We start from the raw sequence: 72,089 nt of genomic DNA, 5'->3' as shown, positions 1-72,089 counted from the left end.
TCTCACATTTCTCTTTCAAATGACCATTTTGACCACAGTGAGTGCACAAAAGGTTGTCAGATACAAACAGATATTTGCTATGAGGATTATATGGGGGTTCTATTAGTCTGCGTCCCAACCCTTTCTTTCCATTGAAACTCTGATTAGACAGATTAGAGAGTATCTTAGAGGAGTCAGTCCATTTTAGAGAGTGACTTAACTCCTCCTTGACCTTGCTCAGATCCTTTCTCAGTTGAAAATTTGTTTCAAGAGAGGCAACTAACTTGGACTCAAGAATTTTAAGCTTTTCTTCCAGTTCTTCCTCAAGGATGTTAAGCTTTCTCTTTCCACCTACTAAGGTACTAGGTCCCTCACTGGGTTCCAGACTATCAATCTTGAGGATACCTATCCTGATACTCAGTTTAGACATTTGAGCATTAAGAACTGAGTTTTCATCTTCGCACAGACTCAACTTTTCACTTATCATCAAATTTTCAGAGGTCAGCTCATCAACTGAGTCAATTAATAGAGCAGCAAGTTTTCTCAAATTTTTAATAGGAAGAAAGTCTAAATCATCTTTAAGATTGAGAAGAGTTACCTCATTTTGATCCTATTTATCATCAAATTTAGCCATTAAAGAGAAAATGGAGTTGAAGACATTTTCATCATTTTTAATAGCCATCATTGAAACATCTTCATAACTTTCTACATCTTCTTCTGACTCACTTGAATTATCTCCCCATACAACAAATGCTTTTCTCACCAACTGATCAGCATGGGCCTTCATCCGAGCATGGTCTGGGACCAGGTCCCTCTTGCGCGGTCTAGTGTCATGAGTTTCCTGCTTTTGACTGGGCCAGTCCCTCATAAAGTGACCATGCTTGCCACATTTATGGCAGAGATCATTTGTACTAGCAGTTTTGCTAGCAAAGGTTTTCTTTTGGAAGCATCCATGCTTCTTAATGATCTTATGAAATCTTCTAGTGACATACGCCATCTCATCATCCTCCTCAGTCACCTCACCTTGAGAAGTTTTCAAAGCAATGGACTTTTTCTTCTTTCCTTCCTTCACAGTCGTCCCTTGTTTCTTGTTCATCTCGTAGGTTTGAAGATTCCCAATCAGTTCATCCATGGGAAGAGTCATTAGATCTTTGGCTTATGTTATGGCATCCACCTTGCTTTCCCAAGATTTAGGAAGCATTTTGAGGATCTTGTGAATTTGCTTGCTGACAGGAATAGGCTCACCCAGACATCTAAGCTCGTTGGTAATGAAGGTGAATCTTGAGTTCATTTTAAAGATAGTTTCACCTTCTTTCATACAAAAATTCTCGTATTGAGTCGTAAGCATATCGACCTTAGACTCTTCTACTCGTTGTGTTCCCTCATGGGCTGGTTGGAGACAGTCCCATATCTTTTTGGCTGATTTACAGGCAGAAATTTTGTTGTATTCGTCTGCTCCAATTCCACACCAGAATCTTTTTTGCCTTGTAGTTCTTTTCAATCTTTTTCCTATCTGCCTTATTATAGTCTTTTCTGGTTTTGACAACATTAGTGGTAAGCTCCCCATCCTTCACCTCCTTTGTAGGAATATATGGTCCATCAAGGATAATGTCCCACAACTCAAAGTCCTCAGCGTTGATGTAGTCGTGCATTTGATTCTTCCACTAGCCATAGTATTGTCCATTAAAACACGGTGGTCTGGTGGAAGACTGACCTTCTTCCATATTGGGTGGAGCAGTCATTCCTTCTGGATCCTTTTTTTTCTTGGTGTTAACCAATTTGAAAAGACAAACTTTGATACCACTTGTTGGAATGTATGCGTCCACGTATATCAATGGGACCAGGTCCTCGGCACAGTTGCAAAACAAACAGTAAAGTAAATGCTGAAGTTAAATGTTGCACAACCAACTTTACGTGAAAACCTCCTTGCTCAAGGGAGTAAAACCACGACCTGTCCTGCCAGGACTTTTCAAACAGCTTTCACTAATCTTCTCAAGCAAAAGTAAAAGACAGTTTACAAACTGAGATTAGCCTACTAATCCCAACTCTAAGCAATACCTCATATTACTTAGATGAGCCAGAGCAGATACAACACTGCCCACTAAGCTATCACCCCTAGATAACTTAGACTTTGCTAAGCGGATACCACACCGCCCACTAAATCAACTAGCTCCTAGATGACTCAGAATTTGATTAAGCAGCAAGCAATGTTGCCCACTAAATCAGTTAGCCTCAACTGACTTGGACTTTTACAACGAACACAAGAATATGAATCCTTTATAGATTAGAAACATATTTACAATATAAGCACGGAAGTAAAACTCCTAAGACACACTCTGACGCTTGCAGCTCGATCAGGTCCTTGTTGTGCTTGTCTGAGAATACTTCACCAAGATAGTCTTTTCTTGTATACTTGAGAATTTTCAAGATGCAAAAACCTATAAAATGATAAACACAAAACTCAAACTTAACAAAGATGCTTCAACACTTTATCAGATCCTTTTGTTGAGTGTGAGTATTGTTCTACCTTGAAGATGGCTTTTTCCTTTTAAGCTTGTGAGTTTTTGTTTGCCAAAATCTTGAGTTTGTGTTTTGTGTTGAGAGATTATATCAAAATGAACACAAACTCCTTGGGACTACCCATTGGCTGGGAGCCTGCCTCTCTGGAAGGACGTGCACCTACCACATCAGAAGTGGTAGCTTTTCTGACAGCTGTTGTGTCGTCCTTTCACATCACACTCTTGCAGGGACCAGGTCTCTTGCAAACTTCTCTTAGTAAGTTCTTGAGAATACGTGATGGCTCTCTCCTTTTGAATGAATGAATTAGTTTGTTGTTTTTCCCTGGATATATTTAGACATGAAAAGTTATTATCCAATGAACAAACAACCTCGTCCCTTTTGATTGGTGGAGTACTCTGCAGCTTCACCAACTTTCTGACGCAGACAGCTTTCCAGTTGTACAACACTTTGACCACTGGACGAGTATTCATACTCTGCAGAGGACCAGGTCCCTGTACTTGTGAGGAGATCATCAAAACATCTAGGAGCAAAAGCACTTATCACCTCCCTAATAAAGCTAGCTTGACAGATCTTGTAATTTTTGATATCAAATAGTTGAAAAGAAATAAGACTAAGACCATTGATATCAGTAGGACTGAAAAATAGAGGGTGATTATAGTTGATACCTTGCCCTTACATAAAACTGCTTTTGTGAGGAACAAATGTTCCTTAACCATTTTGAGACAAATCTTCATTGACACCTTCATTTGCCATTTTAGATCTGGAAATTGAACATTTGATTGCGAAGCAAATAAAAAAATTAACACATATAATGAATACAGATTTCAGCTTTGAATCAAGCTATGACATGCAAACCACCTTCATAAACCATACTTCACAAAGTATGATGTTTGTGCAACAAATTACAACAAACAACAAGGTAAATGTGTGAATCAGAGACCTGATTCTTTGATTCTATATATGCCTAAACCAGCTTTAGCAGTATTCAGTGTGAAACATGCATGTGGCTCTAATACCATGTTCGTAAATGAAAGGAGCTCAATCGTGAGTAGACAGAGAAGCTAAGAGAGAACAATTCATGTATTGTGATTGGAAAAATTGATGAGAATACAAGATAGATGAGCTATATATACGACTCCTCTTTCACATTTGTAACTAACTTGCCTAACTAACAATTGGACAAGTTGTTATAACTAACACTCTTAAAAGACTAATCTATCCTTCCTACTTCTAACTACTTTTAATAACTTCTAACAACTTCTTTATATCACCACAAATATGTCACTTCGTATAACAATTAAAAATGATTCACTCAATAAAGGATATTGATCGGATGCCAATCACGCCTCCTTAGAGATTTTGAATTGTGACAAAAAAAAAAATCCAAGCTAATTGTATGATATGATATAAAATAAAATAATAATAATCAATTTTTATGTTTTATGTACCATAAAGTAAGATTAAGAAAAGAAATGTCAAAATTATGATGGCAGTAATAACCGCTATAGATGGATGTTGGGAGGATCAATAAGAAGAAAGAAATATAAGAATTAATTGATTTTGCATATAATAATAAAGAGAGATTCTTAATTTCTGATTATTTCTTTTTACTATTTTCTTCATTCTCTTTTATTTGTGCACAATAAATTTTGTACACTTTTTAAGAAATAAAAAATTAAGTGCATATTTTTACTATGATATTCATAATAAATAATAATAATCGTTTTATTTTTTGAGACACAAAGTTGCACGGATATGATACAATATTTTGACAAGACAAAAGCCATTAATTTTCAACGGGCAGAGTAGAATTTAAAGTATGAATTTCGCTTAACTCACTAATTTAAGTTTAAATTTTATATTTATTTAATATATATAAATTATTAATTTAAAATTTTATAACTTAAATTTATATAAAATTTTAATTCATAAACGACCTTTTTTTTGGAAGATTTTGTTAAGTGACCTAATGAATCATGTGTCATGTGGGGTGACATTATTTTTATGATTGTGTATCCGAACTTACAAATTTTCGTGATATTTTCTCTTTGTTAACTTTTGGAGACATGTCCATGATTCTAAAGATCCTCAACCCCACACAATCTTATATATTCTCATAGAATCTATTTCATTATTTGATTCCTAGAAAATAAATATTTTAATTATGTATAAGTTATATAACATTTGGTAGCTAAATAAGAAGTAAGTTATTAATTAGGTATAAAATTAATATGACATTTGATTTGCAATTTAAAAATTCACATAACTAACTGTATAAGTTATGAGGAATCCTATGGAGGATAAAATGTGCAATAACTAATACATGTATAACTCTCCACATAACGATTACCTACATAATATAATGCATAGATTCTTATAACTAATCTCTACATTATTTATAAATACATAATTCTAATCAACTACCAAATTAATTTAAATACATATATTAGTATTAAATGATCTACCAATGGTATATAATTGATCATTAATGGATATTTTGCCAACTTTACAAGCATATATAAATCGAAAATGTCAAATTTTAAATGGAGGTATTTATTATAAGAAAATATTTGTCACTGGATGTATCATGGTATGCAACTATATATTCATGATGTTTAAATTATTGTCAAGGCAATATAATAGCACGTTCTTCTGACAAAGATCTTGTTGGAATCAACATCCATATAAATTTAAAAAAATATTCGAGTAAAAACATGCAAAAATACGTGAAAGGCAACCTACATGCCATCTAGGATGAAAAATGATATTCGACGATCGAGATTTCTGATTAAGGATAAAAGGAATATTTATCGTTTCATGCACAATTTTTGACAGTGAAGAAAAATGGTATTCATGGATGAGTATTGATTTCGAAATTGAATGTGTAGAGTACTAGAGTATATTGTTCTTCGCATATTACTTACATCTCCTTCATTCTTTTGTCATGATTTTTAAGAAATTAAAGGGACAGAAATACTGCTTTGTAAGAGATAATATTCGTAATTTTATTCTCGATCATACTTTGGGATCATCCAAACCGTTATTGTTAACAATACATCTTGTACCTTTGATCTTGATCCTAACGTAGAGATCCAAAAGTATAGCGGAGGGTAATTAAATTCCTTAAATTTATATAAACTATATTAGTCAGTGGGCGTAAATTTGAATCGCTCTCCTTCAAGAATGTATCTTTATCTTCTTTTGTACTTGGAAATATTATTATTATTATTATTATTTAATCTGTCCAAAGATTCACTATATACTTTTAAAGACTGAAAAGTCGTCATGATTCATGATTCATGATTCATGAAAATGTGAAGAAGTCAAAGGGTGGTTAGAATTTGTATATATGGCAAATAAATATTTAGTGGCGGAGTCATGATTATTAATAAGGGGATTTAAAATCTGAAAAAATAGACGCACAAGTAATTGAAGTGGGTTCGACATCTATTATATATATCTAAAAAATTATTTTAATTATATATAAATAATATAATTTTTCACCGAAGGAACTTCGAATGAACCCTAGTGGCCCCGCTACATTGGCAGTGTGCAAATATTTCCCTTTTTTTTCTTTTTTTCGTTTTGCCAGCTTTGTTGTAATTGCAGTAGTAGTCATGCTTTATGAATTAAAAAAAGAATATAATAGGCTTGACAAGCATAATATTTTGTATAATCTTTGGTTTTGGATTTCAATTATACAGCTCAATAGTTTGACTAAATCTTTTATTTTGGATACCAATTAAGAGGCTACAATCCTGTAAAATACTGCCCAACTTTTAGAAGTAAAATAAAAACCTAGGGTGTTTGATAGAAGAGAATTTTTTTCATTTTTTAAATATTTAATTAATCAAATAAATTAGAACATATTTTGGTAGAAAAACACGTTTATTACTAACATGGGTGGGCGTTTGGTATTCGATTTAGGTTTCTAAATTTTAAATTTTGTAATTCGGTAATTGATAGTTAAAAGTAGATATTAAATATTAAATTTTTAAATTTCGATTTGATAATTCGATAAACGGTAAATTAAACTTCGATTTGATACGGTTATTGTTGTATTGAAGTTATAGTTGATTGCATTACAAAGTTAATACTATTTTTCCAATCATTTCTATTTTTTATGTGGAGGCACGATATAATAGAAGATCAACAAGTATGAAGACATGAAAAAAACAAACTGATACAACTAAAAGACGTGTATTTGGATTGTAATTTATGCTTATTCTTTAAATTTCTCTTTGGACTTGTATTAATGAGTAATGAATATGTTGATATATGACCTTCATTAAGTAAATAATTTGATATTTCGGAAAAACTGAATACTAAAATGGTACTAATGTCTCATACCAAATCCAAACCCAAATACCATAACTCTAAAATTTTACTCCCGAATACCATATCAAATACCAAATTATCGAATACCAAATTATCAAACAATTTGATTCGATTTTTGATATTTGATGTCCAGCCCAACTTACAAATAACTAAAATGACTCTCTAATAAAAATAGTGAAAACGTTGATTGTCTCATCCCACGGCCACACCCCCATTATACGATAATAGTCTCCTCCCCCTTCCATAAACATAAAAGACGGATTTAGAATTTGAAATTAATAAGATGCTACAATAATTTTAAAATAAATTAATGTTTATAAAAATTTAATGATTTTTTTAGTATATATGCATAATATATGGGAAAAAGCTACTGGTTACCAAGAACTGGACCTAAACCTTTGAATTAACCCTGGTAGGGCAGGTTAGTTTTTGGTCTCTTTCACTATGAACTAATACAAGATTAATTAAACATGTATTATTAAAAATGACTTGGAGTAAATGGTAAAGTTATTTTCCATTACATCAAAAATAATTTTTAGAATAAATTAAAGATAGTAGCTTAATTATCGTTATATATATATATATATATATATAATTAGTGGCAATTATTAGTGACAATTACACCCTCTGTCAGAAAACATTTGTGTACTATTGACTTTGCACACTTTTTAAGAAACTATAAATAGAAGGGTAATTTTAATTACTATATCACTCTTTGAATAAACTCCTCTGTCCCTAATTACTTGTCCACTTTTCCTTTTTTAGTTGTCCCTAATTACTTGTCTATTTTGACAAATCAAGAATGGACAACAATATTTTACCTATTATCCCCTCAATTAATTATTTTGAAAAAGGTAGAACTTCTTGAAAATCTTAAGTTTTTAATTCACCCACTTCATAATTAATAGGGGTAAAATGGTAAACTCACTATGTGAATCATTATTTTCTTAATAGGTGTGCCAATTCAAAAGTGGACAAGTAATTAAGGACAGATGGAGTAATAAATAAGATGTCTTGAAAAATGTAATAAGGAAATGACTATAATTTATGATAAGGTAAATTAGGAACTAAGTGTAAAATTATCCATTTATTTCATAAAATGGATAAGTATTGTTGGACATCCCAAAATAGTATAATGGACAACTATTGTTGGATGCGGGGAATACATTTTAGTACCCTTTGTAAATGCTGCTAAAGCTAACCTATATCGACATTGAATTTAATGACAATTAATTAATGTTGATAAAGACTTTAACACTCTTTGTTAATGTGCATATTTACTGCCGCTAAAAGTTATTTTTGTGGTAGTATTCATGTTATTGGCCACATGTTTGAGTCGAAAAGTAGCTATTAATGTTTGCATTAGGCTAGACTATCTTCATCACACTCCTTAAGGCTTGTGCATCCTTCCCCAAATTCTACGTGAACACAAAATATTTTATACATCAACCTGTCTTTTTAAGCATATATTTTTAAAGGCATAAGACATAAATATACCATTTAACTTGACATCAACTTACATCTATATATGCCCTCTAATTTTGGGTGTACACAAGTGGGCACTTAAATTTGTATAAAATTGAAAAAATAGACACATTTGTTCTACCTTTGTGTCCTACATGATGTCCAATGTGTATTATGTGATATAGGATGTGTGTGTTTACTTATTTAATTTTATATAAATTTAAATATCTACTCATGCACCCTAAAGTTGGAGGACATAAATGTTAGGTGAAGCAAGTAAAATTGCATATTTATGTATTATGCCATTATTAAAAATATTCATATACTGTAGAATTCTCTCGTCTAGGATTAGAGAAATCAAGGATTGTATTAATAATTTAAATTATTGAGTACATGCTCCTTATGTAGAGAAAGAATTGTAAAGTCATAAGTTAACTATACTTAGTGTCCTACTACAATACCTATTACTACTATAATAATAAAGCATTTATGAATAATTTAATTCTAGTTGTAATATAATCCTAGTCGACTTCAGCTAGTACAAGAAGTGGCAGCTTAGTCGATATAAGTGACCTAGACCTAGAGTGACTCTAACTCCGTCGTACACGTTGATTGGACCAGATTGTTCAACATGTTTCATGTCTTCAGTTTCCTTTATCTTCTATACTTCCTCTCAAGCTAGAGAGTGGAGGAACGATTACTCCTAGCTTGCTTCAAAAATCTAGCAAAAACTTGTTTTGTCAATGCTTCGGTATGAATGTGATGTCAAGTTATTGCTTGTGATAGTTCATCTGCAGATTGATACGAGTAGTCCCAACTGTAGAAACACTTAAGAGCAGTACGATTAATCCTACCATAGATTTGATATGACTTAATACTGCTTTTCTCCTTATTTTCACTTGTGAAACTTTGATTATTCGAAGAACCTAGTCCATATTGACTGTTCTGAGAACCCGTTCCATGTTCAACAGGCTTGAAACCTCTTTCTCTGGAGTGAAGTGTTGTTTTCTCTTCCCTAGCCCCTTTGGGCAGAGAATACCATTTTATGGTTTTGTTGAGGCACATCTTCTTCATCTTCCCTTATATCAAAACCCCTGAAAGCATTGATAAATTGACTAAGGGTGGAATATGGTGTCTTACCTAACATGACAGTCCTAAAGATCTTGTATTTGAGACCTAAACCTTTAGCAAAATTGATTACTTTGCTATCTTCATCCATAAGTTTGTGAATGGTTGCAAGACCATTAGGTTTGTGAATGGCTGCAAGGCCATCAGATATGAGGTAGTTTGTTGGCCTAAGTTTAATGGAGCAAGCAACAATGAATTGGTAAAGTGAGAAAATCGACATAGTGTTGATAGAAAGGGTCATTGCAATTTAACGTGTGATTTTTTTTAATCAATACTTAGAGAGCTAAAAAACTTTTAAGCTCTGATACCATGTAGAATTCTCACATCTAGAATTAGAGAAATCAAGAATTGTATTAATGATTAAAATTGTTGAGTACATGGTCCTTATATAAGAAGAGAATTGTAAAGTCCTAAGTTAACTATACTCAGAACCTTATTACAATATCTATTACTACTATAATAATAAAACAATTATAGATAATCTAATTATAGTTATAATATAATTTTACTCGTATTCTAATCCTAGTACAAGAAATAGCAACCTAGTCGATATAACCCTAACTTAGAGTGACTCTAACTTCGTCGTATACGTTGATTGAACCAGATTGTTCAACTTGTTCTGTGTCCTCAATTTCTGGTATCTTCAACATATACTTGCCTTTTAAATACACAAATAAACCTATTAGCTGTCTATCTGTCCCTTCATATGCCTGACACGTCATTGGCTCTTTTAGACCTGAATTTCATACCAAAACGCAATTGTTAATCACATTTAAGAATTGAAAAATAAATTATATATATGAATTGCAAAGGATTGGTTACAAGTTGGATATGTCAAGTCAAAATCCAGAAAGTCCAAAAGAATGCATTTGCCAATTAAGATGCTTGTGACAAGTTGCTGGATACTTTACATGATTTTACTCAACTTGCTATTTTTGCCTGTCCATTTATGCCTATGCATAGTACAAAATAGTATAGATCACAGTCCTTTCTTCCAAATTAAATATAATGGTTTAATTTTAAGCGATTATTACGTAGATAAGTTAAACACATACAATTTTTGTCTCAATTTATGTGAATTTTTTCGTTTTTAAGATTTAAACAGTTTAAGTTTGATTGAGAATTTACGCATGGAATATTCATTTTTTTTTGAAATAAAATTTATATATTTGTAAACTATATAAAATGTACTATAAGTCACAATAATTGATAATTCAAAATGTTTAAAAAATCTATAAAAAAACATTCAAAGATAGACTTGTTTGAATTTCGAAATCTAAAAAGTGTCATATAAAATGGGACAGAGGGAGTAATAATATATATATATCACTTCCTTTAATAATACAAATCAACCATAATTGGAATAAATCTGCATTATTCTACTACTTATTGAAGCTATTCCATTTAATTAAAGGAAGTAATATATTTTAAATAGTTAATTTATCTACGTAATATGCTTTTGATCAATACATGTGCATAGTTAGATGCTTTTGAAAGTGTATTCTGCATTACATCCTATTTTTGGTCATAGAGCTGGTACAACAATATTTTTGGGGGCATAAATTCCCTGAGGACAGTAATTATTATCAAATCCACTATTCCAGCTAATTTTTATTAAAATTTAGCAATACTTATTCCAGCTAATTTTTATTAAAATTTATTCTATTTCTCTATATATCACTTTGACTTTTGTAAATAATAAAAATGTAATTAATAGCACCATACATTATAAGTCAATAATGGACCCAAAAAAATACATTTAAGTCAATAGGAGATAACATTCTCTATCCACTAGTAGTAATAACAGATCACAAGGACCATTGTCCATCTACAAGTACTACTCCTTCCATAAAAATATGACGTTCTTTCTTTTTAGTCTATCTCAAAAGAATATTATTTTATTATAATTAGAAAAAATTATTTTAAATTTTATTTTTATCATTAATGAAATAATTTACGAAATAATCTTCTTTTTAAAAAATAAATAAATTGTGTCAGGTCAAACAGTGTGATATAAAATGAAGCCGAAGAAATAGTCTTATTTTAAAGGAGAAAAAAAAGAAAAGAACACTAGGATAATAACTTCTTACATCCATATATATGTTTTCTCATGTTGACTTGTTAGTTGGACTAATAATAACATTAGGTCCAATTCAAATAATTGAAACCTTATGTACTCCTAATATAATTTTTGGGAATTAAAAATAGAAAATATATGCAACATTTTTATATCGCAAATTTATGAAAAACTTATATCCAAGAGAAAAAATAATAATAATTTTTTTTGTGGTTTACGTACCATAAACTTGTTTAGTAAAGTTTTAAAAAATTGTCAAAAAGTTTTAATGCCACTTATAAGGTAACCAATATAGATGGATGTTGGGGAGACCAAGAAATAAATTCTAAGTTCTAATCATGCAAGAATATTAGTGGACAATTTAATGGGTTTTTTTTTTAGGAAATGAAAAAGCACCCTAATAAATAAAGATAAAGAGTGATGAGTTGGGAACCTTTAAAGCACACACGAAAATAGATTTTTTTTTCATGTATTAAATTATTAAATTTAAGTTGTTGACATAAATTAAAAGTCATTACTTTACGTTCAGTTAGCACTAAAAAGCATTATTACTTGTGTTTTTCAAGTATTTCAACTGAAATGTCTACATTATGCATTTTCTATTTCTTATACTAATTCACTGATGGTATGATTCGATCGATCCAATTATAATATTATAATAAGAGATTGTTTTTGTAAAAAAAAATAAATCTAAATCCCGATAAAAATTCGTATTTACACTCTTTAGGAAGAAATAGAAAGAGATTTGTTTTTCTCCATATTGGATGATTCCAACTATAAATATTTTTTAGTATTAAAAATTGTTGAAATGGAGTAGTGTATTTGTCAACTAGAAAAATAGGAGGAGATGCTTTTCATACTTTTGGCTTTATATGCCTTGAAGACTTTCTCAAGTCATCTCATGAGTCATGTGTTCTGCCAAGTTGACTTGTTAGATGAAAATCTTCTTATAAATCCAACAAAATGGGGGTTAAAGTTCCCTAGCTTATCAGGATAATGAATCGACATCTCGATGTGATAGATTATCTAATATTAATTTTGGAAGAAGTTTATTTGAGTGTGGAAACCATGATTTTGGAAATTATCTTTGTTAGAAAAACTAGTTAGTGAGACTTAATTATAATAGGTCTCATTTGAAAAGAAAAAAATAGTACAATACGTATGGACTATGGTTCTCCCAAAATTGGCATGATCCAAATTTGTGTTAGGGAGTCAATTGTACTTGTTGAATACAATGTAGATGTATGTACTCAGCCTTGTATTACAATATTTTGAGTTTCCCTTTCAAGCGCAAGTGAGATTGATATTGTCGCGATCAAAGTTCATGGTATATCTAGTCCATTTTGGCCAAATAAACCTCACAAATTTATTTTTCTTTTTTTGGGCTAAGTTATTTTTGTGCCAAAAATGAGTGTACCATGTGAACTGTGTTATATTTTAAAAGCTTCTCTTGTGCACTTTTTTCATAAGCTTGACAACTTTTAGTCTATCGGTCCTTTTTGTTGTAATGGCTCAACCCACTAATGACATTGTTTGTTTTGGACGTAGACCGGCAAATGAATTTTGCGTCACCAGTGTGCAAAAGCTGTTTACTTATATATATGTCCAACATCTTATTTATGTTTTGTCGATGTGGGACTTCTTATCTGTAACGACCCGAACCATCGTTATTTAGGAAAAATAAAACATCTAGAAAACACTTGGGTCACTGTCCCGCCAGTGCGGGCTGAATCCCGCTGAGCGGCAGCACCACAGCGGGATAAGTAGCCGTCAGAGCGGGACAGGCGAGGTAAAATATAAATAACGCGAAGTCTTATTTTCTCCTTCTTCCAAAAACACCTAAAATAGGCAAGGATTACCCTAGAAACCCTCCAAAAGTTGCTCTAGGCTTGGGAAGGAAGGAGGAAGAGAATTCTAGCATAAGGAGATCGATGACTTGCGGATTCTTGGCCAAATTCATCGTCTTGTCTCCCAGAAAACCCGAATTGGAGCTATAATTCTGTGCAGCAGCTTGGCGCCCAGCACTACAAAACAAATAGCATTTAGCGACTGACGAAATCCGTCGCTAATCTATGGTATTCTGTCGCTAAATCGAATTTGCGACGGATTTTTGGCTGTTAGTATTTCGCTCGTTAGTAATCTCTTAGTGATGAAAAATTAGTCCGTCGCAACTTTTAGTGACGGACTGTTCCGTCATTATACTTATATAGTTCGTTGCTAATTTCATAGTTAATTTCGTCATTTCAAATAAATTCACGATGAAATTTTCTTCACTAATCCGTCGCAAAATTGTTACGACCCGCTAGGTCGTTTTGAGAACTAGAACTATTTTGACTCTTCTCGTAAAAATTATAAATGGAAATTTTAAATTATTTATTTAATTATTATTATCTGATTGGTAGTTAATGGGTCAACTCTCTAAAACATATTAATAATTTATACCATTAGGTCACGTAGGTGATAATAGGTTAGTGGGGTTTTCATGGTTAATAAACTCTTATTTTAGAAAAGAAAAGAGGTGGAGGCAGAAACTTACCATAGGCGACCAACGAGAGGAAAAAAAAACAATAACCATTGCTCAGGTGAAAACAAGCAATTTTCATTCTTTTCATATTCTATATATTGTAGTATGTTGTCAGAGTGCTTTGGATTGTTGTTATTATTATATTCTTATATTGATGGTTGATATCAAGTGGAAAAACATTTGCATCTGTTCAAAGTCCTTATAAAAGAATGAAAACTTCCTTTTAAAAAATAAATTTAATTTGTATCAACCTAAAGGAGGCATTTAATGCCCATTAATGATTCAGCATTCTAAGGGTGGGCATTTGATCGATGGTCGTGTGTATGTCTTGACTGGTTAGGAATTTTGTTTGGTTTACAGGTTAAAAATATGCAGAAGTTATTGTTGCCAACGAATCGATGCTAGAAAGATTTCGACTGGGATTTGTCATTAATGGATTCGGATTTGTGTTGATAAGATTTAGGCTGGTAAATAAATAATATAGTTAAGGTTAAAGAGAGCAAATTTTGGAAATTTGTCACGACCCAAATTCACAAGTCGTGATGGCACATATGTTCCCAACGAATAGGTAAGCCTACCCAACATATTTACCAATTCTAATTAACTAACTAAGAGGTAAAAGGTAAATACTAAGTAAAAATCTCCAACATTGAGTTCTTTACAAATATGAAATGCAGAGAGCTAAAATACCATCCCAAGAATTGGTGTCATAAGTATAAGAGCCTCTAAATATGATGCAAGTCTGAAACTAAAGAACAATCCAAACATAAGGGATATTCTGTCTGAATACTAAATAACAGAATAAATAAAAGGTAGAGGGAGGTGTGGGCCACGAAACAGCCAAGCGACTCACCACAACTCCAAAGTACTCCAAGCTCGGACTCAAACAGCTCCACGAGATGTGTGCGTACTCAGAATCAAATCTGCACCACAAAAGAGTGCAACAAGTGTAGTATGAGTACAAAACCACGTGTACCCAATATATATCATAGACCGACAACGAAGAAGTAGTGACGGGAGTTCATATAAGGAAAATATGTTATTTATTTATACAAGTCTATATTATAATTACGAGTCAAGTTTCATCAAATATAGGTAATCAAATAACAAGTACTTTCCAACTACCAATAAAACACATAATCATCAAATGAAGGATGTCATGAGATGTAATGTAATATGACACCATGGAATGATATGCCTCAGAATACCAAGTACTCTCTCAACCGTATATACATGATACTCCTCGGAAAAACATCGAGAGTTCATGACCCATGGGGGACTTGCGAGGTCCATATACTGACACAGACGATCTTCACGTGTCTGTGCGGACAATCTCAACGCATTATTATAAAATCAAACAATTTCTGAGATCGTCCGTGCGAAAATTGTTTGATTTTATAATAGTGCGTTGAGATTGTCCGCACAGACACGTGGATGTGAAAAAGATGAACATGAAAATGGAAGTAAGAAAGAAGATATGAAAGAATAATGAGTGACAAAAGAGAATGAATCAAGACAAATAAGATAGCCAAGCTATAAGAACATCACTGGTTCCTTTCAGGTGGAAGCTTTTTACTAATTTTTTTTTGTTCTTTACTTTTTTCTCTTTTCTTTTTATCTGTACTGGTTTTTGTTCATCATGTTATTTCCTTTTCTTCCAACACTGATATGAGATGGTTGAAGAAACATTTTCCTTTTCTAACTTCAACAGAAAATCTTCTTACGACAGTGGAATGAAGAAGGGGAAATAGAACACTTACCGGATGTCTATGTCTTTCTTCGAGCTTCACATACACCGGATGGTATACCTTCAAAATACTCAAACTAAATTAAGTTCTACAAATGAACCATACAACACTAACCAACTCAAGCGTATTAGGTAAGACAAAAAATCCTTCCTGATTTCATTGAATCAAATCATTTCGAGGTTATTTTTAAAGCATAAAACGTATTTAAACACACAAATAAAACAAACAGTTTCAGAAAATAATAGTAACATTTTCAAAAGCTAAAAGGAACTCCTATCTACCAAAGATAATATATGAAGAAAAGAGAAATTACCACAAAGTAGAGAAGCAAGGTCTTGCAGGGTGAAAGACTTGTCTCGTGAGAATTGCACAAGAATATTAGTAGTTGTATTATCAAATGAAAGCAGACAGAATTTCATACATCTAAAATGCTAAACTGATGCAACAATGAAAAAAATATATTAAAAATCAAAGATACCTAGTTCGTTCAAATGAAAAACTAAGAAGTTAACTAATCAAGTAAAATATAAGGATGTAAAAATGGATACCAAGTTGAAGAGTATGTGCAGAAGCAATAGTTAGATAGTTATCTCTAAACAAATGGTGCATATTATAAACATGTACACCTAGAACTACCTATATATAGTAATTATAAAACTTGGAAATAAAAGATAGAAAAAGAAGAAGCTAAATTAATGCTCACTAAATCAGAAGCTAAAATGCTCTTCAAGCTATTTCGCCAAAGCTAAAAAGAAGTTACTCTATTGTATACTTAATAGCTTAGTAGCTATTAAGTATAATAAATAAACAAGAGACGAGTTTAAGGAAAGAAAGGATAACTAGTAGCTATCAAATAAAACAAAAGCAAACATATACTACTTTAATAACTGCTGAAACAAAATTCAGTGACTTCCTAATTGTTTACATCTAATCTTTTATGAATTGAACAATAAGGCCAACAAAGATTGACCCGTGACATTTTATTTAACTCACCAAGAACATACACATACTTATACCAATATCAAACCTTTTAACAAGGTCAAACTTCAAGGACTTAAAAAAATTGAAAATACAAGCAAAACAACATGCCGAAATGATCAGAAAAGAGAAATAGACAACGACTTTGAAAGCAAACTACAATCTGGACAGTAACATGACTTCACACCTTATAAGCTTAATTACAAACAATGGGCATTTTTTACTAAAATTTAGGCAGATGGAAACATAAATTCAATTCGTAGAATGATCAGGGGATTTGAAAACAAGCTACTACATCAACAAAACAAAAACACAAACAACTTTCACCTTAGTTAGCTTCAAGATTCTATCCTTATTTTGAAAAGAAAGCATCATTAACAGTAGCAAAACTGAATGTAAAACCTGGGCTTACAGACAATGAAAATGAAGAACAGAGATTCTACGACATATCGAAGAGGAGTCACAGAAAAAGGATTCAAACAAAGGAACAAATAAGCGACAATACTAAATACTAAACGACAAAACCCAACTTCCACATTAATATGAATCAAGGAAATCCATTAAGAACACATATATAGCACATTGAAGTCATCAGTTCTCATCTACAAACAACAGTGACACAACAATAGAGTAGCGAGACATATCAGAAATAGAAGAAAACGAGGAGAAGATTATGAAGGAAACGTTATCTTTCTCTGGGCAGCGACCATACAATGACCAGCTTGGAGACTACTTCACCACCAAAATAAGATTTCAAGAATTTCGCCGAGCAAAGCAGAAGCAAGAGAGGTTAGAGACTAAACAAAATTTGAAAAATATTCAAAATCAGAAATTAGAGCAAAGTAGAAGCAAGCGAGTGCACTACGTTTAATTTTGGCATATCCCTGATAACCACATCCCATTCCCCAGTTATTTTTCACCAAATAGAACTCAATACCCTCCTCTTCATCGCACCAGAAGCTCACCGAACAGATGAAAAAAGAGAAATTACCACAGGCAGAAGCTCACCTTTCACCTGAGGATGAAGGAGATAAGAGCAATTTCACCTTTCGCCCGAGGATGAAGAAGACAAGAGCAATTTCACCTTTCACCTGAGACGGGAGAAATCGAAAGGAGAAGGAGACAGAGCTTTCACTAAGAGAAATTTTACCTGATACAAAGCTTTCACCAAGAGCTTTCACCTGATACAGAGCTTTCACCTGAGCTTCTGCTAGATGGGAGCTTTCACTAAGAGAAAACCCTATTTTTTACGGATAGTAATTTTTTGTTTCCTTTTTGTGTTTTCTATGGACTGATGACTTGGTTAAAAAAATTGCAACAAACTTAGCGACGGATTATGACATCCGTTGCTACTAAATAAATATAATTATTTACATTAAATTTTAGCGACGGATATTTCCGTCACTACATAATTTAAATTCCATAAAAATATATTTATAATTCTAGCAACACTTTTTCGTCACTAATTCCGTCGCGGAATATTAATAAATTTGTAACACCTACTTTGTTGCAAAATCCATAGCGAAAATTAGGGCACCAAAGTTTCCCGCTATTTTTTAGCGACAAAAAACATATTCCGTCGCTATATTATAATACAAAAAATATTTTGTAATTTTTGCAACGAAATGGCTACTTCGTTGCGAATCCATTGTGACGAAAATTAATTCGTCGCTAATATCCGTCGCTAAACACTGTTTGTTTTTGTAGTGCAGGTAGGCTAGGTTTATTAAATTGAGTAGTTATAAATATGTTATTCATTGCATAGTATGTTGAAATTGACGGTAGAATTCAAGTGTAGGCTTCTTGTGCACCGAAAAAGGAGTGATTATGCGTATATTCCTAGTAGGTGAATTAGGGTTTGGGAAATATGAGATTTCCTATTCGTGGGATGTTGTGACTGGTGTATGTATGATATGTATGCGTATAAACGAAGTGTAACCATAGCAACAAACTTAATGAATTGCTTATGAACAATGCATGCCAAGAACTTGAGTACTTGACTATATGATGTAAATGGTGTACGTTATGGATGTGATCAGTGGCGGATCCAGAAATTTTAATAAGGGGGTTCAAAATCTGAGAAGTAAACACACAAACTAGTGGAAGGGGGTTCGACATCTATTATACATACCTAAAAACATAATTTTAACCATGTATAAATAGTAATATTTTTCACCAAGGTCTGAACCCCCTCATTATATGTTGCCTCCGCCCCTGGATGTGATTGTGTTTGTATTGTTTGATGCATGGGATCAGGTGTCACAAACCGACACGCTAACTTGCATTGGATCGGGTGCTACATTTTGGCACACTAATTGGGATCGGTTGCCACGTACCGTCATAAACATTGAAACGGGTGTCACGATCCGACACATTAACTTGGATCGGGTACCACGTACCGGTACACTAACAGTTTGGGCTTGAGTTCCATGAGAGGACCACTGAATTGTCATATATGTGTATTATTTGAGAATGTGGGATTGGACATGTTCCATGAATTAATTGTTGGATTATTTCTTGTGCCCTTTTATGCGGGGGTTGCAAAGTGGTAAGTTAATTGGAGATATCTGTTGTGTGAGGAACTGTGAATGGTAGAGTACCAATTCGGGTTGTAGTATGGTAAGGGGGAGGGGGAGTAAGGGTCCGGGTGCTATCATTGTTAATTAGAATGTGGTCATGGGCATTATTGTTGAAGCTCGGGATGGTGTTTAGGGATAGTGTTGATAGTTGGGTTTTTCCCCGTGAGGGGGTGGTAATATAAACGGATAGTAATCCTCGATAAGAGTAATATGAAGTCTTAAGTTGAGTAGAGAGGAAGAAACGTAAGGGTGTGTCGTGAGTGGTTGGCTGGGTTGGTAGCGATATATTTGGGAACTTCCTTAAGGGATAGATTGATTAGGTCTAATCACAAAAGAAGCGAGTAAGGGGCTAGAGACAACTGAATTAGCATGATAATATATATATCCGGAATGGTAATGGCAGGAAAAATATAAAGGTGGAGGAATGATTAGTCTTATTGCATGTTTCGCCAGTTGATTTCTTATATTATGCGGTTGGTATTCGGGTTGACCGATGATGTCTACCAGTACGTGTGGTTGTACTGATACTACTCTTGCTATGCCTTTTTGGGCATAGTCTGATTGCAAGATCAATGATGTTTCATAGGTGAAGACGAAGGCAATATCCAACAGCTTCTATTTTCCTTCCGCATGACGGAAGCTGTGTCTTTTCAGTATTATGTTTTACTTGTACTCTTTGTAGCTCTTGTACCTGTTTAAACTAAATCCTTAGGGTGTTAATTACTTTACAAGTCTTAACTTTAAGTCATTTTAAACTCTTGTTTTTATAAAAATGTTATATGAAAGTCCTTTATTCTTCAATTTTATTAATTTTCCGCATGATTTTAACTATTGGGATATGACGGTTCTCCTACTTAGGTGTTAGAGTAGGTGCCCGCACAGCCCGATGGGTTGGATCATGACATTATCCTAAGTTGAGGTGTGACACTTGTTATCTCACCCTAAATCCCTTATCAACTCGCTCTCATTATATGTGTGTCACATACACCTCCCATTAGGAGTGTACAAAATCGAACCAAAAACCGAACCAAGCCGCAAACCAAGTCAAATCGGAAAAAAAATCCGACTAGTGGTTTGGTTTGACTTGGTTTGGTATTGGAAAAAAACCCCCGACTATATTTGGGTTGGTTTGGTTTTAACTAAAATAAACCAACCCGACATTATATATATAATTTAAAATTTTATTTTATACATAAATATATTTACTTTGATATAATTTTAAAATATTTCTTATACTATTTCATAGTTTTTATCTTTTAATATATTATTTCAAGTTTAAAACTTAGAATTCGGAATGGTCCAATAAAGATTATAGTTCATAGATGTTGATAATTATAATAAAATTTAAATCAAAATCAAATTAATACTAATGCAAAAAGAAAATCAATTCAACACTAAGAATGACAATAATATTGAATATTTGTTCTTTAGTTTTACATTGGTTTAGACAATTAAAATACATAATCTAATTTTAATATTTCTTAAATATTTAGTAATGTAACTAATACTTATTAAACTTATAATTTTAGCATGATTTAGTTCTTTTAAATTATGATCATTTTCATTATGACTTTGCAATATTTATTTTATATGATGATTTTATTATTATTTTTTATTGAATATTTTTGTTCATCAGTACTCATCTCATATTTTGTGTTATTTTTTTAAGAAATACCGTAGATAATTGTATTTTGGTTGGACTAAAGAAATATTTGGAGCACAAGTTAATTATATGTTTGTATGCAAACTTTACCGAAAAATCCGAGGTTTATTAGTTTGGTTTGATTTATAAATTTAAAAATTCGACACAAACAATGGTTTGGTTTGGTATTTGAAAAATCCGAATCAACCCGAGGTTAAAAACCCCGAAAAAATTTGAATTTTATTAATTTGGTTTGATTTATAAATTTAAATTTTTTACATAAATAATTTGATTTGATATTTAAAAAACTCAAACCAACCCAGTCATGTATACCCCTGCCGCCCATCTTAAGGACTCATCGTACTCACTGAGGTTTGCCCCATTTCCATACCAAGTGAGCGCCATCAAAATAATGGTAAAAGACAGCCTTATCCTCTGATGTTTCTTTCCATGTTATATTAACAAGAACATATAGGGATGCTTCTTTTTTCTTTTGGCTTTTTATCCATCAAAGTGAGAATGGAGTTAAGTGGGAACAACCTAATCTCTTTCAATAAAAAATTATATTATTTATAAGAATAAAATTATAATTATATATATATATATATATTGAATCATTTTTTATTTTTTTTTATTTAACTCTTTTAAGAAAAATTCTGGACACTGTGATAATTCGAAAAACTATTATAAGTCGCCCAATGAGTCATGTCACGTGGAGTGACATTATTATTTTTGTAACTTTTGGAGACATGTACTTCATGATTCAAAGGATCATCAATCCCGGACAATCTTATAGTCTCGTATCTAGTGGCATGTTCTTAATAATATATTAAGATGTGAATTAAAATTAAGATGTTTAAATTTATTCTCATATGTATATGCAAATTTGAAGATTAAGAGGTTTTTATTATGATTAAGATATTTAAATTTGAATATGTATGTCTGAATGTGTGTACATTATGATTAAGACATTTGAATTTGAGTATTAAGATATTGTTACTAGATCTTATCACTGAATAATTAAGAATGTTAGTTTTAAATATATAAATGTACAAATTTAGTATTTTAAAAATAATTAATATGAAACTCAAATAAAATTAGTAATTAATCATTTGTATCAATAAAATGTTACAAAAAACTCATTTCAACTAAAATTTTTATTAAAAATAATGAAGTTATAAATTAATATTTTATATTTGATTAAAAATTTGTACTCTCTCCATAATGCAAACAAAAACTAAATCATGGTATGCATGATGTTTAAATTATTCTCCAAGGCAATATATTGACAGAATTAATCTTGTTGGATATTCAACATCCATATGAACAATTTTGGAATAGTCGAGTAAAAACACATGCAACATATACGTGAAAGACAAAACATATTGTGTGTGTCAAAAGTAATGAATTCAAATGAACTCGATTATATATTATTAACAAAATGTCTCATATATGATCTTGACTACTGTGATAGAGCTCCAACCTGAAACAAAGTGTGGCTTCAAATGCAGAAAGGTAGATTGAACATTTTTTGACAAAGTACTTTGACACGTAAAATTCATCTAATTATCACTGGAGATCCATTAAGTCAAGGATAGATACGAGATAATTTTCTAATGGCGAGGATATGAATAGCCTCAAAGTAATAAGAACAATAAAATTAAAATATTTTGTATATGAAAAAAATAAGTGAATTTAAATATTCTTTTGTCGAAGCATATATAAAGAATAAAGTATTTTAATAAAGTAAAAGAATTAAAATGACATATCATTTATTATATGCACCAACTACAAAAGAAAAAGATCAGATATGCTTCGACAAAAAGAATATTTAAATTCACTTTATATATATATATTCTACTATATATTTACTCATATAGAAGAGACAGTTTCAAGTCCTTTTCAATATGTCAGTTTTCTGATATTAAATTAAAGTTTGGAGGTATTAAAGTCTTTTAAAAAAATTGCAAGATAAGTTTGTTTAAAAATATTGTAACTTTTGCATTGTTATTTGAACCTAAGCAAGAGCTTTTAAAAAGATCCTCCTTTTTCTATTTAATTACAAACTATGCCCTGCCCAAGGTGAATATGATGGGTCCCACTTTCTATTTGCCATAAATGTTATTAAGGTCTTACAAAAGATTTTACAAGATAAACTTGCTTCAAAAAATTGTATTTCTTGCTTTGTTTTTTGTACCTCAGCAAAAGCTTTAAGAAAAGTCCAATCTTTTTTATTTAATTACAAATCCTGCCCTGTCATTGAAGAATATGATGAACCTCACTTTTCTATTTGCCACAAGTATCATAAGACGTGGGCTTTGGTCCACTTCTGTTTTTTCCCTCTTCCATTTGGCATAAATTTCATAAATACTTTCTCCGTTTCTATTTATTTGTCAAATATATTTAATAAATCAAGAAAAAATTCTTTTTCTAAAATTCTTTTTCTCCTATTATACCTTCAATTTATTAACATTAAATTAATATTTTTTTTAAATGTAGTGAGTAAATATGTTTAAAACTTTATCAATTAATAAGAGTAAAACGATAAACTCATTATACCAATCATTATTTTCTTAAGAGGTGTGTCAAGTCAAAATTTCACAAGTCAAAAGGGTCGGAGGGAGTACATACTTCATCCGTATTTTACTTGTCTATTATTTAAAAATAAAGTTTTTATTTTTATTGTCAATTTTCATATATTAAGAATAATTTTTTAAAAAATTATATTATATTTTTAGTATTAATTATTTAACCTATAAATTATTTTTTTAATGAATATATAAGTCCAAATATGACAAGTAAAAATGAGCTGACTTAACATATGATGAGAAGAGATGGTAGAAAGGATAAATAATGAGAAGAATCAATTATAGGAATCAAGGAAAATGTTATCCTCTTATTGGCTGAGAGTTTTCTCGAAAATCAATTCATATCCACTAATTATAATTAATAAAGTAAATAGTAATTGTTATCTTTAATTTGACTCTTATAATAATAAAATAATATTTTACTTGTTTATGTCAATAAATTAAGAAAATTAATTATTTTTGCCTGACTTTATAATAATTCTATAAAATACTAATAGTCAAGTTAAATTCCTGGGTAATTGAGAGTCTAAAATTAAATTAATTAGTAAAGTATGCACATTTTCTTTATTTTTATCCTAATTGTTATTTTAACAATGATATATTTATAATAAATTTTAAAATATAATTAATAAAATTATTCCGTAATATGTTTTTGGTAAAGAAACTAAAAATAAGAACCTTGATGACTATTGAAAAAAATATATTATCTTTCGCTAATATATAAATAGTAATACTCTATATGTGTATAAAGTGCCGCTTTAAGTATCTAATGGTATAGTGTTTCCATGAGTATAATAATTTATTATTTGACAATCAACATCTATTCATGGATCGAGAGCGTATTCAATTTTTAGTATGTAATACTACAAGTATATGATTAATAATTACTTAGGATGTGTTTGTTAAGATTGAAAATATTATTTTAAAAATAATTTCTAGGAAAATAAATATGTTTCTTATTTATTTTCTTGTTTTTGATAGGTTGGCAAAAATTATTATCCTAAAAATACTTTTATATAATTTAGGCAAATACTATAAGAGGTGAAGGTAGAGGGTAGGGATGTGTGTGGTGGTGGAGATGAAGATGGGGGGGAGCTCCATATTATGGGGTAAAGATGAGGTGTGGTTGAAAACGGAGGAAGACATTATCAATGTAGAATATCATGTTTAACTTTTTTTTTCATACGTATATTATAGAAATCATTTCCTCAGGAAAAAAAAATATTTTGTAGAGAAAATATATTGCAAAGATTTTAAGTGATCAAATATAGAAAAATTAACATTTTACATAACGAACACCACCTTAGATCTATCAAATTTCTTTTCTCCAATTTCACGTAAAAACAAACTTAACAAAAAAATGAAATAATACTTAATATTATTGGGCCCGTGCTGGCACGGGCCATTGCTTTCTAGTATATATTATAAAAGGCAGTTAATTAACCTGCTCAAGCAAGCAGCAGGTCAACATGCCAGCTTGCTGCTTGAGGGTGTTTTTGTAATTTTAATATTTTTAGCATTTTTCATTGGCTTGATTTGTACATCTATCAAAATTAATTTGCTATTTTTAATTGTAAAGACAATTTTATCCTTTCTAGGTCAAGTCTATTTTTGTGATGAATCACTTTGGTGCCCGTATACATGATTGCCAAGTGTTGCTAGGATGGACTTTCTTCTCAAATAAAAGTTAATTGAATAAAGATTTAACTTTAGTATTAGTTGAAAATTTTCACTTAATTGTTTTAGTAAATTCAAATAAAAATCGCATTATATCATTTTGATGTTATTTTATTTGTCTTATTTTTTTAAAAAAAATTGATCATATACTTAAAATTATATTTAAATTATCATAAAATACAATAACTAATAACTTAATAAATCCACGTGTGTATTTAAATATATTATATAAAAAGTACTATTTATCACTGGCAATTTATAACATTTACAAAAATATATATAAAAAATTGGTCGATTCTCAAAATTTTATCATTGTTACATAAATTGCGACAAAGGAGTAACCTATATTATTTTATAATAACGTAAAAAGTAATATAAATTACAATAAATATAATTTAAAGTACTTAATTATATTAAAAAATTATTTAACCTTTTAAATTATTTATGTGTCACATAAATTAAGACAAAATAAATAATATGTATCTCGGGCTCTAGTATATATATATTTATATATATATATATATATATATATATATATATATATATATATATATTGCAGATTTTAAAGAGTGAAAAGTCGTCATGAAGCAATGAAGTCAAAGGGTGGTTAGATTTATATACCCTTTTTTTTGAATTTTTAATATTTATATTGAAGTCTTTAACAAAATTTATTTTATATTTAAAAATAATTCGAGACATTTGATTAAATTGAATCATTTCGTTATAGTCTATGTTATTTAGTACAAATATTGCTAAATAATTTTATTAGGTTTGCCAGCTTTGTAAGTAGACTAGTAGTCATACTTTATGAATTAAAAAAGGAATATAATAGACTTGACGAACATTATATTTTGACTATCGGATTTCAACTATTCAGCTCATAGTTTGACTAATCTTTTGTTTGGATATGAATTAAAATGGTACGATCATGTAGGGATGGCAGTGGGTGGGGCGGATGCGGAGGGGATGGGTTTAAGGCTATGTGGGGTGGGGCGGGTTTAAGGTTGTGCGGGGTGGGTGAAATGCGGGGCGGATTGAAGTGGATTTTTTTGAAAATTAATGCGGAGTGGGTTGTCGGTATATGTGATCTTAAGCGGGTTCAAACTTAATTTTAAACTTTTTACATGTTATAAGAGTGATAAAACATTATTTATTAATATGATTTTTTTAAAGCTACTAAAATATTGAAGACAGTAAATGAAAATGATTTAATAAAAGATAATACAATTTCTTACATGTTTCCATACCTCTAAAAATAATTTTTTAAGTCATTATTTATTAAATTAATATAACTTAATAAAAATAATGAATTTATTTTTATAAATTTTATTTTTAGTATCAAACTTAACTAGAAAAAAAAATACTATTTTTTTTTATGTAGGATGGATTCATGCAGACGGGTCTAACTTTTAACCCGCTCCACTTCACAGAATTACTAAAAGTTGTTATGCAGGACAGAGCGAATTAAATTTTTTAAAGATCAAGCTCAACCCGTGTCCCAACCTGGTACCGCCTCATTGCCATTCCTACAATCATGTAGTAATTCTGCCTAACTTTTATGTCTACCATTATTACATGAGCAGAATAGGTGATAGCCATATAAATCGATAGAAGACTTCTATAAAACGAAATGACTTTCATTTTCGTAATAAAAATAAAAGAAAGTCAATTTTGAATTAAAAAAGAAGTAAAAGAAAAAAATTCATCACTATAATATTTGGTGTAATTTCATATAAAGAGAGATTAAAAGAAAATAAAATGTACAAAAAATCTTATCCTTGTCTTTGTGGGCTAAATAAGCAATTTTTGATAGATTCTCGCTTAAAGAAGGTGAAATTAAAAAAAAAAAAAAGAGATGCGTTGACTTTGGAAAATATTTGACAATTACAATGTGTCAACTAATCTTAAAGAATGAAAATAAAGTCCGAGATGGAATAATTTTAGGCTAAATTACCTATACGCACACCTTGTATTTTCATAATTTCCATTATTCTCTACCAGTTTTAAAATTTTCCAAAATCCCTTATTTTACTCCCAAATTTCAAACGTTTGATACATAAATTCTAACTCCCAAAACTAATGTTTATCCCTTCCTTATTTCACTCCACAAATCACTCCTTATAGCACACCAAAAATGAAATCAAAATTTTAGAAAAATAATTTTTTATTTCTCAAAAATAAAGTTCCAAATCATAATAAAAAAAAAGTAAAAACGAAATTAAATTTTCAAAAATCAGAATTCTTATTTCTAAAAACTCAAATTTCAGATTAAGAAAATAAAAAACAAGATCAAAGCAAAAAACTTTAAAAAAAAAAGCAAAAAATAAATAAATAATATACTGATTGAATCAGAAAAAAATTAGATGTTAACCTAAATTACGAAAAAAAATTGGTGATGAAATTTTAAAAAAATTTACCAACTGATTGAGAATAACGTGGAAGAAAGTAATAGGAAGAAGGATAACAACAAAAATAAAAATCAACTAATAGAAAGAAAATTAATTGATTGATATACCTTATCAATCACAAATTACTATATTTATGGAAAAAAAATTTGCTATTTAATTATATTAGGAATTTTTATTTTATTTTATTTCCGTATTTGATTATTTTATTTTTTAATAATATTTTAATTATTTCTTACATATTGTTAGAAATCTAATGTTATAGATCAAAAACTAGAAAGTCATATTTGATTTGCAATGTTTATACATGTCTGAGTTCTAAATGTACCATTGAAAAAAACGTTCAAAAAAGAGAAGGAAAAAGTTGGAGTTGTCATTACACGATGATCACTGTCAAAGACACAATGTATCTCCTTTATTTTTATTCTTAAATTAGTCTTTGTTAGTGTTATTACTGATTCGATACATCACTGCTACAATTGTTTTTTTTTCTACGCATCTGCTATTTAATTTTCAATGTATCTCGTTTATTTTGATAAAACACTATGTATCAAATTACGTATCTTGATACATAAATACATAAAAATTGGTAATCTTATTGTATCAAATACATTATCAACTACAAAATGATATATTTATAGATACACTTTATTTCAGCTTACATACACCCTTCTTTCACAACCTATTGTATCAGATACATTATTATCAACTACAAAATATACATTATATAAAAAAATGTATCTTATCAACTTGAAATCTTTCACAATTGCATATTTATCTTTCAAGGCAAACAATGTATCTTGTTCCAAAATCATAGACTGAATAAAGATACTCAGATGATGCAACAACCTGTTAATATTAAAGAAATTAGTGATACATTCCATAAAATAATTATTTCTATGTATCAATCACAAACAATCAAACAACTAAACTTATACTTAATATCAGGTGCAAAATATAACTATAATCTGATACCATCATTCTTGAACATTTTGATACTTTTACAACAAATTACATGTATAATGTATCATCTATAAATTATAGTATTTCACAAACACAACAAGATACAAAAATAGTAATGTATCATGCTAAACATTTGGTCATGATACAATAATTTAAATTATTACCACATGTATCACACAGTAACCTGTCGATCTCTAAGCAAACACTTAAATGCTTTTACTTATTTAATGTATCTAATTAATAGGAGTATAGTTCTTATCAGATTATACAAGAAACATAAATACGAATGTATCACAATTGTATAGTCATCTCGAAAACACAAATAAAAAATCGAATTAACAACACAATATATGTAATTTCATACCTCTGATAGTTAGATCTATTTTACTATGAAATTAAAGCTCTGATCTATTTTATACATTGCAAATCGAGGCTCATATTTTTTTTTCAAATTCTTGAATGTCAGATCTTTTTTTCCAGATTATTCACTGTCTCAGCAAAATCAAAATATTCCTGATGTATCTTCTCAATTTTTTTGATAATTTTGAATCAAAATTGAAAGGATCTTCGACGAATTGGGAGAAGAAATTTGAAATCCATCACTTATGTATCGTTCATAACTCACCTTGGTTTTCTAGATTCTTGAATGTATTCATCATGTATCGGCTATTGTTTTCGACTTTTTTAATCTATTACGATTTGGGTAAGAATTGAAAGAAGAGAATTTGAATTGTTTGAAGCCAGACGAATTTGGAATAGAATTGAGAGAAGAAAATTTGAATTGAAGGTGGGCGGATTTGGAAGAGAATTGGGAGAAGAAAATTTAAATTTTGATTTGATTGAATCTGTTAAGATTTGGGAGAGATTGAAATCAATTAGATTAGCGTGATTTGGGGAACTCACAATCAGTTTTTATATTCTCTTTCCTTTAAAAGTGTAACTGAATTTGTTTTAATGTATAGGATTTAATGTAATCCGACTTGTTTGCTATGTATCCGAATAACATTGATTTTAAGGGATTTTCGTAAATTGAAAAAGAGTAGGAATAGAATGTAATTTAGGTCCTTACACTATAAGATTTATGTAAGTTATACATAATTTTATTTAGACTAAAAACCTAATATGAATATTATATATTTTCTTTGTTTCAATTTAAGTGCTATTATTTTTTTTAGTCTATACAAAAGAGAATGACAATTTGTTATATTTAGAAATAATTTAGTTTTGATTTTTTTAATCTACTCTTAATAAATAATTTATTGCCAAATAAACTTTTAAAGCATCTTTTTTAAAAAATAAAAATAAATCTCTTTTTAATATTTTCTTAATCTCTGTGTTTAATCAAACATCAATAACATTAGGAGTAAACAATTCACCGGCTCAAGGAAGGAGGTTATTTCTTTCTATAAGGAGCTAATGGGTCTGCTTTGCTAGAATTTCAATTTTATAAGTTTTAAATTTTATAATGACGATTTTAAGTGATGATAAATGAATTCTAAATTTAACATTTGTACATATTTAATAAATTTATTAAGACAAAAATACTATTTAAACAAAATCGATTGAATTCAACCAAACCTGTATGCAGGCTACTAGCTCTCTCATAGTTTCACATCAGTAAATGATGACGACAAGGCATGGTTTCTGAATAGGGCTAGAATGGACGCACCAACGACCTGCACATCTTCACTTGACTGACTTCCTCAATTGCTTCACTAAAATACTTATTCGTAATCTGATATTTATATCAAATCATATTAACAAGTGAAAAAGGTATATTAATTAATTATAATTAAGTAATAAATACTTTGTCTGCAAATACATCTTATTTATTTATTGAGTTAATAAAAATATCAAAACCAAACTGTTTTATTCAACCTGATTGTACTGTATAATCTTTTATAAGGCACTCTAAGTGAATTATTAAGCTCCATTCCATTTTCCATTTGAATAAAAAGTCAAGCAACACTGACATAGAGCACAAAGTTTAATTATTTTATTTGTGTTTATGAAAAAAAAAGTGATATAGTTTATCACAATCACAGTAAATAAGATAATAATAACATTTTCTTCCGTCGTGGAAAATCAAAGTAAAAAAAAAAAAGTGATATGATTGTGCCTCATTTTCCCTATTTGGTTTTTGAGCTTATAGAAAACAACCAGCAAGTTACATCACTAGACCATATGCTAAGTCACATATAAGAGGCCACCGCTTCTTTAATTAATTCAGTGATAAGAGTGCAACACATAATGAGAGTTAAGTGCGCTTCATGAGTCAAATCATGTGATGGGCTAAACTTCTAACGTTGAAGTGGAGAAAAGGTAGAGGGGCAGACCCACCATTCATCGACTTTCAAGTCTTGTCTTCGGGGACTTTTCGGTTAAAAAGGAGAAGGAAGACATGCTAGGTCATAACTCATGATTGGGACATACATTCACTCTTAGAATAGTACTGCTTTTTCAGTGACAATGATTTCTCCAAAGAATGATTTAGGATCCTTGGAAATCCTTTCCAGTAAGCTAAAATAAAATAGTTGGATGAATAAACAAAGATTGTTAATGTAGGCCTGTTTGCAAAGATCACCTTCTTTATTTTAAATAAAATCCTTGTGCCTAACATGTATTATTGAAGCTGATTTACAATAAACATACAAGGGATTCTGAGAAAAGAAGGCTCCTTGTAGCAACACTTACTCCGACTTAGCAGTTGTTTTCACAGTCGCGGACTTGATGATATCAATAAATTCAGGCTGTGATGTAACAGAGATTTAAAGGTCAGATACTACACAAGTCTACACCAAAATCAATGACACATAAATGCTGAAACAAACCTTTAGTGAAGCACCACCAACCAAAAAACCATCTACATCAGGTTGTGCTGCCAACTCTTTGCAGTTAGCTCCATTCACAGAGCCTGAAATTTGTTTTAGTTAAGTGTCAGGACATAAATTATTTGCAAATTGATGTCCGTTCCACAAATTTATTCATTATTTCAACTGAACTAGAAAATTATAGATTTCTGATTATTCAGGAGCTAAACAGCGACGATTCACATCCAAAGGTGATAAAGTTCCCAAAAATAGACACAAATAGTTTCCCCATGGTAATTCAACTTTGACTAAATCCAGTTAGAAAAGGTGAGCACAAATACAACTACCTCCGTTCTGACATTTTCTAGCGTAAATGCCGAACTGTTATTACAAGCAAACGTATTTTACTTCTAAAATTATCAGGACAAAAAACAGAGAAATAGTGGTCCTACTTCACATTCTGCATTTATAATGAGGCAACAGGTATGATTCTACGTACCACCATAGATGATTCTAGTTGAAGCCGCAACTTCTGCACCAACATTCACATGAAGCCATTTCCTTAACTTAAAATGAACCTGGTAGAGACATGAAAATTTCTGTGGTTAAACATGTTCCGATAGAATTACAGACCAAATTAACTTAAGAACCCATCAAAGTTTCTAACATAGAATACCTTTGTCAAAAAAAAAGTTTCTAACATAGAATACTAAACCTATGGAAAAAAAGGGAAGCAACTTTTCTTTTAGGCAAACATCATGTGTTGTGCGTCTGTCACATAGGTGACCAAGTTTTCTTGAAAATACATACTGAGAAATAAGTCCCCCAGACATGAACCTCGAGATTGGCTCTAGTTGGCCCTGATCTACTACATGATGTAGGCAGGACGGGGGCAGGCAGAGGCCTGACATGCAACAACTATGAGATATCCAGCAAAATACATGTCTGCAGCTTCCAATATAGTCCAAGGAGCATGACATGAGGAAAATAAAGGTCCAATCTAAAGAAGTACTTTCTGCCTTTGAAAGTTGAAAATATGAAGACATATTTGCTGATTATACTGTAACTGTGGAGAAGTTCCCCTAAACACGTCATCTTTACTTTAACCACAATTACAAATACATAAAAGCATACATCATCAGTAATTGAACAGCTAAGAAGCTAAGAGATGTTCAACGTACTTCTTGAGCTTGAGCTGGAGTAGCAACCTTTCCTGTTCCAATGGCCCATACTGGTTCATAAGCCAAAACAACATTGGACCAGTGCATGACTTGTTCTGCAGAAAAGATGGTCATCATCATCATTCATTTTTTTCAATTTTTTTGTATATTTCTATAAATGATGATAGAACAGTACATTGGTGTACTTGCACCATATTTACGTCAAAAGACCCTAAGAAACTGGAGCTATTCTAGTCTTCAAGAGGGAGTGTAATACATCTAGAATTTCAATAGTTTCTGCCGAGTGAGACTGTCTACACCAAAAACAAAAGAGCAAAATGCAATTCATCTTGATCTGTTGGATAGAATTGCTCCTATTTTCAAAACATCTGGAATTCCTCTATTTCCATATTGTCCAACCATATACAAGCTGGAACCATTCTCCATTTTCCTCTGACTCTGACCTCCAAACCTCCAAACAAGCTTCTTCCCAACTTGCTAGAGTTTCAGAGATCTTTCCCGGATTTATCCATGTGATAATTCTGAGTGCAAGGAGCATCCTGCATAGTTGACCCTGTTATCTTGCAATGGTAAAGATGATTCACCATCTCTGAAGTTTCCCCACATAGGCAGCATCTAAGGCAGATAGTAGTCCCTCTTTTCATCAAGTCATCTTAAGTAAGAACTGCTTCTCTTGCCAAAAGCCAGACATAACATGAAACCTTATATGGTATCTTAGTCTTCAAAATGTGCTTCCAAGGCCATTCTACCATTTGATGATTGGTTTGGTTCATATGTTTGTAAGCTGCATTCACTTTGTAAGCACCACTACTGTGTCCATTCCACCAAAATCTGTCAACCCCTTCCTGTAGACCTCCAAAAGTTCTAAGCACCTCCTAGTCATTAGATATTCTTCTTAAGGTAATATCCTAACCTTGAGTGATTGATAAGCTTGTCAACAAAAACCAAATGGCCTTTATTAAAGGAAGACAAATAATGGATACAGTTCTCATTGCAAGTGAGTGTGTTGACTCCAGGTTGAAAGGAAACATTTCTAGAGTAATGTGGACATTGAAAAAGCATACGATCATGTAAATTGGGGTCTCCTACTAAACACCTTGAGACAAATGGGTTTTGGAGAAAGATGGGTGGGATGAATAAAATTTTGCATAAGCACTGTGAGATTCTCCATTCTTGTAAATGGACAACCGGTGGGTTTTTTCTCTTCAGGAAGAGGAATCAGACAGGGTGATCCTCTTTCACCCTTTTTATTTACCCTGGTAATGGAGAAATTTGATAGTTTGATAAGGATTGCTACTCAAAACAGGTGGAACAGAGGTTTCCAAATTAGTGGAAACAATGGTGATATTAAAGAGATTTGCCATCTACTCTATGCAGATGACACAGTGATTTTCTGTGAGCCACAGGAGGAGCAATTTAGATTAATCAAACTAATTTTGTTGTTTTTTTAAGCTTGTACAGGTTTGGAAGTTAACTGGGGAAAGAGCAGTTTATATCCTATCAAGGATGTGACAAACATCCAAAGGCTAGTTGACATTTTGGGCTGCAGAGTGGATAAATTGCCCACAACTTATTTGGGTATGCCTTTAGGTAATAAACACAGATTTGGAGATATGAGACAACATAGTGGAGAAGACTGAAAAAAGACTAGCCAGATGGAAGGCTCACTACATTTCTTTTGGTGGTAGACACATCGTTATCAACTATGTTCTAGATTCTCTCTCAATATATATTATGTCTCTTTTCACTATATCGGCAAAAGTGGCTAAGAAATTGGACAAACTTAGGAGAGATTTCCTTTGGCATGGCTACAAAGAGAACAAAGGATACAATTTGGTCAAGTGGGTTTGCATAGAAAAGATAAAGGTGGCTTGGGCTTCAGAGATTTGAGGAAGCATAACAACAGTCTTTTGATGAAATGGCTGTGGAGATACACTGAGGAGAGGCAAGCTTTGTGGAAAGATTTGATTAAATTTAAATATGGAGAGGATGGATTATGGTGTAGTAACGTAAGCACGGATGTTTATGGAGCAGGGGTTTGGAGAGCTATTAGAAACTTATGGCCTAAATTAGAAGCAAATTTACATATCAAGGTGGGGAATGAAGGAGAACTAGATTCTGGTGGGATCTATGGATCAAACAAACCCCCCTAAAAAACCTGTTTCCTGGTCTATTTATTTTGTGCACCAATTCTGAGGCAATGATCAGTGATTGCTAGACAGAACAAAGTTGGAATCTCTATTTCAGAAGACTACTAAATGATTGGGAAATAGAGAGAGTAGCCAAATTATTGGAGCAAGTGGGGGATTTTGCAGGCACCAATACTACCAATGATGATGTAAGATGGTCTCACAGTAAGGATGGGATCTTCACATTTGGCAGGGCATATAAAAAGGAGTGCAACTCGCAAAGTAGCAGATACCGAAATTCATGGAAAAATATCTGCAGGAATGAAGCACCAACAAAAGTTAAGTGCTTTACTTGGTTGGTCATTAGAAAGGCATGCTTGACACAGGAAGTCTTGAGGAGGGATAGAAAGATCATATTTCCTTGGTGCTCTTTATGTGGGAAGACAGGGGAAACTAATAGTCACCTATTCTTACATTGTATTTTCACAAGTCCATGTTTCTCAACTTTTCAGAAGTGAAATGGACTATACCAGAACATACAACTAATTTACTTAGTTGTTGGATCAGGAGAGGAGGTAACAAGAGACGGAAGACCTGGTGGAATTTAATTCCACATTGCATTTGGTGGACAGTGTGGAAGGAGAGGAATAGTAGGAATTTTGAAGATATATCCAATTCCATTCACAAGGTTAAATGGAATTGCATTGTATCTCTATATTTTTGGTGTAAAGAGATAGGATTAGAGGATTCAGATCAACTTTTAGAATTCTTAGGATCCTTGTAAGTATTATGCCTTTTGATCTTTTCTGATTTTCTAAAGGTCCCCCGCATATCCTTAATGCTGAAGAATACAATGTTACCAATTCTCAAAAATATCCTAACCTTAATTTGACCACTGTTCTGCCATTGTATTATGTTGATGAAGTACAAGATTGTAGATGTCAGGGAATTTCTCTTGTAAACTCTTAATCCCTAGCCATTTATCCTTCCAGAAAATAGTTTCACTACCATTTACAACTTTAATGGAGCTTCTATTTTCCAGTGAAGGCCATAAGACCCTGATAGATCTCCATAAATTAACCCCATATGGAGTGTTGATCTCCTTTGTCTTCCATCAGTCATCTTCCTCATACTTTGCTTTGATAGCCCTTACCCATAGCATTTGGTCTTCTTGTGTGCATCTCCAAAGCCATTTTATTTTTAAAGCCTTGTTCTGGAACTTCAGGTCTTTGAGTCCCAGTCCCCCCTTCTTATTACTCACTGTTAAGGCCTTCCACTTCACCAAATAGATTCCTTTCTTCTCCTTATTTCCCTGCCACAAGAATGATCTTCTAATGTTGTCTAGTCTTTTAATAACACTTGTTGAGATTGGAAATAAGGACATCATGTAAGAGGGGAGGACATATAACACAGAGTTGATGAGTATGACTCTTCCACCCAGTTTCAACTTCTCCGTCTTTCACTCAAGGCTAAGTGTTTGGTTAAATTTATTTTGCTGGAATAAGCAGAACAATGTAGATAGTGTAGATCTTTTTTATTTTTCATTTTGTCAGCTCTTCACATTTTGATTAGCAATCAAATGTCAATGTATGGAGCTGCAGAGGCTCTTGATCAGGATTGTACTTGATCAAAAGAATTACAGGTAGCATTTGCAAAAGCATCATTAAAGGTTGCCTAATCAATCTTTCCAGACACTTTCAAAGGCTTTCATTTGACTTGTTGTGCCTATATCTATATCCAGCTTAGAGGTAGGTGAGAAGTTTCTGGTTGCTAGCTTTGGGACAAAACCTGATAAAATAACAGCAGACTTTGCACTGAAGCACGGCTTAACGATGTTGCCACAGAAGCAGCATGCAGTGAGTGGTCTGTAGGTTGAGTACAACACTACAACAATGCTCCAATCACAGACTCATTACATAGTTATTTCTAATGCTACAGCAATAATGTTCACACATAGATCCACCAAGTATTATGCATCTGAAGTCCAAATCATACTTATATATGAGTCTCATTCACACAGTAAAGTGGTACGGGCAAGACTCAGATCAGGGTGGCTATGGCATCCAATTCCCAACAAGCAACATTTCTTGGATATTACATAGGTAAAAGCTTTTTAGTTGACATTTCACAGGGACTATTCAAAGACATACCTGCAATTGCTTTTGTTTGCGCTGCAACTACAGCCATTGTAGATCCAGATTCTCGCTGCTCAAGAGTCTCCCCAACACAGGCAATCACTTTTAGGCCTTGCGAAAGTGCATATGCAACTTTATCAGCCACGAACTGCAGCAAACAGGAAAAAAGGCTATAATCTGAGCAAGAACATACGAGCTAGTGCATGTCCATCAATTCAAAAGATGCAAGGAAAATATCACATGTTTCCATATCATAGCTTACGTCATTTGATTCATTCAATAAAAGCCTTCTCTCAGAGTGACCAAGGATGACCCAGGGAATGCCCAAATTGACCAGCATCTCAGCACTATAGACGCAGAGAATAGAATTAGTAAAATGCTATATTAATTAAAATAACTATCAACTAAGTAAATAAAATTAACTTAATAGTTGACCAGATTGAGTATACTCAATAATAAAGCATTCCGTAAATCAACCACGAAAGATATACTTGTAAAAAAACAAGAATCAAACTCTTCTGATATGTGTGTGCCTGTGTGCCCTATTTTTTGAGCAAATGGTTCTAGTATATGTTTTACAAAGAGCATAACAACAAACAGATGTTACTGTTTTGTACAAAGAAAGCAACCTGAAAACAGACCAAAAATAGATGACTAAAAGGGTATATTACAAACAGAAAGATCAAGTTACACCGGCGTCTCAAGCTGTATACTCAACAATTGGTTACAGGGACATCTTCTCAGCATGCTTGCTTAAATTTCAAGTTGCAACTTTATCAGATATAGCAAAAGAATATCAAAAGGCAAATATGAGCATACCTAACCTCGCCAGTAAACGCACCTCCTTTCCTTACCCAACAGTTTTGTGCAGCAATGGAGAAATCACGACGCAATAAGGTTTTGACCAAGGGAAGAAATACAAATGGAGGACTAATGACAACCTCTGTGAGAAAAGCAATCCAAATAAAGCAATAGCGTAAGACTTGGAAAAACCCAAAAATGAAAAAGAAAGACTAGCGGGTAAACTTCCATCTACGACAACCAATAAAAGGTATAAAAGAAAATCACTTTTCATACTTCAGATAGGTATAAATCACGTCATTGAAAATGACAAGACATTAATTTCAAAAGCCAAAGCAAATGCAAACATAGAGAGAGACAAAATTGAAATACAAGAGAAAGTCCCAACGTAAAGAAAGGCAAATAGTAGATTGGTCCAAAGTTAAATCATATGGGTAACCTGATCTGAACATTCTATGCGTGCAGAAATGAGTTGGGAGAGAACTTCAATATCATTTTAGAATTACAACTTCATAAGCAATAAAAATATCTCCATAACCAAACTCTTCTTTTTTCTTCTCAAATTTTATGGAAGCTTAGGATCAGATACTTACCAACAACATCCTCAGATGGAACTTCCGCTTCACTCAATGTGGTCACAATTTTTTTCACTTCCTCCACGGTTCCATTCTGCACACGTATTTCAGTTTAAACAGAGCAAGATTCACAAATAAAGATGTAAGGAAGAGGTCATATCCTCAATCGCTAAGTAACAACTTAAATTAATTAATCATAGATCATCTCTGTGAATCAACACACCAATACTCTATGGAAAAAGCCATGGGCATCACACATATAGAAGTCCAAGAACTCTAATCCATCTCATACATACTCAGCTAAGCATGCATTGGTTCTACATGGTACATAATAATCTAGATATCTATTTAGAATTTCATAACTTACACATACACTGTGTCAAGTGATCTACTAAATTTAATACCTACAATTTGATGTGATTAGATAGACATGGAACACAAACACCAACTTCAAGTGTTGTATCGAGTCACTCGAATCCAACCAATTAAAGCATACTTGAAATAGTGCTGTATGCATATCCTACTTCTTCATTTCAACTTTTTTCTATTAAGTTAGACAATTGCTTCACCAATTTGGCCACTAAAGTAACCATTGGACATTCTCCAGACACCAATTCCTTACTTTTCTTCCTTTGAGGTGAATACATAATTTTTTGAAGATATATTGGTTGTCAAAAATTTATTCTATTAAGTCCTAAAATGATATTAAGAGTAACACTGCACTACATTTTTTTTGTAAGGTGCTTCATGCACATTTTGTAGCAGACCTAATCCTGATACTATCTCGATTATTACCTGTAATTTTTTGAAGATATATTGGTTGTCAAAAATTTATTCTATTAAGTCCTAAAATGATATTAAGAGTAACACTGCACTACATTTTTTTAGTAAGGTGCTTCATGCACTTTTTGTAGCAGACCTAATCCTGATACTATCTCGATTATTGCCTGTAACATTGAAAAATACTGATAGCCTTTTTTTAGGTAGACTAAAGTTATACACTTTATTGTCACAATTTTAGAATTATTGACTGTCTGGATGATTGTGCATGTGTCAAAGCTACTTATATAGAAATATGTTTTGACATATATGAAGATTTAACTAACACATCTCCAGTGGACTATAACAAAATGTTATAAAGATAATCATGTTTAATTCAGCTTTGTTACTTGTGATTTTATTTTTATTTTTGCTATTATTCCATAGATTTACCTTTAACCAAGTAGTACCATTACATATTGCAACGAAAATTACCATTTTACTAAATAGATTTTTTTTTTCCTTTTTCAAAGATATGGTGAGCCCTAACCATTCCTTACCAAGTAGCCTAATAGTGAATTTTCCCTTTGTGCTCGCCAATCGGCTCCAATGCCTATCATCATGTTTGGAGGTGGAGAGCCCTTTCCTCTAGGCTATCCTCCCTTGTCAAATAAATGGATTTAACAAGTAATTGTAGATAAATATTACAAAAGAACCTATATCTCAGAACTCACACATCTTGGAGATGCAAATAGCGGAATGAGGATGTTGAGATGGATGTGTGGGTATCCTAGGAGAGATAGGATCTGAGCCAAAGTGAGAATGTGCCTCCGTGGTGGACAAGATGAGGAAGGTGAGGCTGAGATGGTTCATGCAAGTGAGGAGAAGATACTTGGATGTCCCATTCAGAAGATGTGAGAGGCTGGTTATAGTGGATATAAAGGAGAGGTATAGGTAAGCCGAAAAAAGTCCCGAAGAGATGATTAAACAGAAACGACACTCCTGTAGCTTACTGAGTGAGGATATGACAGAAAAATATGAGGGTCGAGGAGTAGGATAAAAAGTTAGTAGGTAATCCAACATATTTTCCTTCTCAGTTTTATTAGTGTACTCTCCTGCTATCCTATTCTTTGATTTTAATATTACCTGTTGTTTTCTCTTGCTTCAGTAATTGTATTATTTGTTGTTGTTGTTCTGTTCCTCGTTGTTTTACTTTACATACTTGTTGGCACCTAACACTACCAGATTAAACGCATTGCTAGTTAAATTTTTGGTTCAACAAGCAACTTTAGCACATAGAAGTTTTGAAAGCCGCCTTCAGCGATCTAATGCAGTAAACTAAGTCCTCATTTGAAACTTTTTATACAACCTTAAGCATATAAGAGTTCCGAAAGCTATCTTCAATGATCGAAATCCACTAATTTTAGAGAAATTTATCATACTACACAAAATTTATTGATCTCAAACTTAGTCAAATAAGTTACCTATATATTGGATACAAAATCTATAAAAACATTTCACTAATGTTTTATCAGCATTCAACCAAAGACATTATACAGACTAGAGACACTTGAAAATCTTCTCAAAAGCTCCAACATCTGCAGTTCTCCTACCATGATACAATAACCTGATGCTATTTCATCCTAAAAGTAAGAACACTACTTTCCAGTATCCAACTATGTTATCAACTGCAATGACAACAATTTAAAACAACACCTTTACTATTAGAAGCAAATGAACACACCAGACATAATTTTCAGTTCTAGGTTTACGCATCCATCGCGTTAAATCAGTATAAATATAGCCACTAGGGTTTAACCAGCTAATTGGTGTGGCCGAGTGATTAGTGAAGCTAGAATGAACGAAGATGATAAGATATTGGAATTGAAATCTCAACATAGTCAATAAGCATGATTTGCAGTTGATTAATAGAAGGAAAAAAGAAACAAAAAGACATACGCATTTCCAGTTGCCGCCGACGAAGAACTTTCTGGCCATTGTTTTCTTTGAGTTGGGTTGAGAAGAAGGTAGAAGGGTGTGTCGTTGCTGTAAGAATGCACTAGAACAATTGCGCTTCAAGAGTTGGGTAAAAATAGCTAAGACTAAAAATATAATTATGTCCAATAGCTATAATTTGTTTTTATTTAGTCCGTCTTGTGACATTTTTCATTTTTTGAGAGTCAAACAGTTTAGTTTGACTGTCAATTTGCACATGGAATCTTCAAACTTTTTGAAATGAAATTTATATATTTATAAACTACGTAAAAAGTGTTATAAATCACAATAATTGACAATTCAAAATATATGAAAAATTCACGGTCAAAGATAGACTTGTTTGAATCTCAAAATTCGAAAAGTGTCACATAAAATGGACGGAGAGAGTACTATTCATAGTTATATGTTAGAAAAGGTAAGAAGAAATCGAGATTGGGAGAAAGAGGAGAGAGGCGAGCTGTATGTTTATAATTAGGCGAGGTATTTTGACAATTTTTTTAAAAATAATATGGAGTCTAGCAAGGGAGAAACTAATGTAAAGAATTTATTTTGAAGTGTTTGTAAAAAAAATGTTCATAAAATATAGTTGCTAGAAGAGAAAGATGTTGCCGGTTGCTAGAGAATCATGCTAATAAACCATTAAGTAAAATTTTATAATTAATTAGTAAGATCTGTTGAAAATTTTGCACATTTGGATTATAGCCTTAAGGGCGTGTAAAAATCGAATCGATCGATAAATCAAACCGAATCAAATCAATCAATAAATCAAACCGAAAAAATGTTGTTGATTTATTGCTATTTGGTTATTGGTTTAACATGTTTTAATTGGTTTTATAAAAAAAATTATCGGTTCCGTTTTGATTTTTAATATTGAGTTATTGGGTAAATCGAACCATAATAATTTACTACTTTATCTCTATATAAATATTAAATATTAATCACAGTACTTTACTAGTTACTCATTTACCTTGTAGTCTTTGATTGATCACATGTAGGGGTGTCAAATGGCGGATTGGGTTGAAATTGAAGATACTAAAATAGGGTGAATAAAAATAGGGTTGGGTCGTGACCCGCCTAAGTTTACTTTGGCTCAAATGGGCTAAAACGGTTTGGGTCTTGACCCACTTAATCTCAATAATTTTAACATATTGTTATTTAAGTTTTATACGCCACAATTTCAATTTCAACTCAAGAAAATTTTTAAAAAAAGTTATAAATGGATAGATAAATCCTAGATGATATAAAGTAGATAGTAATTCATATCTTCAATATAGGAACATACGTTACATCAATGCAAATAAAGAGTCTTAATACGAGTTGAAATTGGAGATTAAATTGAACCAAATTGAAGATTCTTTTAAGGAAAAATTACTTTGATGGATACCTTATAATAAATAACTACTGATTTTAGCGATACTTTTTATTTATTACCATTTATAACAATACATAGCAATACTATGATAAATCTGCAATATGTATTAAAAGTGAATTATGTATGCAATATATATGTATTATAGTTGTTTTAAAATATATTGTATTTGTCTGATAAGAAATTGACACATTGTATTAAAATGTGTGATAAATATATTATCCATTAATAAAACTTGTATTATATGTGTTTTATAAATTGTTATATGTAATATGTATTACAGAAAACATTCCTACTATATAAAGAAGCAATCAGTGTGGGAAACACAACCGAAAACGGCTTGATGGGTAATACAGAAGATCCGCACAGCTAAACACTACCTGATAAGGGTTGGAGTATGTGTTAACGAGTTTCAACAAGCTGAATCATTCTCTATACAGAACATGTACAAAACATTCCAAGGGGCATTCCCAAAGGTGACATGGAGGAAGCAAGTGTGCAATACAGGGGCGGACCTACAGTGGTTCAAGTGGGTTCATATGAACCCACTTCATTGAAAAATAACACTGTATATATATGTATATTTAATCAGTTTTTAAAATTTATATGTATATATTAAATTTTGAACCCACTAACACAAGTCTGAAGCTTAGCTGAGTGGTTGAGGGGGTTCAATTTTCCCAGCCAACCCGGGATCGAATCCCTATAGCCACATTTTAGTTTTAATTCGTTTTTTTTTATATATAAACTTTCACACACGTTTTGTCCTCTATATAGGTGTAACTTTTGTCCTTTTAGTTATTTAGAAACTATAAAAAGTAGAACAACTTTTTACTTTTACATTTAAAAGTCCAATAGTCAACAACTTTTGTCCTTTTTGTTTTTAGTTTTTTTTTTTTTTTAAAAAAAACTCAACAAAAAAGGCACTAATCCCTATTATTCTCAATAAAAAAAAAAAAACTAAAAACAAAAAAGGCACTAATCCCTATTATTCTCAATTCTAAAAACTCTTTTATCTTCTTCTTTGTTGAAATCTTCTTGAACCTCTCTTACTTTTCCCCCCAAAATTTTGAGTACTATATTTTTTTGTTGAAGGAAAAAAACTCTCCTCGTCTCTCAAATCTCGCACAAGTATGTTTTTTGCTCTTGATTCTAGTCTTTATATATACATATATGATTATTGTGGTTATTTTTTATTTCTTCAACTAAAAAATCCCTTATCATTCTAAAATCAACAAAAAATTACAAATAGTATTAGGTATATTTCTATGTATTCGATTCTGAAATTAAGGTTATAATTATTTTGTTTAATATTTTGTTTTTATTTGTTAAATGTTGAATGAGGAGAAATCATTCATAATATTCTTTTATCTTCTTAGTTTATATTGAAGCCTAGTTTTTCATCCATCTTGTTATTTACCGTCTCATTCATAAGTCAATGTAATTTTTTTTCGAATGTATTAACATTGTTTAGTATAGTTAGATATGTATGATGTTAGCCTCATAAAAGGGCATTGTCTAAATTGTAGTCTTTTGTTTTATTGATCTAACTTGAGGAGAATGCTTTCGACATAGTAATGTCAAGTTAATAAGATGCTATGGCAATTTATTAAAGTTAAGCAATGCAAATTGCAAGATCATTTAATTGAAATTCCATTTATTTAACAATGCTTTGTTTAGTTACTTTCTAATTAGAATTTTAATTTGGTAATACAAGTTGAATATCAAATGAAGAGATTTTTCTTTCCTATATCCTCCAAGTTGCCACAATCAAGTTCATCTGCTCAAAATGCTCCTCGGGTGGAAGAAAACTTGAACCAATTAGAAGAAACTCATCATTCCGCTAAAAGATTGAAACAAGGGGTAGATTGCCACAATGATCGTTTTAATGAGGTTAGAACAGATTTGCTTATTGGAGTTGCTTGCTTAAATCCTGTTGACTCATTTTCTAGTTTTGACATCAAGAACATATTGAGAATGACTGAATTATATCCTGATGATTTTGGTGAAAATGTAATGGTTACTCTTAGGAATCAGCTAGAGACTTATATAGTTGATGTCCGTGATGTTGATAAAAGGTTCTCCAACTTAAAATGGCTTGGTGATCTTTCTGAAATGCTAGTTAAGGTAAAGAAGCATTTAAATTATCCTCTTGTGTTTCGCCTTATAAAATTTGCGTTGCTCCTGCCGGTTGCTACTGCTACAGTTGAAAGAGCTTTCTCGGCAATGAAGTTGATCAAGAGTGAATTGCGAAATCGAATGGATGGTGATTTTCTGAGTAGTTGTATGGTGCCTTATGTAGAGAAAAGAATATTTAATACTATTTCTGATGAGAGTATTATGAATAGGTTTCAAGAAATGAAAACTCGTAGAATAGAATTGTAATGATATATTTTAATTAATCAAAATTTGTTTTGTTTGCATTTTTGCTTATTTATTTTTTATGTCTTGAACCCACTTCGTGAAAATCCTGGGTCCGCCACTGGTGCAATAACAAGGGTTGTCTTAAATGGACATTTATATTGAGGCTGGCAATTATGGAAAGACTGGCAACCAAGGATAAATTACATAAATGAGGTATTATAAAGGACACAAATTGTCCATTTTGCAATATGGGTGAGGAAAAACACTGTTGGGAATAAACCCGCAACAAAAATAATATTTGCGATAATAAAAGCAATAAAAGCGGAACACAACAATACGGTTAATCAACAAGAATAAAAAGAACAATAATGACACCAAGATTTTACATGGAAACCCTCATGAATAAGGGAAAAACCACGGCCCGAGAGGAGCAACTGATATCACTATAGTAAGGATTTTTACACTTGTAGGTCTGAGTAAAAACTTCAAAGACCACTATACACTCAAAAGAAATAACCCTCTTTTGATTTTCCCACCTCACTACATATCACTCACACTCTCTATTTTTCCTCTGTGATGTCTCACTCTTCTTTTCTCTCCTTTGTTTTTGGTGCATTTGAGAATGAAGAATGACCCTCCATTTTATAGATAACAAATGGAGCAGCCTCACAATTTATTTCTTCTTCACAGCTTACCAACATTTGACTTTTGAGAAAAGCTGGAAAAAAAATGATCAACACATGTATATCCAATATCTTTCAAATCTTCCGACCCTTTGACATTGTGAGATTTATCAAAGTTTGGCACATGGGGATGGACTCCACAATCTCCCTCTCCAAACCCATTCACCTGAAGGAGGTAGCTCTAAGTTTCTAGCTTGAGTGCATGCCGACAAGTTCTTTGCATAGTTCGAACTTGTCTCTTGATACCACCTTGGTCAGTATATCCGAAGGATTTTCACTAGTAGGGATCTTCATGACTTGCATAGATTCGTCCTCTATCTAATCTAGTGATATCTCACGTCGATATGCTTTGTCCTTGCATAGTACATGGTGTTCTTGCTCAAGTCTATTGCACTTTGACTGTCACAATAGATGACATACTCCTTCTGATGCAATCCAAGTTCTTGAAGAAATCGTTTCAGCCATACCATCTCTTTGCCAGCTTCAGTAGCTGCAATATACTCTGCCTCAGTTGTAGAGAGTGCGACACATTTCTGCAACTTTGACTGCCATGATATAGCTCCTCCTGAAAATGTAAACAAATATCCAGTAATGGATTTTCTGTTATCGAGGTCACCTGGCATATTAGCATCTGTATAGCCCTTCAAGATTGGATCAGATCCTTCAAAACACAATCAGTCTCTTGTGGTACCTCTCAGGTACTTGAGTATCCACTTAACTACCTCCCAGTGTTCTTTTCTAGGATCTTCAAGAAATCTGCTAACAACACCAACTGCATGAGCAATATCAGGTCTTGTACACACCATTGCATATATCAAACTCCCTAATGCTGAAGAATAAGGAACATTGGTCATTCCCTATTTCTCCTCTCTTGTTGTAGGACACATCTGTTTGCTCAACTTCATATGACTCGCAATAGACATGCTAACATGTTTATCACTCTTCATGTTGAAGCGTTCTAGTACATGTTCAATGTACTTCTCTTGAGATAGCCACAACTTTCTTTTTGTTCTTTCTCGAACAATTTTCATCCCTAGAATTTGTTGTGCTGGGCCCAAGTCCTTTATGTCAAATGACTTGGAAAAATCTCTCTTCAACCTTGCAATCAATTCTTTGTCTTGTCCTACAATTAACATGTCATCCACATACAACAACAAAATAATAAAATTGTTGTCAGAAAATCTTTTGAAGTATACACATGGATCAGAATAGGTCTTTGTGTACGTTTGACTTTTCATGAAAGAGTCAAACTTTTTGTACCATTGCCTTGGTGTCTGTTTCAACCCATAAAGACTCTTATTCAATTTGCACACCTGTGTTTCTTTCCAGGTATTTCAAATCCCTCTGGTTGCTCCATATAAATCTCCTCTTCCAAATCTCCGTGAAGAAATGCAGTTTTCACGTCCAATTGTTCCACTTCAAGATCTAGGCTGGCTGTTAGGCTCAAAATAGTTCGAATAGAAGTCATTTTGACAACAGGTGAAAAGATTTCATCAAAATCAACACCTTTCTTTTTTTCAAAGCCTTTTACAACCAATCGAGCTTTCTACCTGACCAACTTGCCATTTCCATCTTTCTTGAGTTTAAAGACCCACTTGCATTTAAGTGGTCTTTTGCCTTTTGGAAGTTCAACTAGCTGGTATGTGTCATTTTTCTGTAGAGATTCCATCTCTTCTTGCATGGCTTTCATCCATTGGCTCTTTTCTGGATGAGTCAACATCTCTTTAAGACTTTCTGGCTCCCCTTCATTATTGATGAGGACATACTCTGAGGAAGGGTACTTGGATGACTCTACCGTTTGTCTTTCTGATCTCCTCAGAGGTTGAGATTGTTCTTCTTCTTCCGGGTACTCCACTTGCTCGGTCTTATCACCAAGTTGCTCCCCCTGCTCAACAATCTCATCAGGTTGCTCTTCCTGTTCAGCAACTTCATCTATCGTACTTTCTGCACTTATGAGATGGTTAGAAAAAGAAGGAATGGTAACACGATTAAGGACTATACCATTCTTTTTCTTGGCCTTCTCGGATAGATCATCAGCAGTTCCAACTTCATTTTCTCAAAAGATTACATCTCTGCTTCTGATGACCTTCTTCTTTACAGGATCCCACAGTCTGTACCCGAACTCTTCATCTCCATATCCGATGAATATGCAGGGAACTGATTTATCATCTAACTTGGTTCTCTGCTCCTTCAGTACATATGCAAAAGATTTGCAACCGAACACCTTTAGGTGCGAGTAAGAAATCTCCTTGTTGGTCCAAACTCTCTCTGGAATGTCAAACTCAAATGGAACTGATGGACTACGATTGATAAGATAACATCTTGTCCGAACTGCTTCACCCAAAATGACTTAGTTAATTTAGCCATTCTGAGCATGCTTCTTACCTTCTTAACAATGGTGCGATTCATTCTCTCAGCTACACCATTGTGTTGTGGGGTTCCAGGAATTGTCTTTTCATGTCTGATTCCATGGTTTGAACAGTACTCTTCAAATTCTCTTGAAGTGTACTCACTTTCATTGTCAGTTCGGAGACGTTTTAGCTTCTGACCCGTCTCTCTTTCTACCAGAGCATGAAACTTTTGAAATACTTGAAACACCTGATCTTTGGTTTTCAAGATATAAACCCACAATTTCCGTGAAGCATCATCAATAAAGGTAACAAAGTATTTATTACCTCCCATCGATTCTATCTCCATTGGACCACAAACATCAGAATATACCAAATCAAGTATATTCAACTTTCTTTCAGATGATGTCTGAAATGAGACTCTATGTTGCTTACCAAATAAACAGTAGTTACAAGGTTTTATCGTTGTACCTTTGGCAAAAGAGATGAGTGATTTTTTGGAAAGAATTTGCAACCCTTTCTCGCTCATATGACCCATTCTTCTATGCCACAAATCTGCAGAAATCTCTTCGTGAGCCGCATTCAATTCACTTTGGCATATTTCTGCATTTGTCCTGTACAACGTGCCACGAGCAACTCCTTTTTGCAATCATCAATGCCCCTTTGGTGAGTCTCCATTTTTTATTTGCAAAGTAGTTCTCATATCCATCTCGGTCCAAAGTAACTCCTGAGATCAAGTTCATCCGCAGATCAGGTACGTGGCACACATCTTTCAAAACTAATGTGCATCTGACATTTGTCTTTATGCAAACGTCTCCGATTCTCGCAATCTTTGAGTAACTTGTGTTACCCATTTTCACATTGCCAAAATCACCTGCTACATATCTGCAAAAAAAGATCTCTTACTGGTGTGACATGGTAAGATGTTGCTGTGTCGACCACCCATTCCGACTCTACACATACCAAGTGCATGCATTCCTCTTCCTTGTTTATGAGGAGAACAACATTGTCATTATTTTGCACCATTGCAATTGTGTTGTCATCATTTTTCTGGCCGATGCTTTCTCCTTTGCCCCTTTTTAGATTTGGACAATCTCTTTTGAAGTGACCTGGTTGATCACAATTGTAGCAATTTCTGGCCTTTGTTGCCTTTGTGAAAGTTTTTAGTATTATTTCAACTTCTCCATCCTATTCAATTTGCAAAGATGGTCCAATTATTTCTGTTTTTTTATAAATGAACTAAAATAAACTGAAACAAAATTAATACAAAACCTCCATTAACAAGGAGCTAAGATAGAAGAAGAGAAGCTCTCATTGTTTGAGTTCAAAGATTAACTTTTACAATGCTGAAAAGTACTATTTATTGAATCTAACTTCTAATCAAACTAACTAACTAACTTGAGAGGAATTAGTTGTAACAAACAATTTGATCGGACCTTGTACTTTCCATGAGCTTCGGATCTACCATAGTTACTTGAGCTCCTTTGGTAACTTATACCTCTACTTTCAGTGATGAGAGCCTACCCCGTCATTCTCAGGCTTTTTTTTCATCTTCTCATTAAGCAGAAGGGTTGATGTGACATCCTCAACTCAATAGAGTCCTTACCATGTAAAATGGTTGTTGCCAAATTATCATAGGAAGATGGCAACGAGTTTTGGAGCACTATGGCTTTATATTTCTCCTCGATCTTTACTCCGAGGTTTGCTAGCTGCGTGATTAGTCCATTAAGCACATTTAAATGGGACACAAAATTTGTACCTTCACCCATATGTAGGGCGTATAACTGCTTCTTTAGGTACAATTTATTTGTCAGCGTTTTGGACATGTATAGATTTTCTAACTTTGTCCAAATGCCACATGCACTCTCTTCATCGATGATGTTATTAACCACATCATCTGTTAAGTGCAACCTGATTGCACTAGCAGTCTTTTTATCCATTTCTTCCTAATCTCCAAGTTTCATGGATTCGGGGTTTTTGGATTTGCCACCTAGTGCCTTGTGCAAACCTTGTTGGATGAGCAAGTCTCTCATCCTTCTCTGCCACGTTGAGAAATCGCTATCACCGTTGAATTTTGCTACCTCGTACTTTACTGCAGACATATTTTTTTTTCACTGAGTATAGTACGATAAGCTGCAAAAAATATTTCTGTAAATGAGCAGAACCTGTGCTCTGATACAAATTATTAGGAATAAACCCGTAACAGAAATAATATTTGCGGTAATAAAAACAATAAAAGCGGAACACAACAATACGGTTAATCAACAAGAATAAAAAGAGCAATAATGACACCAAGATTTTACGTGGAAACCCTCATGAATAAGGGAAAAACCACGGCCCGAGAGGAGCAACTGATATCACTATAGTAATGATTTTTACACTTGTAGGTCTGAGTAAAACCTTCAAAGACCACTACACACTCAAAAGAAATAACCCTCTTTTGATTTTTCCACCTCACCACAATATCGCTCACACTCTCTATTTTTCCTCCAGACTATTTTCCTCTGTGATGCCTTACTCTTCTTTTCTCTCCTTTGTTTTTGGGGCATTTGAGAATGAAGAATGACCCTCCCTTTTATAGATAACAAATGGAGTAGCCTCACAATTTTTTTCTTCTTCACAGCTTACCAACATTTGACTTTTGAGAAAAGTTGGAAAAAAAATCAGCACATATATATCCAATATCTTTCAAATCTGCCAACCCTTTGACATTGTGAGATTTATCAAAGTTTGGCACATGGGGATGGACCGCACAAACACAACACCTTTTTTTCCCAATGTCACACAACTAAATGGATATGGATTCATCTGCTAAAGTGGCAGGGGATACAAAGGCCTTGTATGTCATGGAACCAGGAGATTGAATGGGGGCAACTATCTATCGATTGACTGTAGCAGTCGCAGTATATTATATTTGGAATGAGAGGAACAATAGAATTTTCAAAATGAAGTGCAGATCATCACAAGCTATTACAAGAATGATCATCCAGGAGATACACATCCAAGCCAGTGGCATGACTAAGCTGGTTGGATATCTACGAAGATTCAATTTCTACCCGGGAGGGGTCTAGATTATAAGAGATAGGATGCTATAAATTTATTTAGAATAGAACTGGGATTGTTTGTCCAGTTTGTTCTCTTTTTTTTTATGGTGTTATAATGTCTACTTTGGTAATAAATAAAATCTTTATTTACCAAAAAATATATATGTATAAAATTATATTATAAATGTATTAAAAGTGATCAAGTGAAAAAATATTATTGCTATAAATGATAAATATTTTCTTAATATAGTATATTCATGTAAGTTTCCCTTTTAAAATAGATTAAGACTTGAATGAGTTGAGATTCAACTAAATTCAAATTATCTTGAGTTTAACTCATAAAATTTGGGCTCATTTTGACACCCCTAATCACAATGACTTTGAGTTCACAATATCACCTTATACAAATCGTCAAACGTAAAGTAAGAACTTTATTGCTCTTAATTTCTCTGTGTTGCACATGTATAGTTCTTTTCATGTTATTTATTATTATTATTATTAGCGTTTTTATAAAGTTACATCATTGTCTTACCACATCAAATTATTGGAGAAGTCATCTATAAAACTAAAATAAAATTTTGGTACACAAAACTTAAGATAACTCATTTTAATTATAGTAGCCCATTTTATAAGAAGAAAAATAGTCCATTAATCAGGCTCATACTAAAAAATCGAATCAAACTTGTTTCGTTATTCGGTATACATTAACAAAATCCAGAAACCAAATCAAAGTTTGAAAAAAATGAACCGAACATACAATCCAAGATTAACCACCCATCTCCCCATTGATGCCACCACCTCCTCTCTAACGTTGAATATCGATAGTCTCACATCTATCTTCTTCACTAGAGAATCGCCCCAAAATACCAGCACCTTCATCAGATGATATTTTTGAAGTGATTCATGTCATTATTGCACTCCTCGCAACCACTATGTCTGAATTATTTGCATGTTGGGACAATTTGATGAATAAAATGGAAGATCCCATTAAATTCTATATCAAGTAAAGAAAAAGTGATAGCACATCTAAAAACAAAAATTTCATTTGATGGAGCTCCTGATTCTTTGGGGCGAGTCTCTGGTGAAAAAGAGAAAGGTTAGACTACAAATGTTCTGGGACAGAGGGAAGACATAGAGATCATATCTGAAAATGAGTTATTAGTTACTTAATGAGATATACTAGTAAGAAAAACATTCTTGCTAGCATTTTTTGCTAATAGTAATAAATGTTGCTTGATCCAACATATTCAATATCTGAATGATATTTATAGAATATAATTGTGAGAGTGAAACATGAATGCATCTGGACGAGATACTGGTACAAGTGACAAAGTCATAACAAATGAAAAGGCAAGTGACACTTACCCGAAGTTTTGTGCAAAGATCACGGGAGTTGTGTTTTTTTTGGTTGTATATTTCAAAGCACGATCCTCGTGATCTTTACACAGAACTCTCGTGAAGACTCAGGAGTGCCACTTGCATGTACACATCATTTTCGTTGTACTATAAATATTGACCATGTGTTGAATATGCTGGGTCAAGCAACACTTGTTATTCCTTCACCAATAACCCATTTTCAGTGATTCCATTGATATCAACCTTTCTTTACTTGGTATAAATCTGGTAGTAGTGCTTGTGAATGTGGTCCAGATAATTTCCTAATATGTTTTTGTTGATATAAAGATTTACCTTGCTTTTGTTTGTGTTAAATGCAGTGAGTAATTTTATTGGATTTAAATTGATCGTTGTAGTGGAATTCAGGAGAGGAGACAAACTACTATATATCTGCTATGTAGATCGATATGAGCATCCCAAAAGACATAACAAAGTTGGAGGTTCGTCACGAGATGTGGGGAGCTGTCAACAAGTTGCTCAGCGATTTCAAAGTATATCAAGTCGCAAATAATTCAGATGCAGCAGTTATGGGGTGTACAATGATTGCACGAATCACTTTAAAAATATCATATGATGAAGGTGACAGTACTTTGGAGCGAGTCTCTGGTGAAGAAGATATACATGAGATTATATTTAAGGTTGCATAGAAGAAATGGTGAAAGAGAAAAATATGTGAGCCGATTTGTCTTTTAAAACTCCAATTGAAAATGAAATAATTAATAGGGGTTCAATCATTTGAAGAAGCATTTGATTATGGAAGAACCTTAAGGAAAGGGATTTTGAGTGAAGTAAAGGATTCACTTCTCAAGAAGACTGATATAGAGTTCAATCTCTTCTTTTTCTTTTTTCCACTTAAGAAGCAAAGGAAAAGTTAGCAAGAAAAAATAGTGAAAAAAGAGAAAGAAGATCTATTTTTTTTCCTAATATTTTTCTTAATATGCATTAGCTTATTTTGACATAGATCAAATTGTGCATATGAAAGTTAATGTTGAAATTGCTAATATTGTCTTAAATCGAAGTTGGAATTACTTATATTTCTTGTAATAAGACTCGTATCTTACCTATTTCTTCAAAATTGTGCCACTATATATGGAAGTGTCCAATTACAACATTTAATAGTTTTGATATGTAATATTAAAATGGGGCAATATCTATTGAGTTGGCTTGAAGCGAGCACATTCCAGATGGTCTTATATGCATACCTTTGATATTCGATTTGGTCTTGATTTTATAATACCAATTCTTCGATTTAATCAAAAAATTATTACATAAGTTCGAAAAGTAAGTACCCCTAAAAGTTCATATATATCGACTTACACCTGACCTAGTCTAAGTCCATCCCTTTTTCCCAATATAGTATGCATTGCTTGTTGAGTTGCTAGAAGTAAGAAATAATTCGGGCGACAGCTAGAGGCAATGGCTGAAATTTCAGATATCAAACTCAAATAAATAATAGTTGTGGTGTATTTTGATAAATTGATTATGAATGATGATAGTTAAGTATTAAACTCCCACGCCTAGTAACAGAGGCGTAGCTACATGATTGTCAGGGTGTCCAATTGGACACCCTTTGTCTGAAAAAATGTTTTATATAGAAGTAAAATTATACAAATAATGATTAAATAGCATATTCTGGACACCCTTGACATAATAAGTTATTATAGCCCAGTGATTTTAGACACCTTAAATGAGCCAACGCTCAGGTGTTCAAATCTCACCAACACCAAATTGTGGGTAAAGAGTTTTTGTTATTTTTAAATAATTCAAAATTAATATTAATTATTAAAAATTTTAGTACACTCATTGGTCCCAAAAAAATGTACTTGTGCAATTTCTGAACACCCTTTGTGAGATTCCTGGCTCCACCATTGCCTAGTAATTCTTGGACACCCTTCGTGAAATTTTTGACTCCGCTATTGCCTAGTAGTATAGGTATGAAACTCAAAGAATTGAGATACTTTAGGTATATTTTTCTCCCTGCACTCTCGATTATACTTATTTCATGCTTTTGATCCTTTCCCAAGTATATATATATATATTTTTTTTTTTCCCATCTGAATTAAACTTTGGGTACAAAACTTATAATAACTCATTTTTAATTAAAATAGTACTATTACAAGAAGAAAAATAGTCATTAATCAGACTCATACTAATAAACCAAAACAAATCGAATTCAGTATACATACATTAACGAAAAACCAAAACCCGAATCAAAGTTTGAAAAATGAACCAAACATCTCCAGTTGACCTCGCTTGTTGTCTACTAAATGAGTCTTCACCGCCTACCCGACCCATATCTTTAATTTTGTTAAATCAGTGAAAATAATAGCCCAGACTCTTTGTTTGAAGCTTCCAACCCTCAAGAAAACAATCAGTTTCGGAAGGAACCTTAAGGAAGGAATTTGAGTCAAGTAAGGAATTTAATTCTCAGGATGAGTGATAATTAGAAGCCGAGGAAAACTCAAGAGGAAAAAATTGTAGAAGAGAGAAAAAGATTTCTTAGTAAATATTAACTCATTTTGACACGAGATAAAATTGTTGATATGAAAGTTAACGATGAAATTGCTAATATTATCTTGAATTAAAGTTAAAATTACACATATCCTTATAATAAGTGTCATACTCATCTCTTACATGTTTCTTTAAAATTGTACCACGATGAGAGTGTCTAATTATAGTTTTTAGTAGTTTTGATTTAATTTGTAATATAAAATGGAGGCAATATTTAATGAGTTAGCTTGAAGTGAACACATCCACGTGATTTTATATGCAAAATTAGATAAGACAGGTTGACGAATTAGGTGTAGCCACATGGAAGATCAGAAAAGCAATAGTTATACACCGGAGGTAAGAGATACGATCCATCTTAGAGGAACAAAATCGGATAAAGGCTCGCACATCCGAATGAAGAGTTATCGAATGACACCACTCGTTGTTTTCCCTATAAATGGATGTTTAGGATCATTGAATTCTACTTAATCAATATTATATTTTGTTTTTAAAAAGTACGTCAATATCATTTGTCAGTTCTCGTGCACACCAAATTGGTCTGGTCTAACACAACTCGTACCCTATTTAGTGATGAATTGGGTTGGTTGTTTTAAGGTCCATCAAATTGTTGGGTTAGCCCGATTTGACCAATAAAATTCCAAAGCCCACATGGGAATTAAAGTTCCTTTTTAATAAAAATTAGTTCCACTAGACGCCCCTTTGTAATGCCACTTAATTTCGAATACACTTCTTGTATTTTAAAATAAAATACCTTCTCCTCTATCTATATATAAAACCCTGATTTCTTCATTCACAATCAAGTTGAATTTTGTAATCAAACTCTAATACTTAAATCTTGAATTCACCACTTATTAATTAATTAATATGATATGAGTTTTCAAAATCCTAGACAAATTGAAGTCTAAGGTTTGACGTACCCCACTACTCATCCCTACAGGATTGATTAATTATCCTCTTTGACTAACTAAAAGTTTAATTAAAAACCTTATAGAGGTAGGTGATAAGACAAGATTAATTAACGTCTAGAGCAAAGACACATGATAGTCTAGCTAATATAGGAATTTCATGCAAACGTGACATAACATTTTCCACCATTGTAGTAAAAAGTTCATAAAAGGAGCTAGCTAATATAGGTTTTAGGGTGTGTTTGGTATGTGTGAAGTTTCTTACTTATTTTCTCGGCCCCCATATTGGCAAGTAATAAAAAAATGTTATCTCAAGAATATTATATATAACTTAGGCAAACATTATAGTGGAGAGGGAAAGAGAGGGTATGAGGGATCAACGGTTTGGCGGGGTGGGGAGAAGTTTGTGGTGTGGTTAGGTGAGGTGGAGATCGGAGGAGACATTGACCTAAAATGTTACTCATAAAATTTGTTTTATCTATTTTTATTAATTAAGAAAAAAATATATTTTTTTTATTTTTGAGCAATTTCTTTTTTTAAAAACAAGATATTTAATTTTTTTTATCAACTAAATATGAAAAGATTAAAAAAAAAAATTGTACCAACCACACCCTCAATGATGAGTATCGATCCAAAGGTTAAGTAATAAGTAAAGCCAAAATTTTCACCAATGAGTATGGTGAGATATTGGACAACGTCTTTTCAATCTTAACAAAATTAAGTGTTAGATTTGAGCTTCGAAAATAAAGAAACTTTTGATACATAAAGAGTTTGTGTGGATCCTTAGATTATAAGACGAATATAAATTGATTAACTTTAAACTTCTGATAGAACGTACAGAGAAAAGAGAAAAGTAAAGTCAAATATGTTCAAAGTCTCATGCAGCTACAAGCCATCATTGACTGATATGAAATAATAAAAATAAAATTAAAGTCCTAACAAAAAAACATGATATTCTTTGGTACTCTCTACAAGTAAAGGTGAATTATAATATTATTAAAAGTAATTAGAATCTTCTTCATAACTATATAAAAAAAGGTGAAAACCAAACCCAACTTTTGTTTATATTCCAAACTCTCTCTTTTGCCCAATCATGTCATGTTTTCACACTACATGTACACAATCATTGTTTAATTTTTCAATGAATTTGGTGAAAATATAGATTAAAAAAGGGAGACTATTAAAGTTTTAATTAATTAGAAATATGAAAAAAAATATTCCATAGATACACACTTAATTTTAGTACATATATACACTTAATTTTCGAAATGGTTTTATTAAAAATGTTGCCCTGGCTGCCTGGCCACCGCAACTTATCAAGCTGCAGCATTAACCACCTGCAATCACGAATATAATGGTGTCATATATATGTTGAATATATATCGATCCTTGACGTTCTAATTAGCATTTTGATAACCTATATTGAGTCTGTTTCGATCTTCAATGGGGTTGGTTTCAATAATTATTATCTTATCGATAATATACAACAAAGGCATATACCAGTTTTTCTTTATTCCCATTTAATAAACTTAGGTAAAATCGAATGGCACAGAATTATCAACAGTATCTCTAAATATATAAATGGTACCCAAAAAAATTGAGAGTTGTTGTAAAATGGAGTCTGGAGTGTTGAGAAAATGCGGACTAACACAAAAATATATATGGTCAAATGATAGAAATAAAATAGGAAAATAATGACACCAAAAATTTTACGTGAAAAACCCTTCTAAATAAGGGAAAAATCACAGGCCAAGAGGAGCAACTGATATCACTATATTAAGAAATTTTATACCGTATAGTCACGAATACAATACTTAAAGTGACTACTACACACTCAAAAGGAATAACACTCTTTGGATTTTTCACCTTACTAAAATATCGCTTACACTCTATTTTTCTTCACAGACTATTTTTCTTGTATAGTCTATGGAAACCTCACAACTCTCTATATTTTTGTTTCTCTGTGAATTGGTCTTTTACAAATGAGCTAATAAGCTCCTTTTATAGAAGAAATTTGCAACAACAAATTTCAACACCCATCGAAAGTTGTGTTTCTCAACATTTGCTGCCAACCATTGACAATTGCATGCAACAATTGTTGAAAAGCAATAATTGAATAATGGTGCAGCAAATGTTGAAAAAATAATAATTGAATAATGGGGCTGGACCCCAAATCTCCCCCTCCAGTCCCATTCACTGGAAGGAGGTATCTTCATCTTCTTTAGAGAGAACTCATACCCACAAGTTCTTTGCATAACTCGAACTTGTCTTTCGGTATCGTCTTGGTCAGCATATCTGCAGATTTTTCACTTGTATGGATCTTTTTGACGTGGAATGATTCACTCACCACTTCCTCACGAATCCAATGATATCTGACGTCGATGTGTTTTGTTCTTGCATGGTACATGGAGTTCTTGCTCAAGTCTATTGCACTCTGGCTGTCACAATAGACAATATACTCTATCTGATGCAAACCAAGCTCTTGAAGAAATCGCTTGAGCCATATCATCTCCTTGCCGACTTCAGTAGCCACAATATACTCAGCTTCAGTTGTAGATAATGCAACACACTTCTGCAACTTCGATTGCCATGATATAGCTCCCTCTAAAAAAGTAAACAAATATCCAGTAGTGGATTTTCTGTTATCAAGGTCACCTACCATATCAGTATCTGTATAGCCCTTCAAGATTGGATCTGATGCTCCAAAACACAAGCATTCATCTGAGCTTCCTCTAAGATACCTGAGTATCCACTTCACAGCTTCCCAATGCTCTTTTCCCGAATTATCGAGAAATCTGCTGACAACATCAACTGCGTGAGCAATATCAGGTCTAGTGCATACCATTGCATACATTAGACTTCCGACGACGGAGGAATATGGAACTTTGGCCATTTTCTCTTTTTCCTCCCTAACTGTAGGACACATCTTCTTGCTCAACTTCATATGACCAGCAAGAGGTGTACTAATAGGCTTACCATTCTTCATATTGAAGCGCTCTAGTACACGTTCAATGTACTTCTTCTGTGATAAATAAATCTTCCTTTCATCTCTGAGACGAGTAATTCTCATGCCCAAAATTTGCTTGGCATGACCCAAGTCTTTCATAGCAAAAGATTTACGCAACTCTTTCTTCAACTCGTCAATCTTGGAAGTATTCTTGCTCACAATCAACATATTATCCACATACAACAAGAGGATGATAAAATCATTGTCAGAATTTTTTTGTACAAATACACAGTGATCTGAAGAAGTCTTCTTATAGCCTTGCTCCCCCATAACAGATTCAAACTTTTTGTACCACTGTCTAGGAGCTTGCTTTAAGCCATAAAGACACTTTTTGAGTTTGCACACAAAATTTTCTTTACCTTCTACTTTAAAGCCCTCAGGTTGTTCCATATAAATTTCTTCTTCTAGGTCACCGTGAAGGAAAGTCGTCTTCACATCCATCTGCTCAATCTCTAAATTAATACTAGCAGCCAAACCTAGAACTGTACGAATCGAGGACATTTTCACAACAGGAGAAAATATTTCGTCAAAGTCAATACCCTTTCTTTTGCCAAATCCCTTAACAACCAATCTAGCTTTGTACCTTAGCTTCAAGTTGTGTTCTTCAACTTTAACTTTGAACACCCACTTATTCTTCAAAGCTCTCATGCCCTTGGACAATTTTACCAACTCATAAGTGTGGTTCTCATGTAGAGACTTCATCTCATCTTGCATGGCTTCAATCCATTGATCCCTGTGCTCATCTTCTATGGCCTCCTCATAACATTCAGGTTCTCCCCCATTAGTGAGTTATACATACTCATTGGGTGAATAACGAGAGAAAGGAACCCGCTGCCTTGTGGACCTCCTGAGCGAAATATTTGATTCGTCCACAACTTCATGAGCAGGAGGATCATCAATAACAATATCATTGTTATTATCAACATCAACATGTTGATTCGATACATGATTATGGGCGTCACCGTGATCATCAAACCCAATAACATCATGCATACTTGTGTGAGGAACTTCATCTAGATGAATTATGCCATCAAAACTTGAAGATTCTAGCTTCTCCGTTTTGTCAATATCTTCAATTGTTTGATTCTCCATGAAAATAATATCACGGCTTCTCACAAGTTTCTTCTCAATTAGATCATATAGCCTGTAACCAAATTCATCAAGGCCATATCCAACAAAGATGCACTACCTTGTCTTAGCATCTAACTTTGACCTCTCATCTTTCGGCACATGTACAAAAGCTTTGCAACCAAATACTCTCAAATGGTCATAGGAAACATTCTTTCCATACCAAACACTATTTGGTACATCACTTTGCAAAGCAACAACAGGAGATAGATTAATAACATGTGCAACGGTCAATAAAGCCTCACCCCAAAATGAGCTCGGCAACTTTTCTTCAGAAAGCAAACATCTAACTCTTTCCATCAAGGTCCTGTTCATTCTCTCAGCCAAACCATTTAGCTGAGGAGTCTTCTGGTGTCTAATGTCGTGATGCTTGCAGTATTCGTCAAATGGTCCACAATATTCACCATCATTATTAGTACGAATACATTTCTATTTCTTTCCAATTTCTCTTTCAACTGAAACCTGAAACTGCTTGAAGACACCTAACACTTGGTCTTTAGTCTTCAAGACATAGACCCAAAGTTTTCTCGAGTAGTTGTCAATAAAAGTGACAAAGTAGAGTGCACCACCCAATGTCTTTGTTTTCATTGACCCGCATAAATCAGAGTGCACCAATTCAAGCAACTCTGTCTTTCTTGAAGGGGGTAGGACTTAAAAGAAACTTTATTTTGTTTACCAGCCAAGCAGTGCTCACACTTTTCTAATTTAGCACTTTTGAAATTTAACAATAATTTCTTCTTGGCTAGAACATTAAGTCATTTCTTGTTGATGTGGCTAAGTCTCTTGTGCCATAACGTTGAAGAGTTATCGCTCTCAACTGCATTCACCATATCAACACAAGCAGAAGTCGTAGTCTAATATAGACCACGACGTGTGTTACCACGAGCCACAACCAAGGAACCCTTAATGAGTTTCCATTTTCCATCACCGTTGGTACTAACATATCCTTCATCATCCAAAACACCAACAGAAATCGGGTGCAAACGAACATTAGGAGCATGTTTCACATTGTTCAAAACTAGTTTAGTTCCAACACTAGTTTTCAAACAAATTGTACCAATACCAACCACCTTAGAAATAGTCTCATTACCTATACTCAAGGTTTCAAAATCACTAGGAGTATATGAAGAGAAAAAATCCTTCCTTGATGTCACGTGAGATGCGGCACCAGTGTCCACAACCCAGCTTGACTCATCACAATCAATATTTATCATATCCGCATTAAGGACGGTAACAAGATCTTTGGTGGTGACGGTGGCTAGGCAATTTTCATTGCCATCTTCTTTAGTTTCCTCTTTATTTTTGTTCTCCCTCTTCAACTTCTTGCAGAACTTCTTTGTGTGCCCTTTCATGCCACAATGATAACAATCAATATCCTTAAGTCTGCCTCTGGATTTGCTCCTATTTTGTTCTTTATTTTGAGAACCACGAGTTTTGTTTCTCCCCCTGGAGCCAGTTATCAGGACATCCGACGAAGAAGAACCTTGAGATTTTCTTCTCATCTCTTCGTTCAAGACACTACTCTTGGAAGAATCCATTGAGATCACACCATTCGGAGCAGAATTTGACAATGAAGTTCTAAATGTTTCCCAAGAGTCTGGTAGGGAACCAAGTAGAAGCAAGCCTTGAATTTCTTCATCAAATTTAATGCCCATAACAGATAACTGGTTCTTGATCCCCTGAAAATTATTCAGATGGTCTGTCATCGGAGAACCATCATGATATTTTAAACTGAACATCTGCTTTATGAAGAACATTTTATTGTTGCTAGTTTTCCGAGCATACAAACTTTCAAGATGCTCTCATAGGGTTCGAGCATGTGTCTCCCCAGAAATATGGTTCAACACATTATCGTCAATCCATTGCCTAATGAATCCACAAAACTGTCTATGCAACAGATTTCACTCTTCATCTGTTTTATTATCAGACTTTACAGTGGTAAAGACTGGTTGATAAAAATTCTTGACATAAAACAGATCTTCCATTTGTACCTTTCAAATGGCATAATAACACCATTTAAAGTAACCATTCTACTTGTGTTGGCTTCCATTGTTTATCCCCAAAAAATATAGATATTGCAAACCAAAGTAAGTCTTTTCTGATGTGGAAGTTCAGACTGTGCTGCAACCACAGAGCATACTCAGATAAAACCTTGACTCTGATACTAGTTTGTTGGAAAAATGCTGACTAACACAAATATATATATGGTCAAATGATAGAAATAAAATAGGAAAATAATGACACCAAGAATTTTACGTGAAAAACCCTTCTAAATAAGGGAAAAACCACAGGCCAAGAGGGGCAACTGATATCACTATAGTAAGAAATTTTATACCGTATAGTCACGAATACAATACTTAAAGTGACTACTGCACACTCAAAATGAATAACACTTTTTTGATTTTTCACCTTACTAAAATATCGCTCACACTATATTTTTCTTCACAGACTATTTTTCTTGTATAGTCTATGAAAACCTCACAACTCTCTATATTTTTCTTCCTCTGTGAATTGGTCTTTCACAAATGAGCTAATAAGCTCCTTTTATAGAAGAAATTTGCAACAACAAATTTCAACACCCACCGAAAGTTGTGTTTCTCAACATTTGCTGCCAACCATTGACAATTGCATTGCATGCAACAATTGTTGAAGAGCAATAATTGAATAATGGTGCAGCATATGTTGAAAAAACAACAATTGAATAATGGGGTTGGACCCCACACAAAGCCTAAAGGGCAAAAAAATTAACAAAAATTTCAAAAGGGACATTAAATTTTTTGTTAACCAAAAGGGCAAATCGCTACTGACGTAGTAATTTTGTTTGATGCCGTTAACAGATGGTAACGATTTTGGTGGAACTATTTTTTTTTAAAAAAAAAAATCGCTGCCAAGGTAGAAATTTATTTTCTTTTGATTTTTTTTTAAAAAATTCTGTTAACTAGTCAACATCTAATTGTAAATAATTTTTTTTTGCTTTGGCAGCTATTTTGGTGGAATTTTTTTTTTTCCAGAAAATCGCTGCCCGTGTAGCATTTTTGTGATTTTAAAAAATAAAATTAATTAAAATTGCTGCTATGGCAACGTTATTATAAAAACAAATTTATTTTATATTTTTGGGCAGCAATTTTCGTTAATTTTTTTAAATCGCTGCAATTATAAATTTTGTGGAATTTTTATTTTTTTTAAAAAAATTAAAATTGCTGTCTTGGCAATGATTTTGGTGGAATTTTTTTTTAAAAAATTTCTATCAACTAGTCAACATCTAATTTTTGAAATCGCTTCCAAACGATTTTAGTAAAGAATTTTATTCTAAAAAAAATCGCTGCCAGGGCAGCAAAATTCCCCTCTAACTTTTTTTTAGAAAAAAAATATCGCTTCTAACGCAGCGATATCATAAATAAAAATTATCTTATATATTCATGATCATTATTTGAATTGGAGTGTGCATGATTACAATATGAGAGAGTCTATCCATGCTTCCATGCACTTGAATTCTTTTCTACCGGAGCCAAATGATAGATAAAAAATGTAATGTTTTCTTATTTATTAAAATTAATTTTTTTTAATATGCAGTATATTTATATTATTATATTTTATAGATGTGACCAACTTCAAGATGCAGTGAATTATTGTACACAAATTGTGAATAATAATATTATAGGTGATGAACGAGTTGGTGAGTTGCATAGTGATGAACCTTTGGAGCATGCATTAACAGACAATGATGAAACGTATGAGGATGATGATGATGATGATAATGATGTGGATGATGCACCCGTTGAAGATCAAAGTGTTAATCATCATTCTACAGTGATTCCACAGTTAGATCACACTGAAGAAAGTGCAGAAGATTTTATCTATACAAGAGATGATGGTTCTATCTGGAATCCAAACAATCCTAAATATATCCAGTCAGGTTCGATTGTTGCAAACTAAATATTTTATAGTTATTTATTTATTTTTTATTGATTAATTTAATTTGTATATTCAACTAGGTATGCTATTTATGAATAAGAAGCAAATGAAATCTGTCGTAAGAGCATATAGTCTTGCAATAAAAAAAGAATTTCTTTGTGATCAATCCAAGAGTAAAAGTTGGAGAGTTATTTGCAAGCGTCATGAATTGGGATGTAATTGGATGATTCTCTTTAGAGAGATTTCAAGTGATATATGGAAGGTAGGAAAAATGATTGAACCACATACTTGTCTTACAAATAATTATAAGGAGAATCATTTCAATTTGAATAGTAACATGATTTCCACTTCATTGATACCTATGTTATGCAAAATCCAGACATAAATATTAAGATGATCCGTGAAATCATCAAAGGAAAGCATCACTATACTCCTAGTTATAGAAAAACACAAAAAGGTCGAAGAAAAGCATTTCAAATGGTTTACGGTGATTTTGAAAGTTCATTTCAGGCATTACCTCGATACATGGCTGCACTACAATTATTCAATCCAGACACTATTATTGAGTGGGAGCATCATTCTACAACAATGCTAGGTGAGCAAATCTTTAAATTTCTTTTTTAGGCTTTTAAGCAGAGCATTGATGGTTTGAAAAGTTGTAGGCCGATCATTTCCATCGACGGCACACATCTTTATGGTTTGTATGATATGAAACTATTAATTGCGGTTGGAATTGATGCTAATGGAAATATTTTTCCACTTGCATATGCTTTAGTTGCACGTGAGAGTTTTGAGTCTTGGTCGTGATTTCTCAAGTTATTATGGACACATGTTGTTTGTGAACGACAAGTAATTAGTCTCATTTCTGACTGTTATCAAAGAATCTTGCAATGTATTCAATCTTATGATTGGTTGAGTCCACCCAACACAAATCATAGATTTTGTGTTCGACACTTAAAAGCAAATTTTAATAAAAAATTGTTAATAGTGAACTCGAGAAATTAATGTGGTTAGCTGCTACAGAGCACCAGAAGAAAAAGTTTGTGCAACAGATGCAACAAATTAAAATATTGTCTCCTGCAGCATATGAATGGTTAAATGAATTTCCTTTGAAAAAATGGACAATGTATAAGGATGGTGATCGTAGATGGGGTGCCATGACGACAAATGTGTCTGAGTCATATAATAGTTTATTGAAAAAGGCTCAGGGCATCCTGTGACTGTCATGGTTCGAATGACGTTCAAAACTCTTGTTGATTGTTTTGTCGAAAGAAACAACTTTGCAATCGCATTACTTTAAAATAATATGTCGTGGCCTCTTGCAATAGATAAAAAAATTAATGATTATTATCAAAAAGCTCAAGGGCACACAAATATGATGACTTACAACACTGGTGATGAAGCATTTGAAATTCTTACTTTTGTTCATGATGGTAAAGGTGGAAATGTCCACAAGGTTACTGCAAAAGGTAAGAAATGTTCTTGTGGAAAATGGAGAAATTATCATATGCCTTGCTCGCATGCCATTAATTTTTGTGGATTTCGCGGAATCGAGCCAAAGTCATATGTAAGTAAATTCTACAGTACAAAATATTACAAACAAACATACACTGAGACATTTACCCCAGTGGGTGATGAAATGTATTGGCCGCCAACTCCCTTTAATTTAATTGCAAATACTGAGTATTTGCGGACATGTGGTATGCAAGTAAGAAGCCGACTTAAGAATGATATGGATATAGCTCCGACTTGCATGGCCAGAAAATGCAGTGTTTGTAAGGAAACAAGTCACACAAAGGCACGATGTCCTACTCGATTTTAAAAATATTGTCTATGTTTTTAAGATGAATGTAATTTTTCTATCTTGTTATTAATATTATAATATATCGTTTTTAAATACTTGTTGACATGAATTTAATCTGCCTTGTTGCATTTTAAATATATTGATTAAATTAATCTTTCAAGTGAGTTAAAAAGTTAAAAAGATAATTTGATATTTTGTAAGTACACTACATTTATATTATAATTATATAATTGATTTGACCTAACTTAAAAAGTATGGATTTGACCTAACATAAAAAGTATTAATTTGACATAACTTAAAGGAAAAGAAACATCCTGCAAATGTTGAAAATAAAGAGGAGAATCTCACAGCAATAACAATAAATTTCAAACTCTTTGTTTAAATTTACACGAAACAATAAATTTCAACACACATAAAAATCTGATTTATTACATAAAAATCTTTAGCCTTTCAAATAAAGATACATAAAAATTATTCTTCTGAGTTGTCCGAATCTTCTACGTTTTCAACCAATTTATAAGAAAATTTGAAATGAAACACGTGAACTTTTTCTATTTTTTAGGCATGCATGTGAGTTGGATTTTTTTTTAATATGACATGTGAATGTTTGAACAATTAAAAAAAGAAATTTGGAAGGAAATTTCGCTGCTTGTTAGTGAAATAAATAAATTTAATACGATTTAAAAAAATATAATTGGCAGCGATATTTATAAAGAAAAAAAAATTCCACGAAATTTATAATAACGCTGCAACAGCACGATTTCCAAAAAAAAAAAAAAAAATTAATTTTATAAACGCTGTAATAGCATCAATTTTAATTTATTTTTTTAAAGAAAATCGCAAAAACACTGCACGGGCAACGATTTTCTGAAAAAAACAAAAAAAAAATTCCACCAAAATCGCTGCCAAGGTAGCGATTTTAATTTATTTTTTTTACAATTAGATGTTGACTAGTTGACAGAAATTTCAAAAAAAAAAATGAAAAGAAAAAAAAATTCTATCAAAATCAAGGCAGTGATTTTTCAAAAAAAGAAAATAAATTTGTTCTTATAAAAACACTGCCATAACAGTGATTTTAATTTTTTTTTAAAAAAATCGCAAAAACGCTGCACGTGCAGCGATTTTCTGAAAAAAAAAAGTTTGACAAAATCGCTGATATCATTAGCGATTTTGATCTGTTAACGGCATCAAACAAAATCCCTACGTCAGTAGCGATTTTGCCCTTTTGGTTAGAATTTTTTTTTTTGTGCCCCTTTGGAATTTTTGTCAAATTTGTTTTTCCCTTTAGGCTCCGGACTTTTGTAAAATGGATGTCCACACAATATACTTTGTGTCCAAGTAAAATACTTTGTGCCCAAGTTTTATAACCTATATATATATATACCTCTTGTAATATGAAAGAATACGGAGAAGTGAAAAACATACAATAATAAAGGAAAGTTACTACTATTATTACTTTGGGTCTTTCTATCTCTACTCTTCTTAATTTCAATTTCTTATCTTCATTTCATAACACGTTATCAACACGACTCTATTCTTCTATACACAAGCTAAGATATGATGATTTTCTACTTATCTGTCCTCCAATATCTTATTTGTAATACGAACAACAAACTTTCAAACTGGATACTTATATATAACAAGAAATGGCATTGTAAGTTACTTAATTAACACTTTGAAAGAAATATCACAGTTAACATGTATACTGTGAATTATTCTTCATGTTATAGTTTATTACAGGGAAGGTCATGCTCTACACATATTTCAATTCATAGTAGAGTTAGGTATTTGAAATTAGTAAAGTATTAAAAAATAAATAAAAAGGGTTAGGTAATTGTGACGGAGAGTTTCTGATCCATCTTGAAATTTTGTTCTTTGTAAAATAAATAAATAAATTATGTGTGTAAATTATAACATTGAAACAAAAATTTTGTAAATGGAAGCATGTTCTATCACCTTGAAAATAAAATTATATTCTATGAATCTTTTATGTTATTTGTGGTGCGTTAAATACCTATACATTTTCATAGTATGTTTGGTATCTACTTTTTGCACTACATCTCAATATAAAATTATAATCTGGATAATAATTATTATAAATGTAGCTCACATGAACTTTAGTAGAACTCACGAGAATGATTATATTTCATGTTTTCTTGAAACTAATTAATTCACTTATGCGTATATATAATCACAAGGTGATATTTAAGGACTCGAGTGTGAATTCTAATATATTTTGATTGAAAAATTAAGTTATCATGTAAAGTTATGAAATGTATTACATACAAAGTTAACGGATATGTGAACTCAATATGATTGCATATATTTCCTAATCCATTGATAAAGTAAATCTCTGCACAATCTCTTTGGAGTTTAATTATTCACTCAATTGATTTACATGGTTATTTTATTTTGGATAAACATGAAAGGAAAGTTACGTGAATATTTTAATTTATGCTAAATGATTATATTCTCCTTTCTTATCCATGATATTTGATGTTAAATCTGAAAATTATGTTGGTTTGGCCTATGACATTGTTGATCGAGGGTAAGACATCTATTAAAGTCTCGATGCATCATGATAATAACATTTTGGGTTCGAGCCCTTTCGTATTTTGACCTAACACGTCTTTATATGAATAAAACGTTGGGTTAAAGTCTTAATGCAATATATTGATGATATAATGATGATTGAGCAAATTGATATGTTCTTGATTAAAATAAAAATTGTGAAGTCCGTTCCACTGAATATGCTCCATTCTTTTAAGTGAATGTGATAGCAATACAATAAAAGTATGAAAGATGACAAGATTATTTTATGATTGGACATATGAATATGAACGTGAATGGACAAAATAATAATATGCATCATAGTGAAAATTATAAAAGAAAGAACATTGTGGGTTCTCAAAATGGTCCTTCAAAGAGTGAAGGTAATTTTTGTCATCAAATGATTTGCAAGGTCATTAAAAACATGTTTGTTATGCGACCTAATAATTTGACAAATTTATAAATCCTCCATCAAAGAAAATGATGAAAAAGTGGTGATACACTTGACTTTCAAAAGTGATTGCAAGATATGTCATATGAATATGATAAATTTCAAAGCATGACATTAAACTTCTAATGGAAGAAATAATTATGAAGCATGTATATATGATTATGGTCAATTCCTTGTAGAGAATGTGACTTGTGATAACTATCATGAAAAGCGGACCGTTCTTGAAAATGAATGTGTCAAGAGATGATGAAAATTATAAATAAGGACATACTAATATACTCCCTCCGTTTCACAAAGAATGGTCTACTTTGACTTGGCACGGAGTTTAAGAAAATAAAGAAGATTTTTGAATCTTGTGGTTCTAAATTAAAGTTATGTCAAATGTACAAAATTGTCCTTTAATCTTGTGGCCTTAAACATGCTATGTGGAAAGCTGAAATTAAAATGTTACCAAAAAGAGAAAGAGGTCATTCTTTTTGAAACTGACTAAAAAGGAAAGCATGTCATTCTTTTTTAAACGGAGGGAGTATGATTTAATAAATACCACAACTCACTCCTATGGGAGGTTAGAGAGAAATAAAGAAATTTATTTTGGTATAAATGTTCACTGGTCAAGTACTTTTAGTACATCACAAATATTATGATATGTTTTATTATGAACTACCGAAAGGGCAAAAGAAGGAAATGATTTTTTGCCACAAAAAAAATGTTATTAGTTATGTATCTCTGTATGCCAAAAATATTTTGTCAGATATTAAATAAAAAGGGAGGAGATACGAATTACAAAAGTAAATCAAGAAACAAGCTGGTTTGCTTGTAATGATTTTGACCATGAGAATAATGAAATAAATTTCTCCTTGAAAGAGATGTTTACCACACAAACAATGTTATGAAGTACGTGGTAGTATCCAATGTTAATTGTGTGCTTTGGTGAGCTTGGAATTGTCGTAAGTTTCGAAAGAAACTTTTTATGTTTCAAAGAAATAGTCAAAGAAAAAAATATTGAATATATAATGTGGAATGATTTAAGATCTTCATATTACTACAATCAAAGTGGATTATAAATATTTATGTGAAAGATTACCTATTTTTCATATTGTTTCTGGTAACTAAGTATGGGCATGATGATGGAATCACATGCAAAATAAAGTAGAAGTTTATTGAAATAAACATCAGTTGGCATGACCCGTTGACGGCCATCCCGGTTCAAATATTGTTAAAGAATGACAAAAGTCCCACATCGGTGGTTAATGAGATGTGTGGACTCCTTATACGGCTTGGGCAATCCTCCTCCCTTAGAGCTAGCTTTTGGGGTGTGAGTTAGGCCTAAGACCTAATTTAACAAATATATATCGTACAAAAATAAATGAGAATTCATGTGGTTATATATTGAAGAAATAATAAATTCTTCAAGAATTCTCTTGTGTTGTTTGATCTCATGATAAAATTATCGTTGTACCAGCTAAGGTTGAGATTGTATCTCCTGAAATTTTGAAATGTATAAAAAGGTGAATATGGGTCAGTTCACCTACCATGTGGACCATTTACTATTATATGATTTTAATAGATGCATCTATACTATGGTCACATGTGCTTTGTAATCAACCTGCAATTTGATTTTTGCAAAGGTTATTTGCTCGAATTGTTAAATCAATAGCACATTTCAAATTATAAAATTATATTGATGATGCTGATTTATACCAAATGGTTTAAGCAGAAATTATATGCCTTCAATTATAGCTAAACCATTGGTTATGAGAACAAAACTATCAAAATAAATTTAGTATTAGATGTGTTATTTAAAATGTAGCAACACTTGTACGTATCAAGCCAACAAGATTTTCCTATCACAATTGGTTCAGGGTCAGGAACCAAATCATTCTCATCTATAAAATTTAAATGTGAAATATATTATTCAATTGCACCACCACTACACAATGCACAAAGATGAGTTCCCAAATAAAGTTGGGTGAATGTTAGATGCTCTAACATTAGGATGAGATGATAAGCAACTGAAAAAAAAGTTATACATAATGACATATCATTGATATGATCCTCGTCGAACATATAATTTAAGTCAATTGTCAGGCATATTCACTGACCATATGTTATAATCCAGTTATAAATGCTCCAATAAAAGATGCTTGAAGGACATAATTTATGGCACGCCGAAAGCGTGATAGATAAATTGATTCGAAAGATAAAACTTCTTGAAAAAAAAGAGGAGCAAATGATTAAGATGGTCATAATAACGAGGCAAGTGCTTTAGAAAAAGCACCATGACATAACAATTCATAAAACCTTGGCAAAGGTTCAGGTACCTGAAATGATGAAAAATAAAGAGAGCTCGACAAGTTATGTCATATTAGAATCGATATCAAATAACCATCGACGATATTTTTAATATAATATAGCGCTCAAAATTATAAATGATAATGAGGATCTTGATTTTAAATATGTCAAACAGTGTGGACAAATAAATGATTGGCCAAAGAAAATACAATTCAAATATATTTTTATTCACTTGGAAAAGTGATGTTTTGGGCTTATATTGTCCATATATCAAAATATAATGTCAGTGGGGTACAAATGAATTATTGTGCGATAAGTAAATCGTAAAATATAAAGTACGACTTGTGCATTGAAAAATTAAAAAAAATCGCAAAAGTCCTGACATTATTATATGGAAATTTATTCTCTTAAGGTGGACGCAATGAGGTTTCTATCAGTCTGACAATATATGAAAAACTTGAATTAATATGCATGATGAATTATTATCATATGTAGCTAGAATATAAATATTATATGAAAATTCCTGAAGGATTTAAAAGGTTGTAAAGCGATTCCATTGAATAGTACCCCAATAATTGTAAAATTGCATAACATAAAGATCAATTTTGATCTCATTAAAATGGTTAGAAAATACCATGTCATAGTGCAACTGGTGCACTTATGTATCCTGCTATTATTATTCGTGATAAATAATTTTATTAATATGCATGCAGAATATAACATCACTCTTATCAGTGGAGATATTAGAGTGAATCAAATATCGATATAAATTATTAGATCAATTGTGTCAAGATTTATTGACTGTGAAATTGCAGGAGATTATGAAGTTTGACATGAAGAAAGTTATTTCTTTTCATGTCGGAATACTATCATATCAAATCATTCCACAAGACAGTCAATTTCATTATTATACAAGTGAAAGTTATCTTTCAGTGCTTGGTTGTTGCTACTAAAATTCAAATGAGAAATTTGTCTAAACCAACAAGATCACAAATTGAGTAATTGTCAAAATATATTTGGATGAGATCTATAAACATATCCAGAAAATATGTGGTCTTCCTTTGAAAGGAGATATTCCAACAACATTATATGAAGACAATGTTGCATGTGCTCAACTAAGAGAAGGACACATCAAAGGAGACTAACCAAAATATATTTCATCGAAGTTCTTTTTTCTTACTCATGATCTTCAAAAAGAGGATGAAACAAATGTTCAACATTTCGTATTCACCAAGACATTTCCAACTTCAACCTTTGAGAAGCTGAGTTACAAGATCGGAATACGTTATCTTCAAGATATTAAGTAATGTTTTCATCAGTGGGAGTAA

General features: G+C 32.3%; 1 protein-coding gene and 1 pseudogene across 1 annotated transcript; one reads left to right on the top strand and one right to left on the bottom strand.

Moving 5' to 3' along the window:
* Positions 1 to 31,182: 31,182 nt before the first annotated feature.
* Positions 31,183 to 41,094, bottom strand: LOC125828051 (triosephosphate isomerase, cytosolic-like). The gene is made up of 9 exons (XM_049507353.1): positions 40,960 to 41,094; positions 38,260 to 38,335; positions 37,685 to 37,808; positions 37,128 to 37,212; positions 36,881 to 37,013; positions 32,602 to 32,696; positions 31,920 to 31,998; positions 31,442 to 31,524; positions 31,183 to 31,360 (listed from the first exon to the last, which is right to left on the bottom strand). Exons 1-9 carry the CDS (start codon positions 40,996 to 40,998, stop codon positions 31,301 to 31,303), a joined length of 774 nt encoding a protein of 257 aa, XP_049363310.1. The 5' UTR covers positions 40,999 to 41,094; the 3' UTR covers positions 31,183 to 31,300.
* A 23,574-nt stretch (positions 41,095 to 64,668) lies between these two features.
* On the top strand, positions 64,669 to 65,486 carry LOC125828040 (uncharacterized; annotated as a pseudogene).
* The last annotated feature ends 6,603 nt before the right edge of the window (positions 65,487 to 72,089 follow it).

Source organism: Solanum verrucosum, unplaced genomic scaffold (genome assembly GCF_900185275.1).
Source record: "Solanum verrucosum unplaced genomic scaffold, falcon-dt-bn FXZP01000055.1, whole genome shotgun sequence".
NCBI lineage: Eukaryota > Viridiplantae > Streptophyta > Magnoliopsida > Solanales > Solanaceae > Solanum > Solanum verrucosum.
This window is presented reverse-complemented; position numbering and strand designations above follow the sequence as displayed.

Excerpts from the sequence above, each read along its gene's own strand:
- LOC125828051 (XM_049507353.1), bottom strand. The coding sequence starts at position 40,998 with ATGGCCAGAAAGTTCTTCGTCGGCGGCAACTGGAAATGC. Across the intron at positions 37,014-37,127 it reads TATTGAATGAATCAAATGAC|TTCGTGGCTGATAAAGTTGC; the intron begins GTAAGCTATGAT and ends TGTTTGCTGCAG. Across the intron at positions 31,361-31,441 it reads TTGGTGGTGCTTCACTAAAG|CCTGAATTTATTGATATCAT; the intron begins GTTTGTTTCAGC and ends GTTACATCACAG.